Source organism: Mauremys reevesii, linkage group 2 (assembly GCF_016161935.1).
Source record: "Mauremys reevesii isolate NIE-2019 linkage group 2, ASM1616193v1, whole genome shotgun sequence".
Taxonomy (NCBI): domain Eukaryota; kingdom Metazoa; phylum Chordata; order Testudines; family Geoemydidae; genus Mauremys; species Mauremys reevesii.
In genome coordinates, this window is record NC_052624.1 from 220736314 (window position 1) to 220805562 (window position 69249).

Consider the following 69249-nt stretch of genomic DNA (forward strand, 5'->3'; position numbering starts at 1 on the left):
TGGTTCCCCCTTTGGTCCCAAATATTAGAGGTGTGATTCCACAGGCACACTATCACCCAGGTTAAGGGATGGGCAATCATGGACGCTTTTGTCAAAATGATATTTCTGCTTCCACTTCTGATTTTCTTTCATTTTCCATAGTCATGAGATTTCATCAAGTTATCAGTGATGGGTAAATTAGTCCTGATCTTTATTCCCAATAATAGCTGAGCTGGATAAAAACCATTCTCCAGACGTGTACTTCAGTAAACCCATAAAGCTTTATCCAAATCACCCCCACTGTTGAAAGTCTTTTTCATAAGGTTATTTACTATATGTATAGACCTTTCTACAAGTCCATTCAATTGGGAGTAATTTGGACTTGATGTTTTGTGATGAAAATCCCAATCTATGGTAAATTGCCTACAATCTGTGATGGAAAATTGCATCTCATTATCACTAAAAACTTCATCTGGAATTCCATGTCTGGAAAACATCCCCTTCATGCTGGATATCAATGACTTACTACTAATACCATGCCGTGGGCAAATTTCCGGATGCAGAGAATAATAATCCGTGACTATTACATAGTCCTTTGATAGCCAGGTAAATAAATCAGTGCCTAACTTCTCATACGGCCTTTGAGGAGCTGGGTGAGGTCTCAGCAGCTCTGCCTGTTGGCATGACTTGTATTTCAAGCATGAAAAGCAGTTTCCTACCACTTTAGTAATTCTGTTATTGATCCGCAGCCAATACATCACCTCTCGTGCTCATTGCCTGCACTTCTCAATTCCTAAATGACCCTCGTAGATCTTCTGTAGCATTTCTTTCTGAAGGCTCCTTGGTGTTACAATCTGGAGGTCACTGAGGACGAAGACCCGGTGACAAATGTAATTGGAGCTGAGGCTCCAGTGCGGGTGGCCTTGCCATTCATCCGCACTATTCAGAAGAACGCCACTACCATCTGGCAGTCACCGGCGTCCACTCCTCCCACCGCCCGCAGTGTCGAAAGGAAGTACTCTGCCCCCCCCCACGGGGTACGAGTACTTATACACCCATCCTGCACCAGACTCGCTCGTGGTCCAGTCGGTCAACGACAGGGAGAGGCATGGTCAGCCAGCTCCAGCGCCGAAATCCAGGGAAGCGAGGCGCATGGATCTGTTGGGCCGCAAGGTCTATTCGGCAGGGGGTCTCCAGCTCCGGATCGCCAACCAGATTGCCCTCCTCGCCAGATACACCTTTGACATCATGGTGTCCCTGGCGAAATTCGCAGAGCTGATCCCAACAGCCTCGCGCCAAGAGTTCACGGCCCTCCTGGAAGAGGGCAAGAAGTCCTCCAGGTCCTCCATCCAGGCCGCTCTGGACTTCGCGGACTCGGGTGCTAGAACCCTGGCCTCAGGAGTAACCATGAGATGCATCTCCTGGTTGCAGTCCTCCACATTGCCACCGGAGGTGCAGTACACTTTGCAGGACCTACCCTTCGACACTCAGGGTCTGTTTTCTGAAAAGATGGATTCCAGAATTCAGACCCTGAAGGACGGTCGAATAGCCATTCGCACTCTGGGTATGCACACACCGGCTACCCAGCGACGGTCATTCCGGCAGCAACCCTACCGGCCATTTAATCAGCCTAGATCGCGACCCTATAATAGCCGGCGTCCCGACCTGAATCGCCGTAGACCGTCGGGCAACAGGCGCAACCAGAGCCAGGTGCCTTCCAAGGCCCCTCAAGGGCCCAAACAGGCCTTTTGATGGGACGCCCGAGGACGGCCCATCAGTCTCTGTACCGGATCCTTCCCGTTTATTTTGCAACCGCCTTTCCCACTTTCTTCCGGCGTGGTCCCAAATAACATCGGACAACTGGGTGCTCCGTACAATCCAGTCGGGTTACCGCCTTCATTTTGTTTCGCCCCCTCCTTCCCACCCGCCTTCCCTGTCCCTCTTCAGGGACCCCTCTCACGAGCAACTCCTCCTACAAGAGGTCGAGACTCTGTTGAGCTTGGGTGCCATAGAGGAGGTGCCTCACGACATGCGGGGCAGGGGATTCTATTCCCGATATTTTCTCATCCCCAAGGCGAAAGGAGGTCTCCGACCCATATTGGACCTCCGGGAGCTCAACGCGTACGTGCTCAAGCTCAAGTTTCGCATGATCACCCTGGGGACCATCATTCCCTCCCTGGATCCGGGAGACTGGTTTGCCGCCCTCGATATGAAGGACGCGTACTTCCATATCATGATTTACCCTCCCCATCGACGCTACCTGCGCTTCGTGGTCAACGGTGTGCACTACCAGTTTGCGGTGCTACCCTTCGGCCTGTTCACCGCGCTGAGGGTCTTCACCAAATGCATGGCAGTAGTTGCTGCAGCCCTCCGCCATCGTCGCATTCATGTATACCCGTATCTCGACGACTGGCTGGTTCGCGGGACATCCCGACAGCTGGTAAAAGACCAGATGTCAGAGATACTATCCCTGTTTCGGTCCCTCGGCCTTCTCATCAATGCCGAGAAGTCCACTCTAGCTCCATCGCAGCGGGTGGAGTTCATCGGAGCGGTCCTCGACTCCACTTTGGCCAGGGCCTGCCTCCCTCGCTCTTGGCACCAGACGATGGTCTCCATCATCCAGGACCTTCTCACCTTTCCCATGACAACGGTTCGGTCCTGCCTGCGCCTCCTGGGCCACATGGCGTCCTGTACGTTCGTCACGGCGTACGCAAGGCTCCGCCTTCGCCCTTTTCAATCTTGGCTGGCGTCGGTATACCGCCCGCACCGCGACTCGATAGACATGGTAGTCACCGTCACAAAGCCGACACTCGCTTCGCTCAGCTGGTGGCTGAACCCAGAGGTCGTGTGTGCAGGAGTCCTGTTCCGTCCTCCTCGCCCATCTGTCACCCTGACCACGGATGCCTCGGCGTTGGGATGGGGGGCTCACCTGGGCGACCTTCACACCCAGGGTCTCTGGTTACCCCAAGAGCTCACTCTCCACATCAACGTCCGGGAGCTGCGAGCGATCCGCCTAGCGTGTCACACCTTCCGCGCCCTTCTGCAAGGCCGCTGCGTGGCAGTCTTCACAGACAACACAACAGCAATGTTCTACGTGAACAAGCAGGGCGGAGCCCGCTCCTCCCTTCTCTGCACGGAAGCGATGCTCCTGTGGGACTTCTGCGTGACCCACTCCATTCACCTGGAAGCGTCATTTCTTCCAGGAGTGCAGAACACGCTGGCCGACCATCTCAGCAGGTCGTTCCTCTCCCACGAGTGGTCTCTTCGTCCGGATGTGGTGCACACAATTTTCCGGAGGTGGGGGTTTCCCCAGATAGACCTGTTTGCCTCCAAGGAGAACAGGAAGTGCCATCTGTTTTGTTCATACCAGGGTTGCTCCCCAGGCTCCCTGCCGGACGCATTCCTCTGCTCCTGGACGGATCACCTCCTCTACGCCTTCCCTCCGTTCCCGCTCGTACACCGAGTGCTACTGAAGCTTCGGAGGGACAGGGCCCACGTCATACTCATCGCTCCGGCCTGGCCGAGGCAGCACTGGTACACCCTGCTGCTCGAGCTCTCCGTTCGGGATCCCATTCCCCTCCCGTTATGGCCGGACCTCATCACGCAGGACTTTGGCAGACTCCGCCACCCGGACCTACAGTCCCTCCATCTTACAGCTTGGTACCTGCGTGGCTGACCCACGCAGAGAGGGACTGTTCGGCGGCAGTGCAGCAAGTCCTGCTAGAGAGCAGAAAGCCTTCCACTCGCTCCACCTACCTTGCGAAATGGAAGCGTTTCGCGCTCTGGTGTGATCAACGAGGCCTCAATCCATTCATAGTCCCTATCCCTACCATCCTGGACTACCTCTGGTACCTTAAGGAGCAAGGTCTTGCGGTCTCCTCCTTGAAGGTGCACCTGGCAGCAGTGTCCGCCTTTCGTCCACCCATGGCAGGTCGGACCATCTTCGCCAACCAGATGGTTTCCCGCTTCCTTAAAGGCCTGGACCGCTTGTACCCGCCGGTGCGGCGTTCTACCCCGACCTGGGATTTAAATCTCGTGCTGGCCAAGCTTATGGGACCGCCCTTCGAGCCTCTGGCCACGTGCTCTCTGCTCTACCTCTCCTGGAAGACAGCCTTCCTAGTCGCAATTACATCGGCAAGACGGGTGTCTGAGCTCCGTGCCCTCACGGTTGGTCCGCCATATACCTTCCACGCAGACAAGGTGCAGCTTCGACCACACCCGGCCTTCCTCCCTAAGGTGGTGTCGGCCTTCCACCTCAACCAGGAGATCTTCCTCCTGGTCTTCTTCCCGAAGCCGCACGCCTCCCCTCGGGAGCAACAGCTTCATATCCTGGACGTCCGCAGGGCTCTCACTTTTTATATCGAGCGGACGAAGCCCTTCCGGTGTTCGACCCAGCTGTTTGTAGCGGTTGCCGATCGCATGAAAGGCAAACCGGTCTCCTCTCAAAGGATTTCCTCCTGGGTGACGGCATGTATCCGGACATGCTACGAGCTTGCTCGCGTGCCTGCATGCCGCCTCACTGCTCACTCGACGAGAGCGCAGGCCTCGTCTGCCGCCTTCCTGGCCCATGTCCCCATCCAGGACATCTGCAGAGCGGCCACCTGGTCTTCTGTCCACACCTTCGCTTCCCACTACACGTTGGTGCAACAATCTCGAGACAATGCAGCCTTCGGCTCAGCAGTCTTACACTCTGCCATGTCTCACTCCGACCCCACCGCCTAGGTAAGCCTTGGGAATCACCTAACTGGAATGCATAGGAGCAATCACTCGAAGAAGAAAAGACGGTTACTCACCGTAGTAACTGTTGTTCTTCGAGATGTGTTGCTCCTATCCATTCCAGACCCACCCTCCTTCCCCACTGTCGGAGTAGCCGGCAAGAAGGAACTGAGGAGCGGACGGGCCGGCTGGGGTATATATTCGGCGCCATGGCGGCGCCACTCCAGGGGGCGCCCAGCCGGCCCGCCGGAGTTGCTAGGGTAAAAATGTTCCGAAGAGCCGTGCACGCACGGCGCGCACACCTAACTGGAATGGATAGGAGCAACACATCTTGAAGAACAACAGTTACTACGGTGAGTAACCGTCTTTTACATTGACTGCCCGCAGGCACGCCCCCCGCAGCTCCCAGTGGCCGAGATTCGCCGTTCCCAGCCATTGGGAGCTGCGGGAAGTAGCACGGGCCACAGGGACGTACTGGCCACTGTGGGGGGCCGTGCCTGCAGACAGTCAACGTAAACAAAATGTCTCGTGGCCTGCCAGCAGATTACCATGATGGGCCGCGTGCCAAGGGTTGCCGACCCCTGATCCAGATCATTAATGAAGATGTTGAATAAAACCAGCCCCTGGACCAACCCCTGGGGCATTCCGCTTGATACCAGCTGCCAACTAGACATTGAGCCATTGAGCCCATCAATCTAGCCACCTTTCTATCCACTTCATAGTCCATTCATCCAATCCATACTTCTTTAACTTGCTCAAAAGTAGGGCTGTCGATTAATCACAGTTAATTCACGCGGTTAACTCAAAAAAATTAATCGCTATTAAAAAAATTAATCATGATTAATCGCACTGCTAAACAATAGAATACCAGTTGAAATTTATTAAATATTTGGGATGTTTTTCTACATTTTCAAATATATTGATTTCTATTACAACACAGAATACAATGTGTACAATGATCACTTTATATTATTTTTATTACAAATATTTGCACTGTAAAAATGATAAACAAAACAAATAGTATTTTTCAATTCACCTCATACAAGTACTGTAGTGCAATCTCTTTATTGTGAAAGTGTAACTTACAAATGTACTTTTTTTTGGTTACACAACTACACTCAAAAACAAAACAATGTAAAACTTTAGAGCCTACAAATCCACTCAGTCCTAATTCTTGTTCAGCCAACTGCAAAGACAAACAACCTTGTTTACACTTATGGGAGATACTGCTCCCTGCTTCTTTATTTACAATGACACCTGAAAGTGAGAACAGGCATTCAAATGGCAGTTTTGTAGTTGGCATTGCAAGGTATTTACATGCTAGATATGCTAAACATTCATATGCCCCTTCATGCTTTGGCCACCATTCCATGCTAATGATGCTTGTTAAAAAAATAATGCATTAATTAAATTTGTGACTGAACTCCTTGGAATTGTATGTCTCCTGTTCTGTTTTACCTGCATTTCATGTTATAGCAGTCTCGGATGATGACCCAGCACATGTTCTTTTTAAGAACACTTTCACATCAGATTTGATAAAATGCAAAGAAGGTACCAATGTGAGATTTCTAAAAATAGCTATAGCACTCGACCCAGGTTTAAGAATCTGAAAGATCGTCCAAAATCTGAGAGGGACAAGGTGTGGAACATGCTTTCAGAAGTCTTAAAAGAGCAACACTCCAATGTGGAAACTACAGAACCCAAACCACCAAAAAAGAAAATCAACCTTCTGCTGGTGGCATCTAATTCAGATGATGAAAATGAACATGCATCGGTCCACACTGCTTTGGATCATTATCGAGCAGAACCCGTCATCAGCATGTCCTCTGGAATGGTGGTTGAAGCATGAAGGGACATATCAATCTTTAGCACATTTGGCACTTAAATATCTTGCGACACTGGCTACAACAGTGCCATGTGACCACCCGTTCTCACTTTCAGATGACATTGTAAACAAGAAGCAGGCAGCATTATCTTCTGCAAATGTAAACAAACTGGTTGAACAAGAAGTAGCACTGAATGGACTTGTAGGTTCTAAAGTGTTACATTGTTTTATTTTTGAATGCAGTTATTTTTTGTACATAATTCTACATTTTGTAAGTTCAACTTTCATGATAAAGAGCTTGCACTACAGTACTTGTATGAAGTGAATTGAAAAATACTATTTCTTTTGTTTTTTATAGCACAAATATTTGTAATAAAAAATACAAAGTGAGCACTGTACATTTTGTGTTCTGTGTTGTAATTGAAATCAATATGTTGGAAAATATAGAAAACATCCAAAAATATTTAAATAAATGGTATTCTATTATTGTTTAATAGTGCAATTAATTGTGCGCTTAATTTTTTTAGTTGCTTGACAGCCCTACTTCTATCAGATGATCATTTTGATTTTCCTCCTCCTGGTAACAAGATTTTAAAATGTGAGAAAAGGACTTTCTTCAATTTGGCATACCTGATAAAATTAACCAACCATTTTAAAAAGACCATATCAGCAAAAACTACATCTGCCATTGTGAATATTAATAAAGTTAATCAAGACTCTTGTTTTAGAATATGTCAGCTACTGAAAGGGTAAGGACTTGATTTGACTTAACTGCCCACCTCACACCTACAGCATTGCACAATGGTGGGATATATTATGGGACTTCACAACCATGCTCTGGAATATTGATCACCAGACTCAGTGGAGAACCAGTGATCTGATATAAATGTGGCACAACATCTCTATGAATTATGGCTGCATAATATACTGATTCGCCTTACTTACCTTCCACCGATCCTACTATAACCATGGTAATGTTTGCGAATAAGAGTTTACTAACAATGATTTACCCTTCTAACCCCTTTCAAATGCCTATGGAAAACAGGTATCCCCAGACCTGTGGATTAGTTAACATCTCTTGAATAGTCAATGAATGTTTGGCAGTCGCCTATGCTGTTAGAGACATTTTTTCTTCTTCCTGCATATAAAAATACAGGTCTGTCTCATCTTACGCTGGGGTTACGTTCTGCGGTCAGCGCGTAAAGCGAAAACCGCGTATAGTCAAAATTACATTGAGTGTAATGGCGGGTGGAATTGCCCACACTACAGGTACAGTATAAAAATTGTTATTTTTCTCTTTTTTGTTTTGTTTTGTTTTTGCCAACCACGTAAAGCCGAATTCACGCATGTTAAATGTGCGTAAGATGCGACAGACCTGTATTCGTGTGTGTCCATCATTTCTACTTTCTGCCTGAAACAGAATTAATGAGTCAGAAATGGCACTAGTTTTAATATTTTAACCATTTGAATAGCTTTCGTTTAGCTAACATACCGATGCGGTATTCTAGCGGCATAGTTCTGATATTTCCTACTGGACAAGAGAAAGGTCAATGAAGCTTCACAGCTACACCCAAATCCTTGGCAGAACATGAAAAAACAGCTCCCTTACAATATTTACTTTGAAGAGCTCATCTTGTATTCCATAGAAACTAGCTATAGGGAGCAGTAACTTTCTCTGGCATATCCATTACCTCAGTTCAAAACAAGTGCTAACAGTACATTTGAATTTATCAATGTTCATTTATTATTCATATTAAGCAGTGCATAGTAGCTTCACATGTGACCGCGGCCCCAGTGGGCTGGCACTGTCCTAACACACAGCAAGAGATGGTCCCTACCCCAAAGAGCTCACAGTTTAACTAGACAAACCAGACAAATGATGGGAGGGGAAAGAGAGGATCAAGTGACAGAGTAGAAAATAGAATTTGAGTTTCCTGGCATCCAGCCAGGTGCCCTCTGGACAGGATCACACCTGTGTTCATTAAAAGATGTCATTTTTAAAATATGTTTTGGAGCTTTTCAGACTGTGCAAAGTGTTCCAGGAAACAGAATCATCTATAGTAAATGTATCTGTTTCCTAATTCTTCAATAGTGGCTAGAATGGAACTTTACCATTCTAGTTTCTCAGACTAGTTCAGTCTAGATGAATACCCAAGATGCAACATGGATAACAGCATCACTGCCAGTTTCAACACTACAGTAGTGATCTGAACATTCACTTTCCACAAAACTATCTAAAAAGAAAAGCAGAAGCATGTATAAAAGCCAGTGCGGGAATGTGTCTTTGTATGTACTATTTTTAGGAGAAGTAACCTATGCTTAATTATTTAGGGGACGAACATGACACCTTTAGTAACTTTGATTTCCCACTGGTCTGAAAAAAGAGTAGCTATGAAATTCTCCCACTCTTGATGTTTCTAACATCTGAAATGAATGTGGCTGCAGTTTTGCCATGTGTCCTAACTGGGAAGACAAATAAAAATAATTGCCCAGAATTAGAAAATTCTGTCTCTTCCCATTAAGCTCTACGATGGGTCTCTCTTTATAACTTGTGCATTGTAACTTGCAACCATATTATTCTGTAGCTCACCTGGAATAACTATGAGACACCAGCATCCCTCTTTGATCACACACTTGCAGATGAGAGAGGCTCTGCCACTGCGGAATCAGGGGTGCAGGTGGTGTTCTCATGTATTCTCTCTGTTAATGATATGTCTAGGCAGGGATACACACATCCTGGAGATGACTGCATGGTTATGCTGAGGCTGTCTATGGGAGGGCTTTGGCTTCCTTGACTGTGGGATGCTGCTCCAGGAAAGATTGTTAGGAAGGGAAGTGGTCTACCTTATAAATAAGGGGAAGAGCATCTTTGCACACCAATTTGCAAACCTAGGAGGAGGATTTTAAACTAGGTTCAAAGAGGGAAGGTGACAAAAGCCCAAAGCTAGGAATAAAAATCAGCGACCTTAACAAAAGACTAAGTGTTGGGGGGAGAAACAGACTATTACAATAGGATCAAGGCACAACAAGAGGGAGAGGCAGACCAGTTGAAAGTCTGTGGGTGAAGTTAAAAGGGGGAAAATAACAGGGGCAATGTCATGATGGGGCCTATGATAGAACAACAAATCAGGAAGAGAAGGTGGATGAGGCTTTTTCTAGAATAACAGAAATATCCGAAACACAAGGCCTTGTAGTAATGGGGAACTTTAACTACCCAGACATCTTTTGGAAAAGTAATACAGCCAAACACAAAATGCCCAGTAAGTTCCTGGATGTATTGGGCACAACTTGTTGTTTCAGAAGGTGGAGGAAGTGTCCAGGGGACAGCTATTTTAGACTTGATTCTGACTAACAGGAACTGTCTGTGAATCTGAAGGTGGAAGGCAGTTTGGGTGAAAGTGATCATGAAATGATATATTTCATGATTCCAAGGAGAGGAGGGAGTAAGAACAGCAGAATAAGGACAGTGGACTTCAAAATACTACTATGATACTACGGTGTCCCTAGCCTCTGTTTGCCAGAAGCTGGGAATGAGTGACAGGGAATGGATCACTTGATGATTACCTGTTCTGTTCATTCCCTCTGGGGCACCTGGCATTGGCCACTGTTGGAAGACAGGATACTGGGCTAGATGGACCTTTGGTTTGACCCAATAGGGCCATTCTTGTGTTCTTAAAATAGATTTTAATAAACTTAGAGAACTGGTAAGCGAATTTTCTATTTTTGTAGCTTCTCTAATCCCCCTGAGCATTTCACAATCACCATCCTAGTCAGGTGGCTGGAAGTATATTCCTACTGCTATCTTATTATTATTCAAGCGTGGAGTTTCTATTTATGGCAATTCTATGGTACAGTTTGAGTCATTTTAGATTTTCACTATATTTGACTCTATGCTTTCTATCTCATATAGGGCCATCCCCCACCAGCAAACCTACTCTGTCATTCCTATATATTTCATACCCGGGTATTACCATATCCCATTATCATCATTCCACCCAATTTCTGAGATGCCTTTTATCTCAATATCCTCATTTAATGCCAGGCACTCAAGTTCACTCATCTTAGCATTCAGCCATCTAGCATTTGTATACAAACACTTGCAACATGTATCAAAATTTAGTTGTTTGCCTTCATGTAATTGAATGGGACTCTTTAATTTGACAGTTTTCTCTTCAGCTGTTATCTGTAGCTTATCAACTTCTATCCTCTCTTCTAAGAACATAAGAACGGCCATACCGGGTCAGACCAAAGGTCCATCTAGCCCAGTATCTGTCTACCAACAGTGGCCAATGCCAGGTGCCCCAGAGGGAGTGAACCTAACAGGCAATGATCAAGTGATCTCTCTCCTGCCATCCATCTCCATCCTCTGACGAACAGAGGCTAGGGACACCATTCCTTACCCATCCTGGCTAATCGCCATTTATGGACTTAACCACCATGAATTTATCCAGTTCTCTTTTAAACGCTGTTATAGTCCTAGCCTTCACAACCTCCTCAGGTAAGGAGTTCCACAAGTTGACTGTGCGCTGCATGAAGAACTTCCTTTTATTTGTTTTAAACCTGCTGCCTATTAATTTCATTTGGTGACCCCTAGTTCTTGTATTATGGGAATAAGTAAATAACTTTTCCTTATCCACCTTCTCCACATCACTCATGATTTTATATACTTCTATCATATCCCCCCTTAGTCTCCTCTTTTCCAAGCTGAAGAATCCTAGCCTCTTTAATCTTTCCTCATATGGGACCCTCTCAAAACCCCTAATCATTTTAGTTGCTCTTTTCTAGTGCCAGTATATCTTTTTTGAGGTGAGGAGACCACATCTGTACACAGTATTCGAGATTTATATAAGGGCAATAATATAATCTGTCTTATTCTCTATTCCCTTTTTAATGATTCCTAACATTCTGTTTGCTTTTTTGACCGCCTCTGCACACTGCGTGGACATCTTCAGAGAACTGTCCACGATGACTCCAAGATCTTTTTCCTGACTCGTTGTAGCTAAATTAGCCCCCATCATATTATATGTATAGTTGGGGTTATTTTTTCCAATGTGCATTACTTTACATTTATCCACATTAAATTTCATTTGCCATTTTGTTGCCCAATCACTTAGTTTTGTGAAATCTTTTTGAAGTTCTTCACAGTCTGCTTTGGTCTTAACTATCTTGAGCAGTTTAGTATCATCTGCAAACTTTGCCACCTCACTGTTTACCCCTTTCTCCAGATAATTTATGAATATATTGAATAGGATTGGTCCTAGGACTGACCCTAGGGGAACACCACTAGTTACCCCTCTCCATTCTGAGAATTTACCATTAATTCCTACCCTTTGTTCCCTGTCTTTTAACCAGTTCTCAATCCATGAAAGGACCTTCCCTTTTATCCCATGACAGCTTAATTTATGTAACAGCCTTTGGTGAGGGACCTTGTCAAAGGCTTTCTGGAAATCTAAGTATACTATGTCCACTGGATCCCCCTTGTCCCCATGTTTGTTGACCCCTTCAAAGAACTCTAATAGATTAGTAAGACAGGATTTCCCTTTACAGAAACCATGTTGACTATTGCTCAACAGTTTATGTTTTTCTATGAGTCTGACAATTTTATTCTTAACTATTGTTTCGACTAATTTGCCCGGTACTGACGTTAGACTTACCGGTCTGTAATTGCCGGGATCACCTCTAGAGCCCTTTTTAAATATTGGCGTTATATTAGCTAACTTGGCGTTACATTAGCTAAGTCATTGGGTACCGAAGCCGATTTAAAGGACAGGTTACAAATCTCAGATTAGTCAAATTCCTCAGATTTGTCACCTACAAAAGCCAGCTCAGGTTTGGGAATCTCCCTAACATCCTCAGCCGTGAAGACTGAAGCAAAGAGTCCATTTAGTTTCTCCGCAATGACTTTATCATCTTTAAGCGCTCCTTTTGTATCTCAATCATCAAGGGGCCCCACTGGTTGTTTAGCAGGCTTCCTGCTTCTGATGTACTTAAACATTTTGTTATTACCTTTGGAGTTTTTGGCTAGCCTTTCTTCAAACTCCTCTTTGGCTTTTCTTATTATACTCTTGCACTTAGTTTGGCAGTGTTTATGCTCCTTTCTATTTGCCTCACTAGGATTTGACACCCACTTTTTCAAGGAAGTCTTTTTATCTCTCACTGAGAGATGGTTGTTAAGCCATGGTGGCTCTTTTTTAGTTCTTTTACTGTGTTTCTTAATTTGGGGTATACATTTTGAAGTTGGGCCTCTATTATGGTGTCTTTAAAAAGCGCCCATGCAGCTTGCAGGGATTTCACTTTAGTCACTGTACCTTTTAACTTCTGTTTAACTAACCCTCTCATTCTTTACTAGGATATAAAAAATCTTCATTAATAGATGAACTATGTAGAGAAATTCGTGCCTAATCCAGATGCCCAAACCCCCAACATGATAGTTTTATTATGCAAAGATGCATAAGGGACATGAGATGAAAATCTTAATAAAGAGTTTGAGAAACCAAAGGAGTTAATTAAAGAGGCCCATGTCCTGAGGTACTATGACAATAAGCATGAAACAAAGGTTCCATGGACATCTCCAAAGAGGGGATTGGCACAGTCCTCTTACCACATTATGGTCAAAACTGGAGACAAGTGGTTTATGCATCATGTAGCACTTACAAAAACCGAGTATAAGTATACTCAAACAGAGGAGGCTTCTTTGGCCTTAGTCCATGGGTGTTAGCTGAAACTGACCATACGTTACTTATTGCCATTGCTAAAAGACGCCTTGCAGACAGCCTCCCAAGAATATAAAGATTTTTTTTCCTTGTTTTAAATGTACGATTTGCAAATGGAATCCAAATGTGGGAGAGATTTGGTTGTTGCAGACACACACACACTCTTTAGTGCATTTGACAAAAGTACAGTGGAGCAAAATCCAGAGCTAGATTTTGTAGGTTGATTTCATTAAAAAAAAATTGGTTTCAGACAAAATGTGGACCCTGATTGCCAGAACTACTGCACTGGATGAGACCTTGCAGAAAGTGAGTAATTTATTAGCACAGGGTGGGTAGGATAGCAATTTCCCAGCCCCATCATCATTTTAGGGGGTAGCTCTCAGTCCTAGACCCAATTTTGTTTACAGAAACCAGGTGGATCCCTAAGGTGTTCTCGAAAAATATACAAATATGTTTAAAGGATACATGATGATCAATTGGGGATTGAAAAATCTAAGAGAGAGGCCAGAAACATTTTATACTGGCCTCAAATGAACAGCAACATTGAGGAAGCTGTCAAAGTGTGCCACATATGCCAAAATACAGACCAAGTCAAGAAAATAAGAGCCCATGTTGGTGGCACAGGAAAAAAATAGCCTCCCTGGAGCACTGTAGGCATAGATTTGTTTATGTTGACTGGAAAAAACTATGTACTCAGTCTTGCCTGTTATTCTCGCTTTCCTGAGAGAGTTTTTACTAGAAAATACTAGTTAAATAGGTGATTGTGCATGTCAAAACTATTTTTGCTTGACATAGTAATGTCTGAAAATGAGCCACAGTTAAGTGTGTTTAAGCAGTTTGCAGTGAAGTTTGGGTTAGAAATCTAACCACTAGTTCCCATTATCCTCAGTCCAACTTGTTGGTAGGAAAATAGTATTCAGATAATAAAGTACCTGCTGCAAAAGGCTGCCAGATCAGACTTAGCACTGTTAAATTACAGGACAGCAGCAATGAAACATGGTTTGTCCCCTGCAGACATTCTATTTAACAGAAAATAGAACACAATATCGGTAATGGTAAAAGCTGATGTCTGGGTCTTTGCAGAAAAGAGACAGAAAGAGCTAACAAAAAAAATCCATGCGATTTGAGGTCTTCAGAGCAGGCACTTTATGAAATTGATGCAGTGCACCATTTATGATGGAAATCAAGGGGTACAAACAGCCATGGTGTCATATGAGGTTGCTTCACGGCAATGCTTAATTTGTAATGAAGGAGGAGCTGGGACTTAAGCAATTTTATTTTTTACTTTCATAACTGATGTGGCAAGCCCAGAAGTACCGGGGCTATGAACAGCTGAGCCAAGAGGTGCCGGGGCACAAATTAAGCACTGCCTCATGGTCTTAGGAAGTTTTTCATAGATTCATAGATTCCAAGGCCAGATGGCACCACTGATCATCTAGTCAGACATCCTGTATAAACACAGGCATAGAGCTTCCCAAAAATAATTCTGGAAACAGGAAACATTTGATTGGACATACCTGTTTTCATTACTGTAAATAGATCAATCAAATGTTTCCTGTTTCCACTCTACATAGTTTCTGGGAATTAGGCAGGTAGGAAATGAAAAGCATTTGTTTTATTTAGACAGAGGCAATCTTAAATCTTTGTTCTTTAGCAATTCAGGAGACTTGAAGAGTCTATAAGATAATCAGTAGGGCACATACAGAAATTGCTTAAGAAAGCTTATAGTTTAATTTGAATCAATTACACAATATTGTTAATGATAATAAAAATAATTAGTCAGCACAAAAGACATAACTCCAGAGCCTCAAATCTATAATCAGGGTGGATTATTATTACCATGTGTGTGTGGTGGGAGTAGACAAGAAACTGACAGATTGGTTCAGAACAAATGTAGGAGTGAGACTAGGATGCACAGTATCACCAGATTTGTTCAAGTTGGTACTGGAAGCAGTAATGGCTGTAGAATTGAGAGATTGAACAAGAGGACTTACATTATGTGACAGGACACCTTAGATTTGCAGATGATACTGACCTCAAATGCATTGACCAAGAAAGATTTGCAGAGAATAACTAACAAGATATATTGGGAAAGCAGAAAATTCAGACTGCAGATCAGCACAAAGACGACAAAAATTATGGTGATTGGAAGGCAAGAGGTCAAGATCAAACTTGGAGTCAGAGAACGAGAGCAAGTGGAAAAATGTGTGTTTTTTAGAGGACTAATAATGAAGAATGGAAATTCTGAAAATGATATAAAAAGAAGAATCGGCTTAGCTGCTATTATATTTAGAAACCTCTTAAGATCTGGACTGCTACAGACCTTTAGAGACAAATGAAAATCAGCATATATAAGACAATTGTTGTGCTGCTACTGTTGTACCAGTCAGAATGTTGGAGTATGAGGAAAGCCAACAAACAGAAGATATTGACTGCAGAAATGAACTGACTGAGGGGAATACGGACTTTTTTTTGTTTTTGCAGTCTTGAAACTTAAGAAATGAAGTGACAAGAAAACTGCTAGGGCAAGAAACAATGCTGTTACAGAAGATCTAAGAAAGATGACTGAGATGGTTTTGACCTGTGTCAAGAATGGACCCAGAAAGGATACCATGCATGGCGATAAATACCAGATTGCAGGGAACTAGAAACAGAGGAAGACCGATGATGCATTGGATAGACGCACTGAAGCATGACCTAGACCAAAAAGGTTTAAAGATGAACAAAGCCATGAATTTGTTACAAGACAGAGACTTCATTCATTCCTATTCTCGCTGCTAAGCTGACGGACGGGAATCAAAGAAGAAGACTGGTATTGCAGTAGCATCTAAAGGAAGTCCCATTGTGCTAGGTGCTCTACTTCTATTAACGATGCCCACATAGAAGAAAGAACCACATATACAAATTAGTGTATATTTAGTCTTGCAGGCATTAAGTAGGTTGTCTTGGTCCGTCAAGGGAAGTCACCACTCTGCCCTGTTTTCTGGTCCGGTCTTGTGGTTGTCCCAGTGTTGTTTGTAGTGTTCTCTGGGCAGCATAGCAAAATATTCATAAAAATCTAGCAGTACATGCACTAAATTCTCCTTACTCATCTTCCTCTGGATAACAGTGAAAGGAAATTTACTACTTTATGCTCCTATCAAATTGTACTCCCACTAGGTGAACAGATTATTAGAATTTTGCAAGGCTGAGTTAGCATCCCATTGAGGATGAAGTAGCTAGAACAATTGCTGGGAGTTATGGGTACTCAGCCTCTTAATGACAGATGGTTTTAAAGGCTAATGGGATGGATTACTACAACCTAGGACAGTGGTTTTCAAACTTTTTTTCTGGCAACCCAGTTAAAGAAAATTGTTGATGCCTGCGACCCAATGGAGCTGGGGATGAAGGGTTTGGGGTGCAGGAGGGGGCTCTGGGCTGGGGTAGGGGGTTGGGGTGCTGGAGGTGCAGGCTTTGGGGTGGGACCAAGGGTGAGGGGTTTGGGGTGCAGGAAGGAACTCTGGGTTTGGGAGGACTCAGGGCTGAGGCAGGGGATTGGGGCGCAGGGTTGGCTTACCTCAGGCAGCTCCTGGTCAGTGGTGCAGCAGGGGTGCTAAGGGAGGCTTTCTACCTGTCCTGGCACCGCAGTCCGCGCTGTGCCCCGGAAGCAGCCAGCAGCAGGTCTGGGGCTCCCAGGCAGAGGTGCACAAGTGGCTCCGCATGGCTCTTGCCCACAGGCACTGCAACCCTCAGCTCCCATTGGTCGGTTCCTGGCCAATAGGACTGCAGAGCTGGTGCTCGGGGTGGGGGCAGCACATGGAGCCCCGTGGCCTCCGTCTAGGAGCCAGACCTGCTGCTGGCAGCTTCCGGGGCGCAGCACGGTGTCAGAACAGGGAAAAGCCTGTCTTAGCAGGGCAGCACCCCTGATGGGACTTTTAACAGCCTGGTTGGTGGTCCTGACCAGAGCTGTGGCGACCCAGTGCCTTACATTCCACAACCCAGTACTGGGTTGTGACCTGCAGTTTGAAAACCACCAACCTAGGGTGCACGTGCTCCAGCTGCTGACATTTGGCACAAGAGAAGTTGGGGGCCCAATCCTACTGAACACTGTCATTGACAAGAGTGAAGCAACATAAGGTTCCCCAAGATTGCTGAGAAGAAGATATCAGATTCCCACCTCACACTAGCATCCCTTCCCACTGTCCCTATTATTCAGCGGGTTGCTAGCTAGCTTTTCTGCGGTTTCTTTCCCTCTGAAGCAGGATTGGACAGAATCTGTTTATCTAATTGTGGCAGATACTGATTTTTATTTCCAAGTATAATACTTTATTTAATTAATCTTGACTTCTACAATCATTCTGTTTTGAATAAAAGCATCTTAGGTCAAGATTAATGACTTTCACAAATTCAGTCACAGTAGTTGACAATTCTTCATATGTTAATATTTCATTAAGCATCATGGGGTACCAACTTGGCTAAAATCACTCATTTGCTTAGGTGTCAAGCAACAATTTACCAGAATTTAAAAAAAACAAAGCAAAAGAAAAGCCAAAACAAACTTTCCCTCTGTTCATATGAATTAATATTTATGGTAATTGTATGAATCTGCTGGGACATTATCTGATTAAAATATGACCATTTAAATCATAAATCGTTGTTGAACCCACTGTTACATATTTGCAAGAAATCTTGTACAAAGGTTGTCAAGTAAGGTGTCTATGAAAAGGTTATGATTGGCTGATCATGATTATGCTATTTGTATACATGTATCATTTTGTATTTGAAATTATGAGTATCGGCTGTAGACCTGGATTTCAAATGTTTGCTCCTGGGGTAATGCCCACAAGGTAGTTAGCCAGCACATCTTGGAGGAACTATTCAAATTGAGTAGCCCATCAGAAGAACATTTAACTCACAATGGAAGACGCTCACTTATCCTGAAGGGACTTCCCTGTGAACATGCTGTTTGAGGTATAGGTAATGATTTCCTGCTGTGACTAAGCGAAATCATGCATGGACATGTGACTTGTCCATGTGACTCCAAACGCCATCTTCTTACTGTAATTTTCCACAGTAAGAACAATGGGATTATCTCCACACAGCAAAAGCTATAAAAGGCCCTGGAAACACCTCCATTTTGCCTCTTTCCTGCTCCAGCTCTGGACTATGAACTTATACTAATGGAAGCATTCTAACCAATGGACTGAGGACCTTCCACTGATTTGGAAGCAACCAGAGACTTATCAAGCCAGCAGTTTATTCCATCACTGCTACAAGCCTGAACCAAGAACTTTGCATTTATTGTATGTATTTGACTCCTTTATCCACTTTTAACTCTTGCCTTTCTTTTTATAAATAAACCTTTAGATACTAAAGGATTGGCATCAGTGTGATTTTTGGGTAAGATCTGAGCTGTATATTGACCTGCGTGCGTGGCTGGTCCTTGGGGATCAGAAGCATCTTTTATTTGAGTAGAACCACTCCTCTCTAAGTCTAGTGTTTTTGGTGGTGATATAAGGACTGGAATGCCTAAGGAAACTGCTTTTATGACTTCTTGTTAGCCAGTGTGGTGTAACAGAAGTTTACTTTTGTTGCTGCTTTGGTATATTTCATGGGAGAATAATCTCCAACTTCGGGGTGTCCACCCTACTTCTCAGCAATTTGGTATTCTCAGTTGTGTCCCACAAAGGCAGAGTTAATCTGCAAAGCACCTCTCTGATTTTTTGGAATTTACTAGCGGTATCTGCCAAAAACAAATGTGTGCTTATGCAACTACCCAATATAATGCCTTATGACACATAGGAACATAGGGTTATCGCTTGGACAAGACACTACAAGAAATGAATAGCCACTGAGTGTAGAGTACTGGATTGTTCTTGAGAGCTCTGACTGGCAATTTCTTCTTCAGACACTGGCCAAAAGAAGATTACATCCGCACACTCTGGAAACTCTACTAGCCAAACTCAGTGATGAATAGGAAGAAGTGTAACTCAACAACTGCTCTGGTCCTGAAAGATCTGAGTGGTGATTGTGACAGATATGCTTTCTCTTAAGACTATTGTATTTAACATTATGAATATTATCCAAATAACTGAGCCAAAGCATGTAAACTTCAGTGACTATTATACTAAGATGAGCCAGATGACATGAGCCTGTGGAATAATTATAACCCTTTGGATCAATAAATGTTATATGTATTTGTGTGGTCTTGGCTCACTGGTGGGGGATTTCCTGTAGAATCTGGAATGACCAGAGGGGTAATTAATGCAGATACCCAGCCTTTGAAGCCTTACTCCCTTGGGGAAGGGGGCAATGGCTGCCTGTTTTCTGGAGGCTGGGAGACAAAGGCTTTGGGATATAAAGACTGAGCTTAAAAGAGATTCAGGGCCTTCTTTTTGATTCCGCAAACAGACGTGACCTTTTTCCGAGGGAGGACCCAAGTCTGATGAAGGTTTGGAAAGACTGGAACCTGCTACAGTCTCCACAGGACTGACAGGGAGCTACCGGTAAAGCGTTTAGATCCTGGTTTTTGTTCGCTCTGTATGCTTTTATCCTTAAACAAATGTCCTCTTCTGAAAGAGCTGTTTGGGTCACTTGTAACCACTGGCACACCCTGGTCATAGCCCCTTAAGAGAAAGCATAGCGCCTGGGTGGGACATTAGTCAGAACTGTTTGGGGAGAATCACAGTGAGTGCAAGGAGACTGCACCTAAACTCCTGTCTTGAGGGAAAGGGACACGGGTCCCTGTCCAGGGTAAGCTGACTGCTAGAGGCCCAGGACCTGAACAGGCATTTCTTGAGCAGAGAAGAAGGGTTAAAGGTGCAGTTGCCCTGAGATACCCTGCAGTGGTATCTCAGCAGAATCAAGCCCTCCCTCTGTGTGAATGGTATAAAATGAAGCCTCATCTTATCATTAAAGCTGTGGATTAGAGGTCTGTAAATCTGAACTGAATACATAGCTCTGCCATAGGTGTCCCATGTGATCTTGGGCAAGTCACTTAATCTCCCTCAGCTGCATCTGTAAAATCAGACTACTACCTTTCTCTCTCTCTCTCTCTGAGTTGTCTGTTTAGATTGTAAGATTAGCAGGGCAGGGACTGTTTATTATGTTTATGCAGAGCACATAGCTCAGAAAGCCAAAACTAAGATCAGGGCCTCTTTTTCTTGTATATGGGCATTGCAGAACAGATCACTCCTGCACCAGAAAGCATTTCAGAGTATGCATTATAGGTACATCGAGCAGAAGAATCATATTGCTGGGTGGTAGTTGCCAGGTACACACTTCTCCACTGTAATCTTAGGCATTGCCTGTCTGCTCCATGGGGCACTAGATGATTCTGGCTTGACTACTAGTAGGATTCTGGACCTAATTTCTTCTGTGTCTGATGAGATCTTCATGGACTGTTCCAGAAGGTGGAATTTCAGCCTCATATCTCAGGACTTGCATGTCCTCATGGAGAAGGATAAGCATACACAGCATCTGCTTGGAGTGTAAGATTCCCCCAGGCAGAAGAAATACCTACTGTGCCAAAGAGGATTAGTCCATTGCAGGAAGGACTGGGCTTGAAGGCCGCAGGTTTCAAATCGGCCATTTGATAAACCCTGCTTAGGAGGATTCTGTAAAGGGGAGTCTGACCAACAAAATTCGGTCCAGATGATTGCTGATCAATTCATGGCAATCAAAACAGACAGAGATGGGAAGTGGTTTTGAAGATTTGCAGAAGATTTTGACGTTTAGCCTGAGCTAAGAACTAGCATGTTGGACACTCCCCACTTTGTCTCACTCCCATGGGTGCTAAGAGGGAATTGAGAGATGGCCAAATGCCCCTTTATGCTCTTGTGTGACAGCATGAGTTTGCACAGGGTTTATGTGCGGACCCAACAGACCCTGCTAATCAAAAAAATCCAGCCTTGTGTGCATGAGGTGCACGTGCACCTACAGTGGATTCTACACTGACACACACTCAAAAGAACTGTATTTGTTGCAGCTATTGAAAAGAAAATTCCACCCTCTATTTAAGTATGGTTTGTTCTACACCCCTCTACTAGGAGCTATCTGTCCTCACCTACTTCATCACTTGAGAACTTTTCATTTTTCAAGCTAACCACTTACGACAAGTTTATAGAGGTTAGCAATAATCAACTCTGTAACATTTATCATTACAATGGGGAAAAACTCCACTTTAGCCCTTGCAAATCTTTCACAAAGTATAGTGGTATAAATTGCCACCTTGGCACACTGTACAGGAAACCCAACACAAAATCTATTGCATAATTCATTATTTAAACAGGATCTACATTGGTAGCATGATGAACTTCTCTAGCTTCCATCTTCTGTCAAAATATAAATGATTTCAGTTTAGAGATTCAGTATTAAATTACAGTAATCTCGGTGTCACTAAATCCACTATTGGATGAATATTAACTGCCAATAAAAAGCAGCCAAAAAACTGGCCAGTGAAAGGTTTTGGATTTGCAGGGGAAAGTGTGTTAATTCCATTTTAGTGTGATACTAGTACATTTCTAACCTGTCTTTGTTATGGCATCTCAGTTGAAATAAAGAGGCAAAAATTATCTTCTGTTCAGCAGATTATACAATATTTGTCGTTATTAGCCATCCATCTTGAAGGCAACTACAGCATTCTTTTAATAACTTACTCCTAACATACAACACAATAGCTACTTACCACTAATCACCCTTGGTAATACCTACTGCATAGTCCCAGAACAGTTGCCAATGTTTTTCACATCCATTCTTTCAATGTTTTCTTATTCCTTTAACTTAGTAATTATTTTTGGTATTCTATTTCTTTTTTCTCCCCCACAACTGGACACTTTCTACTCTGCTGCTCAGATCCACTGGTAGTTTCAGATGGCCAAGTTACATGTACTCTCACACTTAATCCATACACAGTGAGCATAAAGTAATTTCAGGAGTCTACTCCAATTGTAATTTCAATTTTATTTGTCTGTACGGTATGTTTATACAGTACATATCACAAATAGAGAATTAAATATGAAAAGCCTATACAAACAAAAAGTGTATTTAATATCTAAAAAGTACGGATACTGCATTTGATTTGATACTTAGGTTTCAATACTTCTTAAATTAAAGGGACAAAGTCAGGTGAAATTTGGCCCCATGTGAAGTAAAAGCAAGTTTTTCAAAATCTAAGATCAACATAATAGGTCTCTCTCTCTCTCTCTCTCTCATTTAATTCCCATGAAAAAAGAATTAAGTGTTCCCCTATAATGTGTGCTACTCCAACAGTGCAGCACTGCCCTAGTGCATCCTGAAAGGTATCTACAAATTAGCTAATCTGTTTTCATTGTCCACCTTGAGAAAAATGCAAAAATAAAGTATCTAACTTACACAAAAATAAGTTTTAGTAAAAATTCTCAGTTTTAATGGTCTAATGCATGAAACAGAACAATAAATTAAAGTTATTCTTAGATCATGATAGCATCCCCTTAAGTTTTCAAGTAGATCACAAATCAACAAAGACTGTGGAAAGGGCATTTGTTTTCACAACATGATTTTTTTCAAGCTTAAACATTTTAACTAAACGTTTAAAATCAAACAGAACACTACAGTGTACACAGAGATGAACTGTTTCTGCAGATCTTATAATGTACAGACATTTGTTCCCCCCATACAATGACTCTACACTGAATATAAAACCCTGATCCTGCAAACATATGCACATACATCCCATTTAAATCAATGTGACTAAGTTGTGTGTAAAGTAAGGCATGTCCATATAAGTGTTTGCAGGAATTAACCAAACTGTAACAGTTAAGTGAAAAAGATTCGCTCTTTGTCTCTTTAAAAGTGTTTTGTTTTTAAAAAGGCCTACCAGGAGATGATGGCCTCCTACAATTAAAGAACACTCCCAGACATTAATTTTACATTCACTGACAGTCTGAGTACTTATCTACAGGAAATATTTAAGGTATTTTTGCTATTCAGACAATTCATGCATTAGTCAGTGATTCAGTTAAAATATAAATTCAGTTTATTGTCAATGAACAAAACTAGCCCAAACCTGCAACTCCTTCTTCAGGCAACCCCCCCCCCCACTCACTTCAGTGAGGGTATTATATGAGTGAAGACTGCATAATTGAGGGCAAGTCATATTTTAGTAGTTCTGATGTGTAAAAAAAATTTATATATCTTTTTTACAAAAATAGTGAGGTACATTATAAAGCCGGTTTATACTGCTGAATATGGTGAAACTTTGAAAAAAACATTACACATTGCATTCTATTTTGTAATATAATTAAAAATTCTGACTGTTGCAGTTTTGAATATTACTCATGCCTTCTTTCTGAAACATTAGGCATTCAGTTCACTGTGCCAGAAAATCTGGTTCTCTCTTCGCAGATTTATGGGGCTACTGTCTTTAGTCAGGGACAAAAAAAAAAAAACCATGTGGTTTTACCCTGAAAAATGACTTCATCAAAATAGCATTATGGGATTCCATATGTATTGTGTCTTACTGGTTTCTGTAAGAAGTTTGCTCAGTTTCTTGGGGGGAGGAAGGAGGGTGTTTTTTTTTTTTTCTTCTAATAAAGCTCCAGCCCTACAAACTCTTTCTGGGCTCCAACAATAAAGCTGGATACCTTCCAGCTGAAGCATTACCACCAGGACTACAGGTTCCGCATGTAAAGCTAGGTGACTAGTTACACCAGACTATGCCAACACCTTTGAATGTAAAGAAAATAGGTTTTCACAGGTGTAGTTCAGGGCTTTATTTAGTTGGAAGAACCTCTATTACTGGTTAGATCAATCAGGGAGGATGAGGCCCTGTTCTAGCAGTTGAGGTGTGAAAACCAAGGGAGGAGAAACTGGCGCAGTTGGTTTAGATAGAAAGAATCTGGCTTGTATGTCAGAATCTGCCATGAGTTTGCAGGCTTGGCAGTTAGACAAAACTTTTTTTTTTAACCTGCAAATTTGAGATGGAAATTATCAAAAGACCATGAATATGGAAGCCTCAAATGTCATTTTCACCTGAGTAAAACTGCAAGTTTGGGCTCAAGTTTGATAGTGGTCACTGAAGGGGGGGGGGGGGGGGGAATCATTGCTCACAGCTCTTGTTAAACTATACAGAAAACATCTGCATTAAAAAAGAAATATCATTAAGACAATGCATGTAATAATCAATTTTGAGGATAATATAAGTTACAAACAGTTTTGAAAATATTACAAGTAAATGTGTAGTTTGTTATGCACCAAAAACTAGTCTTCTTTCTGTGTCGTCTCAAATCGTTCCATTAAAGCCCTAAATACATTTCCTGGTATTTTCTGATGTCTGTCTATTAAAGACTGGATTGCAGCCTTTGCCTGTTAAGAGAAAAAGAAATTGCAAGAAAATTAACTAACTGTTCTTTTATATTACACTAGTGGAAATACAGCAATTCATAGAGTAGATTTTCATCCTACTAAAGATTCCAGAATCCAGGTCACAATACCTACTTTTAAATTAAAACCAGGGGAAATGTGCATAGGATCTTTTTCAAAGAAACCACTTACAATTTATTCCTTTACAGATGCCAATGATGCCTGATGTATCTACCTTTGATAAGTATAAATGGCAAAGCACCAGTAAAAAGTACATTCTCACTCCACCTAAGTGTCTAAACATGTAAAGTTTCCATAAAAATATAAAGAAATTAAGCTAATGATGTCTCAAAGCTATCATGATGGGAAAATACACCTATAGAACATTGCCTATCTGAAGCTTTCAGGAGATATCCGAACACTTTCGATTAATTGTTCCAGTTGTCATGGGAGATAGTCCAACAGGTTTTGAAGTCTGCGTTTAGGATTGGAGGAAATGCAGCCACTAAGTAAAAAGATTTCAAAGCCTGATATACAACTCCCTTAAATGATAAATCGAAAGCCTCCTTTTCCAAATCCCCCTAGCTTTGCAGCTCTACAGGACTAGTGCTTTAGGCAAACCATGGGGGGAGAAATATCTGAGCTTTAGTTAAATGGGGTTTAAGTAGTACAGTCAAACATTTATCAGCTATGTCATCTTTCAATAAATATGTTCAAAGAGAGCAAACCAGCTAATGAGACCAACCAATTTGATACTGACACAGTCAAAACTTTCATGAGATAGTGAAGGATCTCCTTTCAGAATGCTTATTTTATAAGTACATATTTAAAGAACTTCTGATTATTGACCTAAAATCGCCACTGCCTGCACCATTCATACCTACCAGTCCACCAAAGATCTGCGGGCCTCCTGTACTCTGCACTCACAAAGGCTAGTCATAATTATATGAACATAAAACAGTAGATGACCATAAAATAGAAATGATGACTGAACTAGTCATCTATGAACATACTAAATTTGAAAAGCTTGTGCATGTTGTGTGGGTGTAGGTCAGACACTTAAGACGACGAAGAACTAGAATGTGTAGCTGAGAGGTGGAGAGATCATTTTGCTTTAATGTGATTTTACTTCCTGTTAACATCCATTATTCTCAATAGCAGATCTGGTGGGTTTAACATTTCTTAGTAGTTTTCTTTTACATAAGCCAAGAAACAGAAGGACCTCCTTTGGGACAAATGTAAATGACTTTCATGAACAGGTAAGTACAGCTATTTTCATCGGGATAGAGTTCACACTAGAATTTAAGATTATTTGGGTCAGAATGACAGCTTAACACCATGCACTGTTTCAAGGGCCCAAGAACCTATTTCTGTGCCAGAACTTCCTTACTCCATTTCATATATTATAGCTATCAGCATAGGACAGAAGAGGGTTACAAGAATCAAACAATGAAGAAATCTATCATGAATTCTGACAACATAAGACAGGGATGTAACAACTATAGATGTGTTTTAGAGGGCCACATTGCGCTATGTAACACTTAACTCTAAGATAAAAATCACTAACTTGAAAACAAATACTTCCAGTATCTATATACAGTAAAAGCTGTTTTATCCAGCACTTCACCAACCAGAAAGCTCTATAAACCAGAATTTCTGACCTTCATTGAAAGTCCAGTTTATACCCCAGTTGGCACGTGGCCAGCAGTGTGTTGGGGGCATGTGAGGGGATGTGGAGCACAGGCTCTGGGAGGGAGTTTGAGTGTGAAGCACAGGAGGAGGCTCAGGGTGCCGGATTCGGGGGGTGCTCACCTCAGGCGGCTCCCCACAAGGGGCAACCTATCCCGGCTACTCCTAGGCGGAGGCGCAGCAGGTGGCTCTGTGCGCTGGCTCCGCAGCTCCCATTGGCCGGAAACTGCAGCGGTGGCACCTGTGGGTGGAGGCAGCACACAGCGCCGCCTGCCAAGACTCCACCTAGGAGCAGCCGGGACAGGTTGCCGCATGCGGGGAGCCGCCCGAATTGAGCGCCCCCAGGGTCCGGCACCCCCCACTCCCTCCCCTGCCCTAAGACCCCTCCCACACCCAAATTCTCTCCCAGAGCCCATGCTCCGCACCCCCTCCCTCGCCCCAACCCTCCACCCAAACTCCCTCCCTCTTAGTTAACCCACATTTTTCATTTACTGGCATCCTCCATTCCTCCAACATGCTGGATAAAACAGCTTTTACTGTAATAAGCTTCCAGGATTGTCAATCTCTCCTTATGTCACTCTGAAGCCTAGAGTTTCTGCTGAGTCAGTGTGAAGGGACAGAAACAGCTACAAGCATGGTAGATAGATCTCTTTGTTTAGAATATCACCAGTTTCAATCGTCACAGGGATTTTTAAATTCTTAGCCATTTTGACTTTATGAATTACACCCATGCCAAGAATCCTAGGCCACTAATATATCACCACCCTTACTCTGCAGGTAATCTGCATAGGCTGTATGAGGGAGACTGCATAAATAGTGGATCTCTTGGCCCAACAACCACAGTTCACTAGGTTCAATCATCACTGGGATTCACTATCTTTTACTTTCCAATTTGTGGAATTCTCATCTATCTATCTATCTATTTATTTAAACACTCATGGCTTCACGACAGCAGGGACTTTCAGCTACTAGTATTTTAAACACTTTCAGTATTGCAAGTAGGGAAAAAAAACCCAAACCTTACCTTTCCAGACAGTTCTGCAGCATTTATATTTGGATCATATGGAATAGGATCTCCAATGTATGTACGAAATTTGACTGGAAACTCTCCGTATATAGGAACGAGTGGTAATCGAAGACGTTCATAGATCAACCTAAATAATCCTGTTTTTCAGTTTAAAAAATATTAATTTGCATTTTGGGAGGCAGTAGATAAATTAACTTGTAAAGTAACCCAGGCCTCTGATCTCAGGTTCCCAAATGAACAACAGTATCTTTGAAGTGCTATTCCACCCTTCATCTTCACTTTGTAAAAATGGAAGAGTCACAGCCAAAACAAGAGTAACCTCAACCCTCTCCTATGATGCCTGGAAGGGAGCTTTTTAGAGTTCTCTTCTGCCAACAGCAGAAGGTAATCCAGTGACTGCCAGTGAAATGGCAAGGAGAGCTACTTGAGATAGATGGGAGTTAAGATTAGTAGATAGCCTCCTCAAAATCCTGTGGAGAGGGGTATGACTGGAGGGAAGAAAGGGTGCACACAGGACAGCAAACCCTCCCCTATCTAACAGGAGAAAAGGAAACAGGCACCCCTAGGAGACCCTCCTCAACTGATTCCTGTCAGGGAGGGATGTCAAATATCTATTTTTTAAAATCTCCAAAACAACCCCCTACCAAACTAAAATGCACATACACCTATCTCTTCCCCTTGGCCCCCAAAATATGAGAAGGAGAGAATGAACCACACATGATAGATGTAAATCACATTGCTTAACACGCTACTGAAAGATGCTCAGATACTAGCGTAATAAGGGCAATATAAGAACCTATAGAAGACTAGAATTTAGAATAGAACTAGCTACCTGAATTTCAGGGATTTGGGGTCTGGAGGGAAGGGAAAGGAATCCTTCAATCGGAAGAGGCCTGGGTGAGAAAGGAGAGTTGCACACACAAAAAACCTACTGCTCTGGTCCCCACCATGTTGTTGCCAGCACAGTGGAAGATCAAAGAGCCATCCTGCACCATAGAGTGTATATGGCATATTATGTATTGATTTTTAGGAGACAAAATCAGAGGCATCAGTCAGCATTAAGTGGCCTCCATCATATGCTTATTTATTTTACTATTTTTTTTTAAAGCACTTATCTCAAGGTCACCAGAGTGGAGTCATCTCAAAGCTGTGACAGTACTAAACCTATGACCTTAGACTAGAACTTAGTTTAACAGAGTGTAAAGAGATAAGAAAATCATCAGTTACTGGGTTATTAAGTTTTGTGTACAGAGCATATAAGACCTAAGAAAGTCCAAATGTAATGAAAGCAATGACTGGTAGATCTAAAAGGACAAAATACACCAATAATAAGTTAACTAAATTTCTCTAAGATATCTACTAATCCTACTGCAAATAGCAGGAAAGATATTAGATCGAAACAACCCCAATTCTTCCTAGAATAGAAACAAACTCCCAAGGCACTAGAGATTGTAGCACTTCTAGGGATGGAGCTTTTTGCAAAAGCCAAGTTTGGTCTTGTACCTTTAGAATTACAGAGGGTGGCACCACGGCTTAGCTAGCGCCTTTCTAGTGAAAAGGAGCTCCTGGGTTTCATTCCCAGTGATGCCTTCCTTAGCTAGCCTGTCTCCTATGCTGGTAGCTTAGCTACATGGTCTAAGGAACTGGATGGAGGCTCCGGTCTCTTTAGGGGTGTGGGTTTGAATCCCACCTCTACAACATGCCACTTTTACAGGAGGTCAGAATAGATGACTATAATGGTCCCTTCTGGCCTATGAATCTTGAATACTGCATCAATTAATGGTTGTATGTCTATTTTGTAGTGCATGGAGAACATGTGGCTACCTTGCACTTCTCCGTTTGTTGCCCGAGCTCTCTCTGTCCAGAATTCTGTCCCTGATCATGACTGGAAGCAATGTCAGGAGGAAAGATTGCTTTTTGCCTGTAGTACTGTGAAACAGGAGAAGGAGCGGCTGTGGTTGAGACAGAAGGTGCTACACAGACAGATGTGGCTACTGTAGTAATCCTCTGACCCATATGCAGGAGCCTAGAGGAGAGGTATGTCTAATGCAACCTACACTAGTGGCTCAGCAGAGACCCTGTCATCTAGCTGTCCTAGGAGCAAACTGTTTAGACTTCATGTGTGTGTTTTGGAACAACTGAAGGGGGAGGGGTAAGTGGAAAGAGAGAGGTGGGACACGTATTTATTTTCACACGTTTTCTGCCTGATTAGCAAACTAGATATGGATTAAAATTAAGTTGAACTGTTTAGATTTTTTTCCCACCTTTAAATAAATGTAGGCAGCATTAATTAGAGCTGGTCTACCTCCCAAACTCACAGTAGGCATAGCAGACATGTTAATGTAGGAGAAATGTATTATTCTAAAAACTTGTTCTTCTACATGCAAATTCAGCAGCAGGTTCCTTTATCAAGACCTTTCACTAAGCACACAATAATGTAGGCCATCATCTGATCCATGCTAGTGCCAATATTAAGATCTGACAATACAATTCCACCTTAGTTTATACCACTAAAGCATAGTGACTTCTCTTCCCCCCCCCTCCCCTCTGAGAAATGAGACCGTATGACAAATCTAAACACAGATTTTAAAGAGAGTATTTCTACTGAGGTAAGGAGATTGAACATATACAGAAAATTAAAAATAGAAAAATAGATATTTTATATCTTACTTATTCCTCCTAATGTCCTAATTCCTTCCCGAACATTTTGTGTGAACATAGGAATGATGGGCTATGAGAAAAAAGAAAGACAAGAATTTAATGCAAATATGTGGAAGACTGTTTTACATAGTGTTTATTTGAAAACAAATGTGTAACGTATTTGATAAATACATTTCGCAGACAGCTGATTTTTCAGTGAACAACACAATGTTCTACAAGCTATTTTACCATAGTACTGAAAGGTCCAAATTGGAAGATACCACCTACTAATGTAGAGTTGGTACAGTTAGTATATTTCAGTCGGTCAATCTTCTTAAAGTCACGTATAGCTTTAGAGCCCCCGCAGCACTTAGAACAGGATTCTGCAAGCATTTGCACATGTGTGACTTTACTCATTTGAGTAGCCTTCTGGACTTAAATAAGCAATTACATATGTGCAAGATTTGCAGGACTGGGACCATAGGGTGCTTGATTAATATACGTGTAGGCAATGTTACTGTCTCAGACCTAAATTAAATTGGGCAGAGCATCATGGCTAGGGATATAAGGAATCATTTGCTGGGGCAAACTATGGGGAGTTATGTTAACATTAACATATTCTGCTATCCATACATTGTTAATGATGCTGTAGAAATTGACATAAGGCTGTCAAATTTACAAAAGCTTTTGGAGGCCCTTATTGTTAAAGGTTATTTAATCTCAGATTGGTCTGTCATACATTCACATCATAAATACACATACGCACACCATTAGCTAGCATTTGTAGCCACATATGACTACTATACCACTTATCATTACACCAGCATTTAGTTACATGAGCATATTTCTCACGGAAGACAAAATATTTTATCTCACATTTCCTAAGAATTTGAACAAACATCTGTAACATCTTGTAGTACAGTTTAGTACTGTATGGAAGATGGAACTCATGGAAGTCATTTAGCTAAGTCACACTAATAATTTTGAGCCACAGAAGCACTCAGATTTTGGTTACTGGACTCTGACACTTAGAGATTAAACAAATGCTAGGATAATATATCACCAATAGGTTTTTTTTTTTAGCATTTTAAGAAAAGATACTCCAATACTACATACACTACTGTACTATTAAAAGTTTGTGACATGAGCTTGTGCAAAATGAAAGTTAGCTGAATTTCAATATCAGACAAAAAAGAAATTAAAAAATAATACAACTAAGCATACCTATCTCATAGAACTGGAAGGGACCCCAAAAGGTCATTGAGTCCCCTGCCTTCACTAGCAGGACCAAGTACTGATTTTTGCCCCAGATCCCTACATGGTCCCCTTAAGGACTGATCTCACAACCCTGGGTTTAGCAGGCCAATGCTCAAACCAGTGAGCTATTCCTCCCCATGCATTAAGAAACAGGAGAGGAGATAGAATGATATAATTTAGTTACAAACGTTAGGAAGAGACTATTTATGATACATCTATAACAAATATTTGCTTTACTGTGCTGATAAAAATAGCATTAGTCCCAGAGAAAGACCTAAAAATCTAACCTTCTTTGCTTCTGTTCTGTGATCCTCCACACACACTCACCACTTTTGCATCAATGGCCACCTGAGCAAAGCCCGTACGATTACCCCATACAAGAACATAGGTTTCATCACTAAAGAGTGCTTCTCTAACTCCACCTGGCGAGATAGCCACCAAGTGGCCATTCTTCAGAGCTTTAACACATTCTTCCTTTGGTCCATGCATAACACCAAACACATCAAGTAAAAGTTTAAAACCTGCAAGATGTAAAAAATAAGTTATCAACACAGAACATTTAAGATGTGTTACATAGCTATTGATTTCACACATTCTCAAAACAAAATATATTGGTCAAGATTTTCAAAACAGTAGTGATTTGGGGTACCCAATCTGAGATACTTCTAAAAGGGTCTGGTTTTCAGAAGATATAGAGCACCCATTTTCTGAAAGTCAGCCACTTTAGAAGCATTCCAAATGGGGCACCCCCAAAAAAATCACTATGAGGTTTTGAAAATCCTGGCCAATAAAATCTAAACTTTAAAGCAGGCCTGCACAACTCGTAAAGCGGCCAGGGCCATATTATTCCAAAGAAAACAGCTGAGGGCCAAACCCCCCAGCCCTGCCGAACCACCATCCCCCAGCACCGCCTGCCCCCTGGAAACAAACCCTCCTTCCCCAGCGCTGCCCCACCGAACGGCGGTATTGAACCTTGGTAATATGTTATAGCGGGCCCCTAAGGTAGCAAAATTAAGGTAAAAGAAAAATGTCTTTTTGCTAGAAGTAGAATAAGATCTTCCCCCAACGATGTAATCAATTGCCCTGTTGAATGAATGAGGTGTGAATGAGGAAGGCCTGGAAGGCAGGCACCTCCAGACAGCTGAAACCCTTGGAGAGGGGATGGGAGCCAGACCAGATCAGTAGAACGGGTCAGCCATTGACTCCTCACTCACCTCCTCAGCCCCCCACCTCCCCGACTCGCCTACTGACCCCCCACCATTGCCCGCCTGGTCGCCTCCTCAGTCTCCCACCCCCCCAGCTCGCCTCCTAACCCCCCACCACTGCCCGCCCGCCTCTTCAGCCCCCCTCCCTCACCCACCACTTCCCTACTCACCCCCCGCGGGCCGCACAGTGAGCCCACATGGGCCGCATGTGGCCCCCGGGCTGCATGTTGTGCAGGCCTGCTTTAAAGGATTGTTTTTAATGGCTCTGTACATCACACCTAATCAAATTAGGTGCTACCTCATAATCAGTAGTAACAACTTCAATCATAACAAAAAAAATCAAACCAACAAAAACACACAGTGATGCCTTTGGCCAGGTTAATCAACTAGGCAGGAGGAGTAGGCGCAGTCGACAGGGGCACCGCGGCAGTTGACTCGCCACCGTGAGGATGGCCAGGTAAGTCGAACTAAGATACTTCGACTTCAGCTACGCAAATAGCGTAGCTGAAGTTGCGTATCTTAGTTCGAACTCCCCCCTAGTGTAGACCAGCCCTTAGTTAACCTCCTGACTGAGATGAATGAGGCACCTCTCAGAGCTATTATTCCAGCCTCTTTGCAGATTTACATACCTCTCTCTTCACTGATTACACTCAATTCATATTTTTGAGGGTTTCCCCTACCCAACCATAACAACTAGCAACTTACTGTTTTTTTAAAAGAAAGCTGAGACCAGTCCACATAAGAAGTGTTTACTGGTATGGGAATGCCAGTATACTATACTGACAGCGCTCCTGTGGGCACAGCTATACTAGCAAAGCTGTGATTTATACTTGTACAGTAATTTCACAGAATAGGGGAGGGGCAGTACAGGGTGGTTTAAGGTACAGTGATAAGAATGCAGCTTATTCTTCTTAACTGACATAGCAAGATACTCCTAGTGCAGACCTGACCTAAGCAAACTGAGTTATGAGTATAAGAAAAACACTATTTTTAGGCCATCTGATTTTATTTTTTAAATTCATTTCTTAAAAGACTAAAACAAAGGAACAACAAGAGGAGGGCAGGGATTAAGAATTTTATTTTAAATTTACGTTCTTCTCCAAAACTTTGAAGTTAATGATATCTTCTACAAGCTAAAAAATAGAACATATTTTTAACTGATATGATTTAACATGCACAATTTTCTGCTTTTTCAGAGCACATTTTGCAAAGCTGCTGTAATTAGGGTTGAGGTTAGCCAGAGCAATATCATGGCTGGCGATATGGAATATTTGTCTAATTTTTTTTTTTTTTTTAAGAAGAAATTTTTCCTTCGGCCCCAGGCTTATCCTAATTTTGAAGTTAAAACTTGGGCAATAGATTTTCCTGGGTTAGATGGAAAAAAAAATAAGACTAATTCTCTCCCCCTTCCCATGTAATAATATCAAGCACAGTCTAACTTTCAAAGTTCAAACGTTTTACATAGATAGCCTTTGCTAAGGAGCACTGTGTTCTGAGTTCATAAAAAGGACTCTTTCAAAATGTAGTTTGAAGCAGTGAAAAAATAATGTAACTCCACAAACGTGAACTCATACAGAAAGATTCTCAGCAGGAATTCAATAAGACTATGCCAATTTCTACTAGATGAGGATCTGGCCCATAATATATGTATACGTGCAGCACACACATGAACACCAAATTGTCCACTTTCCTACAACTGTTAAGAGGCACACATCAACCAAGATGGACTCCACTCAGTTGCCTAAGACTTTAAAAACAAACAAACAAAAAAAACCCAATTGCAAGTCTTAAAATTACGTGAAAAAAGCTATGTTTATGAAAAATTAATGTACAAGTAAAATGAGAGGAAATGGAAGAGGCGAGGTTCCTACAGTACCATGAACTCAGCTATACTGCACATGTTGTTTCCATTTATTTTTATAAAATGTGTAGTTTAATGTATTTGTTAAATCTAATCCATTCAATATACTGGATGGGCAGGATGGCTGACTTAAGGTTCTTTTATGTTAACTGAACAATTCTAAGGTCTGGTCTACACGGGGGCGGGAATCAATCTAAGTTACGCAACTTCAGCTACGTGAATGACATAGCTGAAGTTGACATACTTAGATCTACTCACCGCAAGGTCTTCACTGCAGTGAGTCAACTGCTGATGCTCCCCCATCGACTCCACCTGCGCCTCTCGCCCCGGTGGAGTACCGGAGTCGATGGGAGAGCGCTCGGCCGCCCATTTATTGCGTCTAGACTAGACGTGATAAATTGACCCCCGCTGGATCGATCGCTGCCCGTCATGGGTACAAGCCCTAACACTGCATGGCAGTTCTTTCCATTTAATAACCAAAAATCTAAGTTCTTCAGAAGAGAACACACTCTCATCCATTTAAATAATATGCACAAATATTCTGAAATCTATGCACCTTAAACTATACTGAACTTTTTATTCAAACATTTATTCAATAGGACATCTCTGAACGAAAAGTTGGGAGGAAGGAAGAAGGGACATCTTATAGAAAATTCCACCATTTCCTCAAGGACAAGACAAAAGATGGCATCTGGGGGAATTTGTTCCTCATCAGCATTTAGGTAAATTTTAGGTTACTTTAATATAAAAAGTTAGTTTAATGAATTATCACAGGCTTCCATATTTACCCTCTTTAACTTTCTCTATACTAGTGCTCAGGAGGACCTTAACGTTTAGAGTTCATATACATTTATTTAAACCAATGTATCCCTACCTCAACCACCTCTAAGTCCCTCTGCCAAAGAGGCTCGATCCTACTTGTAGTTGTATTCTTGAGCTGAAGCCCAGTTACATTATGCATTCTTTTCAGGGAGAGGATATTAAAGACATTTTATTGCCTCTGGCAACTTGAGGGGCATCCCCCCAGCTACTGAATGTCACTTCATACCCTTCCGCCCCAGTCAGTCACCCAAATCACTGACTGCATTACTAAATGGGAGGAGGCATGGAAACTGGTGCTGTTGGTTAATCAAAATGGCTGCTTAGTGCTGTGATCTACTTTGCTTTCAGACTCAATGGGACAGATGAGGTAGCAATGGTCACCAAACAATCCTATCCAATCCATACAATGGTATTTATAAACTGGGACAATGCTGGCCTTGGGCTACTACAGACCAAAGGAAGTCTTGTCCAACATAGACTGCTGACAGATACGGTCTGACTACTTGTGCTAATTACTGTGTGTCAGTAATATTATGGTATTATATATATCCCTAAAAAAAGGGTGTCTACAATTAAATGTTCCAAGCTCACTATATGCAATGAAAGACCCTTACCTGGTAATTTAAAGACAAAGTGATCAGCTACCGTATAGCACATTCTGTTCTTCAGTATAAGGAGTTTAGCCAAGAAGTAGAAATAGTCTATAGGAGTTGCGCCATGGTAAAAAACAACAAGCCCAGGTCCTTCTGGTAGTTTTTCCAGACCATGAACCTCATAACCTGTTAGAAGTATAAGGTACAAATGGTGTCGATGTTTTATACCACTCATACTCCAATATAACAACATCTTTGAGAAAAGTTAACACATTATAGAGCACAATGAACACAAGAGCTGCTGCATGGCAGTTCAATACTTGGTGACTTCGAAGACGACAAAAGCTGATTTCACAGCAATTAACTATTTTCTCTGAAAGAAGAATTTCACTAAACACAAAGTTTACAATAATACAAAAGCTACCTTACTATCTTGAACTACTGTATCATTTTAACGTATGTTTTCCCCCAAGACATCTACAGTATTGCTGAAGTATTAATAATTAAGACTTAATTAATAATTAATTAAGAACTTAATAATTCATATCACTTATGTAACTGTGATTATTTAAAAATAATTAAAACAAGGAACAGATGAGGGGAAGGATTGGTAGGTAAACCACAGTTTGAAACAGTGACAAATCAGTGATTGAGAACAACTATTTTATGTAAATGGGGACAGGAAAAAGTTTTGACTAGACAATGTGCCCTTCAGTTTTTTTCATTTGCAGGCACTTTGTATAAAAAACACAAACAAAATCTCTTCTTAGGAAAAAATGTATCGGCAGAACTAATGTGATAGTGGTGGCAGAGGAAAGTACTAAAAGCAATTTTGGGACTTGTGCAGAGGTTTGAAACATTTATTTAAATGTTTTCTTGAAATGTGTCACACACACACACACACACACACACACACTATTTTGCCTTTCTTTTATTGGGTAGCCATTTCTAATGGTATTTTTCTGCCCAGTCATGTTAAATGTGTAAAATGTTCAGCTGTAGTTTAGTTACATGCTCTCCTTTTATTTTTCTTGCTGCTTTTTTTGCTTTTCCATGCCTCCCACTCTCTTTGATTGTATCTATACTCTTGCCTCATCTCTTGATTAGCTTTTCCTTTCAAAATTTGAGGAGCTGTAACACCACAGTAAAGAAATGATGATCTGGTTTCCTGGCACGCTGATCTTGTCTATTTGATGAAACGCTCTCAAAGCTAGAAAGAGGAAATGAGGTCACTTATCAAAGACTATACTCGTCTAACTCCTTTATTCTACATACAAGTTTTAACTGTAAAAAGAGAAATCCTGTCTGCTGCCAGTCCCAATCCTAAAACTCATACAAATGCTAAGACAATAATGTTAGCAGTATTAGGCTAATGTCATATACAAATAACTATTACTTTCATGGTATTAGACGACTTCTCAGATGAACAGAGAAACAGTAGTTGTGCATCTTACTTAAATGGAAAGAAAATTCTTTGTACAGTTGCATTTTGAAATAACTAAAGGTGTGCATAGGGGAGAGAGATGTCAGAAAGGCCAGAGAGGATGAGTTTACTTCAGACAGTAGATGAGGGCCTGGAGAGAGTTTTAGCTGCGCAGACAGAATTGTGAAACCTTAGATATGGTATGAGGAAGAAACAGCAAGTGTCTCGCAGAATGATAATTTTCTTTACAAAAAAAGCAATTAAATATATATGCACATCCTTTTTCTGCTCTTTGATATAGCTGATGGTTTTGGTCCAATATGCTTTAATGGATTTAAAGTTGCATTTTTGGCTCTGTAATGCCTTAGAAACTCACTTTCCTTTGACTGAATGGCAGAGAACAAGTGCAGATGATTTTCAGGAAGGACTTTGTTCTTAATGTAAATTGCTCTTCAAACATCCTTTTTTTGCTTTGGCTGGATCTAGACAAGGTGGTTATGAAAAAGGCTCAGAAATAGGTGATTTTCTTATGTATAAAGAGCAGATCATTTCTTAGAATTTCTTTATATTTATAGTAGGAGTAGTAAAGGGGCCATGGATTGAGACCATAGTTTTGACATTCTCCTAGCAGAATTGATAGATGTCAAAAATACTTCGTTAATGGAAAAAACCAGGTGACGTATGACTTCTGAATGGTTAGGGCTCCAAGGTCAAGTTAAGGTAATGGGTGGGAAAAGTGAATTAGACTGAAGTTAAGTGCTGATTTTGAGAATCTCTTGACATGAGGCTTAGAAGAGACATGACATGTTCTGTCTAAATAAATTGTACTAACAAATGCTGAGTTGTTAACTTTCAGGGCAATGGCAGTTAGCCTCAATGATAATACAAAGAGAAGGAATTGTAAGCAGCATTTAATTTTGATCCAATATGCTTATTTGATCATCAGTGCTGGGATTTTATACATCATGTACTCCTGAGGACATTCTGCACCAAAATATTAAAAATTCTGCGCACAACATTTTAAAATTCTGCAAGTTTTATTTGTCAATAAATAAATGCAGAGGCTCCAGCATGGCATTGGGGTGCTCAGGCCACTGGCTGCACAAAGATGGGAGATCCTGCAGCCCCCGCAACCCTCCACCCCTGGGACACAAACTCAGCGATGAGACTGCCCCTGACCCTGACACAGCACAAGGCCTGAGCCAGAAACACCCTGACATGCCAAACCTGCGGGAAAAAACGCAGAAATTGGGTTTGTTTTTGGCTTAATTGGCTTGTGAGTTGTTTGTTGGCTAATTTTTGGCTTGTAGCTTGTTTTTTTTTAAAATGGCTCCAGCAAGCAGGGGGAAGGGTGGGGGTGCACAATGGGCCCCCCACAGTCCCAGACTGTACGATGGGGGGGGGAATCTAGTCACATAGGGTGTTGGGGTTCTTAGGAATTGGCTTGTTTTGGCCCTGTACCGCTCACTAGGCAGGCACCAGGCTCACCAGCAGCTGTCCCTGGTCACGCTTGTGTGTTCAAGTGGTACACACGGCCCTGGACAGGAGACACACACTGCTGCATGGAAACGCTCGGTACCATGGCTCTCCTTGTCTCCAGCAGTGCTGTTTTAGAAGAGGTGGTCTGGTCACTACTGCAGCTCATCACACAGTACTGACACTCTGAGCCTGTGCCCCTCAGGTCTTTAGGCGCAGTGCCAGTACCTGCAGAACCAAATGCCTCATGGGTACTGCACCGCAGCTCCGCTGGTACCAAAGTGGCTGACTTTGCGGGGGATCTCTTTTTCCCAGTCAACTGTTTGGTCTGGGGACTTGTAGTCCTCTTTTTTGTGCTTTTGTGAGAGGAATCTGTAGATTTCCTCTTTGGTGCTACCAGAGTTTGATGTCCCATGGATGTTGATGGGATTGTTGCTCTGGGGGAGTCCCAGGACCAGGAGTCGGAGGCTGGTCTCAGAGAGCTCTCTATCATCAGAAGTCCGAGTGTTAATTCACAGCTCTTTCTGGTACCTTCTGTCAAAAATTGAAGTCGAGGACATTTCTGATACATGGGATTCTCCTAAGTCGCGAATGGCATCGCTGACCAGAATCGCCTCTCTGTAGGCGAGACAGCGTTTAAACCTGGGAGAGCCAGGAATGCCCCTTCTTGGGTTCTTTCCCCACAAGGGGAGAAGATAAAAATCAAAAAGTACAGAGAGATAACTGTTTTTGAAGCCGGAACAAACAAAAACAAAAGTTTGTTTTTTTAGTATATATTTTAAAAGGAGAAGGGAGCAGTAAACATCTAAACAACAAAAACTCTAGGAGCTACTCTATAAACTAAAACAAGGTTGAGAACCAATCATCTAACAGACTCTGCTCATACTTCATCTCAGGCCAAGGGTGGCTGAGAAGGAACTGAGGGTGGTTCACCCACGCAGCGCTAGATAGCCTCAAGGTCAGGCATGAGACAGAGAAAGCACATGTGTAGGCCAAATGGACACTGCTACCTAAAATCTCCGATATGAGGCGCATGGACATGGATGCACCTAGAGTGGAGCACCCACCGGGACGCTACTCAAAGAACTAATCATTGCAAAAAACAAGGAAAAAACCCCCACCCTCAGTTACAGGTTTGAGCATCTGCATCCTGAGCTAGGCATAGCGTGACCAGACAGCAAGTGTGAAAAATCAGGACGGGGGTGGGGGGGGGGGTAATAGGAGCCTATATAAGAAAAAGACCCAAAAATCGGGACTGTCCCTATAAAATCAGGACATCTGGTCAGAGGCGGCTCTAGGCATTTTGCCGCCCCAAGCACGGCAGGCAGGCTGCCTTCGGCGGCTTGCCTACGGGAGGTCCCCGGTCCCACGAATTCGGCGGCAGCCTGCGGGAGGTCCGCCAAAGCCGCGGGACCAGCGGACCCTCCGCAGGCATGCCGCCGAAGGCAGCCTGCCTGCCACCCTCACGGCGACCGGCAGAGCGCCCCCCGTGGCTTGCCACCCCAAGCACGCGCTTGGCGTGCTGGTGCCTGGAGCCGCCCCTGCATCTGGTCACCCTAGTTAGGCACCACCTGGGCCAAGAGCTATTATTCAAATTCAGAGAGTGCCTGTTTATTACATACAATATTAGAGACACTTACTAGTCTGATGTCCGTTTTAGATTTAATAGGGCAGGGGAGGGAATGATATCTCCATTGGCACAAATGCTTTCTGTTTTCTCAAAGACAAATACAGCTGTTTAAACTGCTGCAGGTTGGTATGGGTCAGTTACAGCAAAGGCTGTCTGAGGCTGCAGAAAGATTATCTGTAGTGATTGAAGTAACAGTTTTCTTTTGTTTGAGTGCTCACTGAAGTTTTTAGTTCCCCTCCTCACCTGGAAGGAAATCACTAATCCATTTTCACATTCTCTATAGAATATAAGGCCTGTCTGTCAGCAGGGACCTCATCTAACATAAGCTGTAAGGAAAGCTGAGCATGGCAGAAAGGGAAGAACGGTAGAGAAGCTGCTAGGCTCTTTGCTGAAATAGCAATCTTAACTGAAGAGGACACAGAGGACAGCAAACTGAAGAGGACACAGAGTTACACCCAAATATGGATGGAAAACTGTCTGGCCTAATCAATGCAACCAGGGTATGGTACTGCCTTGCAGCAGGGTGGGGGCGAGGCAGGAGTCAATCCCTCCTCCAAACATGGTTTAAGGGTGGGGGAGTTGGAGACAGTCAAGCAGAGCAAACTGAGGTGCTGCTTAGGCTCTTAATTTTATCCTCTGTCTTGTCAATCATTAGAGACACAAGGTGGCCCGAAGAAGAGCTCTGTGTAAGCTCAAAAGCTTGTCACTCTCACCAACAGAAGTTGGTCCAATAAAAGATATTACCTCACCCACCTTCCGTCTCTAATATCCTCGGACCGACATGGCTACAACACAGCACATTGTCAATCATGAGCACACGTTTATTTTCTGAGCAAATAAGAGTTACATGAAATTTTCAAACAAATACGAAAAAGAAGGCTGATAGGCCTAAGTCATTAAACTACAGTGACAATAATTTCAGCACTTACAAAACAATCAGATCTTGCTTACCGTGCCATATTCTTGCATGTCCATCCCATAAAGTTGCCACCATTTGCCTTGCACCATCCCAGATATCATTGGAATAAGCCTCTTTTAGTTCATTCTTCCTCTTATAAACATAAAGAAAAATAATGGAAATGTAGAGGAGGAGGAGGATAAGTCCAGGAAGTATAAAAACTATTATGAGTGGAGTAAACACCCATAAAAGGTAGGCCACATAATTCAGATAGTCCTCAAGGTACTCCACACCAGTCCATTCTTCCAATATGTAAATCAGGCAGCATAAGTAGCTCATAGGTACCTGCCCTGAAGTACAGGATTCATTTCTATGTATCATCTCCTATTTAAAAGAGAACAAAACAAGTCAAACTGTCTCCAGGTCATGGAAGCTTCTTAATCTAGGGCAGGAATAAAAAGTGTTATCTTATCAGACAAAATAAAAACTTGTACAAATTTCATTTAAATGATATTCATAATATCCTCCAATTGTCCTCATGGAAAGCAGAATGGCTATATTATTAGGATGATGGCCATGTACAATTTCATGTAACACAGCACAAAAGAATTAATAAAACAAATGAAAGCTAAGCATTGAAATTTGCTGGCATAACATTGCACACAGTGTGGACAGAGGTTGTAACAAAACTGACACAGTGGCAAGAATTTAAGAAGGGACACTCATTTTCAGTTATTTAAAATAGATTTTTTTTAAAAAAAATCCACAATTTATGTAGTATGTTAATTTTGTTTTAATTCCTTTTTTTGAAGAGAAGTTTATTTCCCTGTTAACGTTTGTAAAGGGTCTTTTCAACAAGAAAACTAAACTATTTGACTATTCAGCAGAAACAATTAAACTGACTGTACACAAAGTGCAGTAAAATGAAAAAAAAAAGAAATGTCTTAATTTCTTTCAAACTACCCAAATGCTTACACTGAAGCTCACAAGTAACCCACTAACCACAGTTGCAGCAGTATGCCACAGGACTGAAAAGTGTCTCTCAAATAGGTAGGTGCCAAGTCATTTAGGAATCACTAAGTCCACCTGGAAACCTACAGATAGCCAATACCAAGTCACAAAGAAGAGTGTGCGAGAAACTTCACCCAACAACTGAGCTCTGCTTTTTGTACTAACTTCAGACTCCCAGTTGATTTATGGCATAGCCCCATGTAGAATGCACTGCACACTATAACCCTGATGTTACAAAAGCAGGAATAATGGTAACACTGTGCATGCATCAGAAAGAACTGGTTGCAACCTCATAGCCAAATACAGATGGAAATTAAAAGCCATCCTTGTCAGAGCATCTATAGTTACACAGAACTGGAGATCCAACAGTAACCCCAGTCTGCCAAGTTGAGTAACAAATGGCAGATACACATCCTAAATTAAAAGGGGAAATATTTTAATATCTTTCAGTTGCTTCACTCATCCTACACCATTGCTTTAATGTTAACTGGACAGAGACTCAGCTGGCAATCCATCATCTATTCTACACCACATGAAAGGTTTCAAAAATCGGTTAAAGACAAGCAAGGTCATATGAAACTGAGGCAGAGAGGATGAGACAATATTGTTAGCATACTTAAGACACTGCAACTCATGTCTGCATACAAATCTTCCTACCAGCCCCATATAAACTATAAACGAAATGGGGGGGCCATGATGGAACCCTGTGGAAACACAGGAGAATCCTGGGGCAGAAGAGCATTTGCCCAAAACTAGCCACTGGGATCTCTCCAAGAAATAGGAACAAATGCCTGGACCTACAAAGATACTTTGCTGTTGCAACACTCAGCATTGTAAAACCTAACTTTTTGCTCCTAGAAAACAAAAAAGTCACGGAAACAGCGAGATCCACAAAACCTCAGTTAAGTGCCTTTGCTCCCTATACAATGAATGGGGAAAGATAGGCACCTTAGAATGCAATATACAAAACCCAGCATGCTAGGCAGGGAGCTGCCTAAGGTAGCCATTGGGAAATGCCAGTGAGTGCAGTGTGTCCTAAGCCGCCGCCCCTCTCACAGAGATATGCACCTATATCTGATCTACAGGGAGGTGCCTATCTGTTTGTGATCCATGAACTGGAGGAAGATAGACCAGGCCCAGTGCACCTAATAGATGTGCTCAGAGACTGCCTAACTCCACAAAAACCCCCCACCTAGGGAGATGTGGAACCACCTCAATTAAAGCAGCAAAGAATCCTGTGGCATCTTATAGACTAACATACGTTTTGCAGCATGAGCTTTCGTGGGTGAACACCCACTTCACTCATGGTATTGCATCCGACGAAGTGGGTATTCACCCACGAAAGCTCATGCTGCAAAACGTCTGTTAGTCTATAAGGTGCCACAGGATTCTTTGCTGCTTTTACAGAACCAGACTAACACGGCTACCCCTCTGATACTTGACACCTCAATTAAATCTTTTAGCCCAGTGATTAGGGTACTCACCTGGGATGTAAGAGCCACTGGTTCAATTCTTGCCTCCCAACCCGAGGAGAAGGGATTTGACAAGGGATCTGATACGTTTCAGGTGAGAGCTCTACCTGCTGAGCTCTAGAATGATTCTCATTCTCTCTGGCCTAATATTGAATTAAAGAGTGCAACTTCAATAGGAGAGATTGAGGGAGACACACATCAGAATATCCCACAGTCCAGTGTTTAGAGCACTCATCTGACAGGCGGCAGCTCTCTCAAATCCCCTCTCAATAGGCAGAAGAGGGGAATTGAACAGGTAGTCTCCCACATCCCAGGTGTGTACCCTAAACACTAGGCTAGAGATTGTAAGGGAGGTCCTCCGCCTCTCCAATCGTCCCGCTGATGTGTGTGGAGTCAGGTGACCTCTGAGCATGCCTACTGGATCAGACCCAGCACATGAGTTAGGTACAGGAACATCTATCTTCCCCGGGCTCATGGACTACTTGGGGGAATAGGCAAGAGACAAGTGCCTACGCACCTACCATGAGATCGCAGTGGACATGTTCAGAGGCAAGGAACTTTTATCACGAAAACTTCAGCAATGAGTGAGTTTACAGCACTACCTGGGGACTTTTCAGAGAGCGTAAACAAGAGTTTAATTCACTTTGCATTCACAACATTGGTTCTCTCACTACTAAGTGTGGCAAGGCACCTTCCCGGTCTCACCAGCCTCAGCTGCTTTTAGCCTTGGCAAGACAGGTTTGGGTAAAATAGTCCCTCTTGGTGGCACAGGGAAAGTTCATTCCTTCTCTCCACCAGTCGTCTTAGCTTGTTTTTCTCCCTTATAGGAGGGAATGCAGCCTCCCCTCCTGGTGAGGCTCTCTGTTTTGCTGTTCCTAACCTACTGGCAGCAGGACTCCTTCTCTGTCTCCTTCCTCCCTTCTCCCAACAGAGGGTTTAAAAAGGTCTCAGGCAGCCCTTAGGTGGATCCTAATTGACCACAGGTAACTCCCTCTCAGCTGATCCTAACTGATTATCTGGTAACCCCTTCTCAGCTGAACCTGATTGACCTGTAGTTACCCCTCCTCAGTTGATAGGGAGGAGGGCCTTTTAACCCTCTGAGGCCTTGGCTACACTTGCAAATTTGCAGCGCTGCAGCAGGGTGTGAAAACACACCCTCTCCAGCGCTGCAAATTGCGGCGCTGCAAAGCGCCAGTGTGGTCAAAGCCCCAGCGCTGGGAGCGTGGCTCCCAGGGCTGTACGTTATTCCCCACAGGGAGGTGGAGTACGGACGGCGCTTTGACTACACTTAGCGCTTCAAACCGCTGCCGTAGCCAAAGCCTGAGATTGTTTTCTACCTCCCTCCCCACCACACCCTCCACCTTGCAGCTGTCTGTCCTGAGTTTATCACATAAGCAATTGTCATTCTCTTGCTACTGAGCAGGACCAAGACTCCATTCATACTCTTCAGTGCATCTGCTTCAAAATAATATAGTGAGTATTAGCAGGACACTACCAGGTACTGCAAATTCTAATTTAGGCTAAATACTTTCTGAGCCTGGAGTTAGATATTATAACATCATCAACTACTTATGAAGAAATCTCATTAAGAACCGTTTTTAAGTGTATTCTTACTGCTTAGAAAATTTAAAGTTAAGAGCAATTCTTCTGGGCACGTCTCTCTCACACACACGCACCTGATTTTCCTCAATCTTTCCAAAAAAATCCTATCATAGTAGAGACATGACAACTTTCAGGCAGATTGATTAAGTTAACAGGGTTTCAGGGGTGGAGTAGTAACAACAACAAAAAAGGAGCCACCATGAAAAAAAAAAAAAAAAAGATTTCATCTTTAGCTATGATATTGCTACCATGTCTCCACCAAAGAGACTTAAAAAAAAGAAAATACAACAAACTTCATGTTACCATATCTTCTCCATTCCCTCCTTCCATGGTATATCTGCCTCTCTCTGAAACTAACATTTTCCCCCTAGATCAGTGGTCACCAACCAGCACCAACCAAGCTAAAGTTAGGCAAAAAATAAAGCAGCATGCATGATTGCATCAGACCAGACCCTTTTAAACTAATCATGTTGTTAGCTAGGCATGATGAGTTGACCCCCTCAACGTGACAGGTTATAAATTTGAAACAGCTTCGTAAATACATTTAAAACAGCACTTATTATTGGTTGCAAGTGCAGAATTGAAAGAAAAAAAAAAGCTCACCGTGCATGGGGCACATGTCTACTGCTCAGAAGTGTTTCCTATAGATTACAGTCGTCACTAGTGCTCTCCTTTTCCCCTTTTTATAATAAAAAATACATAATTAGCTTGCTAGCATTAACGAGTGATGAACCCAGGCCATCGAAAAAGAAACCGAAAACCTGTAACTTCCATTCGGAATGGGAAAGTGAATTTCTGTTCGCAACAGTGAAAGATAAGTGTGCATGTCTTCTATGCCACAAAAGTACATCAATAAGTAAAAAGGGGAATTTAGAAAGACACCACAAAACAATGCATAGCAAATTCAAGGACAGTGTCCCCTTGAATAGCACACTCCATACAAAGAAAGTTAATGAATTCAAGGCTGTTTTGAAAGCTCTACAGTCATTTTTTAACTAAATCAGCAGCAAAAGGGAAGGCCTCTACTGAAGTATCCTTCGTGTTTGTCATCTGGTGACAAAACACAAGAAATTGTTTACAGATGGAGAAGTATTTAAAGAGGCAACGGCTGTGCCAGCAGACTCCTTATTTAAAGACTTTAAAAACAAAGAGGAAATAATGATGGCAATTCACAGCATAACACTTGGTGCTTCCACAATAGCAAGACGGGTGGAATCATTGTCCAAAGACATCTTTCAGCAAGGACAGCAGGATTTGAATGACTGCAATTGCTATCCACTGCAGTTTGATGAATCACTCGACATCAGCCCAGATAATTGTTTTTGTTTGAATGGTTTTTAAGGACATGACAACTAGAGGACCTTCTGACTGCTTTGCCCCTTAAAGAGAGAACAAGAGGCAAAGATATCTTCAACGAATTTAAAAAGTACATGCTTGAGAAAATCATTCCAGTCAAGAAACTTGTTTTGATCACAACGGATGATGCATCCGCCATGCTTGGTGAAAATGCAAGCTTTGTTGCATTTTGCAAAAGTGATCCACATTTTCTTTCATTTGTAAATTACCACTGTATAATCCATCTGCAAGCATTAGCGAGTAAAGTTATGGACTTCCCACATGTAATGAAAATCGCTGTCAGAATTGTAAACTCGAGTCAAGCAAGAGCTGACCAAATTAGCAGAGGAATTCAACAGGCAATTTCAAGAATTAGACATGATGGAGCCAATCATCATGTGTATCTCAAATCCGTTCCTTCCAGAAGACATTGGTGGGTTGGCTGCAATATTCCATCAGCTGTTTGATTTACAAAGTAGTGGAATTGATATGGAGATAGTTACCATGACAGCCAGATCTAGGGACAACGATTTTGAGGGATTCATAAACCGAAAAAAGTAGCCCTGTGACATTATTGACATGAACTGTGACCATATAGATCATGGTGCAACCAAGGTCCTATACTTGCACCAAATTTTGTACAAAGGAGGTCAAGTAAGGTGTCTATGGAACGGTTGTAATTTGCTGGTTATGATTATGCTGTCTGTACGTGTGTATCATTTTTGTATTTGAAGTTATGAATATTGGCTACGTATTTGTATGTCAGTGTGTTTGATTCTAAGTAGCATCAGTGAAGCAGTTGATCAGCTTCTTGAGAAAGCACAGTAACTATGAGGGGTGACCCAGGCCATAAACTACAACGTTGGTCTGAAAAGGATTGGGCCCAGAATAGGAAGGAGTCTAGTCTGTGAAAGCAGCTTACTGGAACATCTTTGAGGGTGAGATTTCATCTGTAATCAGTTTCTTAATGTATTAGGCTTAGACTTGCGTGTTTTGTTTTATTTTGCTTGGTAACTTACTTTGTTCTGTCTGTTATTAATTGAAACCACTTAAATCCTACCTTTTATACTTAATAAAATCACTTCTGTTTATTAATTAACCCAGAGTAGTGATTAATACCTGGGGGAGCAAACAGCTGTGCATATCTCTCTATCAGTGTTATAGAGGGTGGACAATTTATGAGTTTACCATGTATAAGCTTTATACAGAGTAAAATGGATTTATTCAGGGTTTAGGCTCCCAGAAAGACTGAGGGCTTGGCTACACTTTGGCTACAAGCGAAGCAGGCAGTGCTGCAACAGCAACCACGCAGCGCAGCTGCCTGCGCGCGCGCAAGCCAGCGCCAGCCCCAGCAAGCCCCAGCGCTGAGCCCCAGCCGCGTCCGCTATTCCCCCCAGGAGGGGGGGAAGTGGGGCGCGGACAGCGCGCCGCTTTCTTTGGTGTTGCTTTTGTACCTTTGCGCCTGCAGCGCTGCCGCGGCAGCGCTTTGAAATGCAAGTGTAGCCAAAGCCTGAATACTGGGTGCTGGGAAAATCCCTGTTAACTGAGAAGCCCCTGGGCTAAGTGAATCTTAATTTCTGTGAACTGCAGGGGGGGCATGGCACAACTCCTAGGTCTGTGCTGAAGCCGACTGGTGTGACTGGCTCAGCAAGACAGAGTGGAGGGAAGCCTTTTCTGGCAGGGGGAGTTGTTCTCAGTGGCATCCCTGCACATCTAGTGACAGCCTTGAGGGAGTTTCTGTGACCCAACCCATCACAACCCCCTTCTATTGTCCTGTGCTTTAAAAGTGAAAGCTTATTTTGGTTCCACCTATCTGTGTGAGACAGCATTCTCACAAATGAAGATGATCAAGTCCAAGTATTGCACCTGCCTCAGATGCTCCTCTGCAGGACTGCATCCAACAAGCTATTTCAAATTACAACCCAAATTTCAAGACACTAGAAGATAATGTGCATCACAAGTGTCACACAGACTCGGTAAGTAGGAAAAATGTATAATTATACATATTAATCACTTGATCTCAGCTTTATATAACAAATTTACTTCTACATTTTCTTTGAGGTACATCTTGGGTTACACTTAAATTCAAAATGTGATCTTGTGCTTAAAAAGGTTGGAGACCACAGCCCTAAATTTTTAGTATATAAGGGGAAGACTAGGGTTCACCTCATTCAGCCAGCACATGCTAAAATACCACTTGCCTCATCTCCACAAGTGTTTTAAAAGATGTTAGCTAGCATCTTTATAATACACCTTTTATCCTAGTCTAGACAAACCTTAAGTGACAACAGTTTGGAAAATAAAGCAAATCTACCTGTCAATGGCAAGTACGAAAATGTTTCCGTCATGTAAAATGTAGAGACAGTGGAGGAGAGATTGTTCCTGATTCACCAGTGCTGAAAGAATGTATGCTTTAACAAAGTAGTTTACAGCACATACAGTTACAACGTACGTTAATTAGTAAGCTTGAAGAGACATCATTCCATCATATCTCGGCTGCTACTCATACTTTTCCCAAGGGACAGACTGAAATTATAACATGCTAACTAGTTTCACTGTTGCTATTCAGAATCCTAAGGGCCGAAAAAAACATGTCACTTTCATTCAGCTTTTGCTTGGCGCAGCTGTGAGCATCTGAGGCAGGTACTGGAACTATTTTCTACAGAAGACCATTTTTTAAAACAAATTAAAGAGAGACTGGAGAATAAGTGAAGTAGCAGAAACTCCCCATTTCTGTAGCTAGAAGCTAGAGGAGAGGTTTCAAACCATGGGGCACGCCATCCTGGGGGCATGGAGGAACATTCAGAAGGCGGGGAGTGGTGACACCAGGCGGCTCATGCCAGTGCTGCGGAACATAGGCCAGCCCCCACGGGGAGCGGGGAGGAAGCACCACCTTCACCCCCAACTCATTTCAGCAGGCCACCCAGCCTGAGAGTCAGTGTCAACACCCACTGCAGCCACATCAATTTCCACTTCCGGCAGCCTCCACACCCAGAAACCATTGCACATGCCTTCCCGCACCCTGAAAACCTGAAGGGGAAGGTACTGGCCCTGCCCTAACAGTGCAGCTTGGCTGCAAGGCAGAAGCAGGAAACCTGGGATGTGCCATTAAATATCCGTGTATTTGAAACTTACTTACAGTTGTAGTAATTTAATTAAAAGTTATGTTAAGGTCTCCGTTAGGTTTATGAGTAGGCTGTCAAGCATACTTTTGCATGTGTCTATTTTTGTCAGGACTGGGGGGCACAACCAAAAATTGTAACTCAAAGCGGGGGGGGGGTCTCAGCTCAAAAAGTATGAAAACTGCTGAACTAGAGGGAAGAGGTAGAATAACAGTGGCAAAGGACAGCTTTCTACCACATGTAAATGACCAGTAAACTGTGTTGTTTCTTCTGCAAAGGACCTTGCACTGTGATCCAGGCCTGTCACCTTGAAGTGAGGCTACTGCAACCCACTCTTCATGGAGGTCCTGAGTACATGAACAATAGATGGCCTCTTACGCAACACACTGTGAGCACATCACTCCAGTGGTCCGCATACTACATTAACTCCACGTTTGCTTTTAGATTGAATTCAAAATTGTAATCCTAATTTAGCAAGGCCCCAAACAGGTAAAATCATGGTTATTTCAGAGAACATGTCACCATCTACAACCCACTAAGAAAGCTGCATTCTACAGAGATGGTGCAGCTAGACAAGCTGAGGTTTAGGCTCTCAAGCACCGAAGGCATGGTGGAATTTTGCTTGTAGCCGTAGATCTCCATACTGAATGGATCAGAGGCCCTGCTAGAGGAGGAGAGGAGAGGAGAGAGCTCCTTTTCCTGTCCAACAGCAAAAACAGGGTTTCAGTATGCACCACATATCTGTCAGCCTGCACCTAGTTTAAGAGATTAAGTTTATGAGCCCCAGCAGTGTCCACAGACAGTTCCCTACCACAAGATGATCAAGCTGCACACCAGATTTTTACCCCTGGACTTCACTGACGCTCCCTCCCCAACTCATCTTTCATATCCATCTCTGTCTTGTAGTGCTCTGGAAGTCATTTCAAAGTGTATATGTGGCTACATCCATTCAAAGTCTATTTAAGAGTTGAGGTCTAACTGCCACTACAACACCTCTCTTTCAGTTGCTCATAACTTTTTCAAACCCAATTCCTTATGGGTTGAGCTGAAAGACTTGTCTGCGTGTGTAACCCTTGCAGAATTTGGCTACCCCCATCACACATAATTATATGTAATATTTCTACTGCAACCACCAGTTTCCTAGGTGCTACTTACAAAACTATGGATTACTGCAAATTCTGTTCAGTGACCCAAATGCCTCACTGTTAGGCACCAGAAGGGAAGGGAAGCTCCAGTCCCTTCATCACCAGTACATGGGGCTACTGGGTCTCTGGCATTTACTTCGCCCTGCAGAAACCCAATTGCAAACCCAGCAGGTTGTTTTCTGTTATCCTGGAGAATATTCTCAGGCCCTTCTGCAACTTCATTTTTGTGAGAAAGCCTGATTAAAGGAAGTCTTGTTTTTCACTCTAACAAGGTCTAGGATCTGTCTTGACCATGAGTGTCAGAGTTCCAAAGCCCAGCGCATTCCACTGAGAATGCTCTACATTCCATCCTAAAAACCATCATCCTGTGGTCGCCAGGCATAGCAAACTCAAAGGTTGCAGAGTGCCAGCTACCTCTGACCAGGTTGCAACAATGAGTCCAAACTGACTTTGAGATGATACACCTTCATTATTTGTGGGCAAGTTTCGACAGAGCTATTATGTCCTTGAAGTGCTTTCCACTTTTAACTAGCATCATCTGCATATTTCCCACATTTAACCTCAGACAGATGTTTTTCATTCAGATTCCAATTTCCTTCATATAGTGGAATAGTTTGAAGAGCTCATTGTCTGCATTGGATGAGAAAGATACACATAGCTGTGTCTGATTGGCACAATAATGGTGTCGCACGTTGTCTTCTTACAATCTTACTAAATTACTTTAATTGATGTTGAATAAGACTGGTGACAAGATTAAAGCTAGGATTAAGATTTCCTCTTTGGAGAGGAGAAACAGCAGATGCTCCTCACAAATCTCCAGAATCGGTCTAAGAGAAGTTAGCTAAAACAGCTTAACGTGTTCACAGCAACACCTGCAAAGAGCAGCATTTTGCTGTCTATGATGTCAGCTGCATCTGTTATTTCAAGCAAAATTAGCATGGCCATGGGAAAAACCCATCAGTGCAACTAGTGCCATCCCAGCACAAGGAAAAATCTATAGCCACCAGAGTTAAGGACAAAAAGAAGGAGTTTTTTAAATATATTAGGAACAGAAAGAATCCTGACAATGGTATTGGTCCATTACTAGAAGGAAATGGTAGAATTAGCAATAATAATGTAGAAAAGACAGAAGTGTTTAATAAATATTTTGATTCTGTATATGGAGAAAAAACAGTAAATACAGTCTCATCATATGCAGATGATAACACTCTTTCCCTGCACTAGTATTTCTGGAAGATGTTCAACAGAAGCTACCAAAGTTACACATTTTTAAATTGGGCGGTCCAGATAACTTGCATCCAGGAGTTTTACAAGGTTTTCAATAATCCTTGGAGCACTGGGGAAGTTCCAGAAGACTGGAAGAAAGCTAATTTTGTGCCAATTTTTAAAAAGGGTAAACAGGATGACCTGGTTAATATTAGGCCTATCAGCCTGACATCTATCCCAGGCAAGATAATAGAGTGGCTGATATGAGACCCAATTAAAGAATTAAAGGAAGGCGATGTAATAATGCAAATCAACATGGGTTTATGGAACCCATGTTAAACTAATTTTATATCTTTTTTTTGGTGAGATTACAAATTTTGGTTGATTAGACGTAATAGTGTTGACATAATATATTTAAACTTCTGTACAGCATTTGACTTGATACTGCACAACATTTTGATTGATACACTAGAATGATATAAAACATGGCACATATTAAATGGATTAAAAACTGGCTAACTGATCGGTCTCAAAATGCAACCGTAAATGTGGAATCAACATCAAGCAAGTATGTTTCCAGTGGCATCCTGCAGGGATCTGTTCTCGGTCCTATGCTATTTTTTACATTTTTATCAATGACATGGAAGAAAACATTAAATCATCATTGACACTGATAAAGTTTGCAGGTGACACAAAACTGGGGGAATGGTAAATAATGAAGAGGATCAGTCATTGATTCAGAGCAATCCAGATTGCCTGTTAAACTTGGTGCAAGCAAACAATGTGCATTTTAATATGACTATATGTTAATGTAAACATCCAAGAACAAGGAGTGCAAGCCATACTTACAGTTTGGGGGACTCCATACTGGGAAGCTATGATTGAAAAAGATTTGGGAGTCATGGTGGATAATTAGTTGAACATGAGCTCCCAGTGTGACACTGTGGCCAAAAAGTGGGATCCATAAACAGGAGAATCTCAAGTAGGAGTAAAGAGGTTATTTTACCTCTGTATTTGACACTAATGTCTGGAATACTCAGTCCTGTTCTGGTGCCAAGAAGGATGTTGATAATTGGAGAAGATTCAGAGAAGAGCCGCAAGAATGATTAGAGTATAAGAAAACATGCCTTATAGCGACAGACTCAAAAAGTTCAATCTATTTATCTTAACAAAGAAAAGGTTAAAGGGTGACTTGACTACAGTCTATATATAATCACATAGAGAATATTTAATAATGCACTCATCAATCTAGCAGAGAAAGGTCCACAGTTGGATGTTGAAGCTAGCAAATTCAGAAAGTAAATAAGGTGTACATTTTTAGCAGTGAGGGTAATTAACCATTGGATTCTCCATCACTGACAATTTTTTAAATCAAGATTAGATGTTTTTATGAGAAATATATTCTAGGAGAATTTTGAGGAAGTTCTACGGCCTGTGTTATACAAGATGTCAGATTAGATGTTCAATGAATGCATATTTTAAAAGCATTCTTTTCCCTTTACATTCTGATAAAAAAATTTGTGTACACAACAGCAAAAAACACCCCAAATAAATACATTAAAAAATTGCTAAAACAATTTTGTTCAAACTTGGTTGTTTTGTAAGATTTAAGGAGCTATAAGGAATAAGACGGGTTTGAAGAAAATTGTTTCAGTGGCGCTAGAGCCATACTATTTAAAGTGAGAAATTCTTATATGCAGCCAAATGCAACATAGGGGTCCCCAGAGAAATGACTTTAAGATCTGTAGAATTTAAGGCAATGACATTTTAAATAATTTGACTCAATAAAAATATTCTACCAAGTGTCTTGTGCAGTTCTCTGAGCAAACACCTCTATGTATAGGACGCCTTATCTGGCTTTCCTGTAATGTTTAATGATCTGTTGTGTTTGTGAACAGAAGTATTTTTGCAACAAAGGGCTTGGCTACACTTGCAAGTTGCAGCACTGGTAGAGGCTTTCCAGCGCTGCAATTACACCCTGTCCACACTTGCAGGGCACAACCAGCGCTGCAACTCCCTGGCTGCAGCGCTGGCCATACACCCAGGTCTGCTTGGGGTATAAGGGTTGCAGCGCTGGTTTTGCAGCGCTGGTCATCAAGTGTGGACACTCACCAGCGCTGTTATTGGCCTCCAGGGTATAAGGAGGATCCCAGAATGCTTTAAACTAAATTATTCCCTTTGTTTTGTTATGCAGCCTCTCTTTGTTTTGTTGTCAATTCGGAGCTCTGGGCTCCCTGGAGCTGCTTCAAACATAGCTCCTGTTTGCTGTCATTAATCTGTAACTACTGTCAACAATGAAATGAGATAACCCCTGCAGGGGTTGAGTGTTTGCTTTGCTTGAGAGAAACGGGGGGAGGGGGCAGAGGGGGGAAGACAGTATGTTGGATGCAGGTTGTTTGCAGTTAACAGTAAGGGGGTGGGAAAATTTTCTGATTTTGCACAGTGTCGGTTCCAAAAATCCACTCTCTCTCTCTCCCCCCCGGTCCCTGTCACACTGCCCCATACCCCCCTCTTTTGAAAAGCACGTTGCTGCCACTTGAATGCTGGGATAGCTACCCATAATTCATCACTCCCAACAGCGCTGCAAATGCTACAAATGTGGCCACACTGCAGCGCTGGAAGCTGTGAGTGTGGCCACACACCAGCGCTGGCCCTGCACAGCTGGACGACCAGCGCTGCAACTACCAGCGCTGCAGATTTGTAAGTGTAGCCATACCCAAAGAGTCCTGTGGCACCTTAAAGACTAACAGATGTATTGGCAAAAAGAACAGGAGTACTTGTGGCACCTTAGAGACTAACAAATTTATTTCAGCATAAGCTTTCGTGGGCTACAGCTCATTTCTTCAGATACATAGAGTGGAACACACAGACAGAAGATATTTATACATACAGAGAACATGAAAAGGTGAAAGTACCCATACCAATGGTAAGAGTCCAATCAACTGAGATGAGCTATAATCAGTAGGAGAAAAAAAACCTTTGAAGTGATAATCGAGATGACCCATAAAAGGAGTGAGGAGAACTTAACATGGGGAAATAGATTCAATTAGTGTAATGACGCAACCATTCACAGTCTCTGTTTAAACCTAAGTTAATTGTATCTAATTTGCATATTAATTCGAGTTCAGCAGTCTCTCTTTGGAATCCCTTTTTGAAGTTTTTTTGTTGCAAAATTACCACCTTCAACCTCGCTAACCACTCAGTGACAGACTTGAAGTGTTCTCCCACTGGTTGTATTGGAGCATAAGCTTTTGTGGGTGAATACCCACTTTGTCAGAAGTATTTTTGATTACTCAGAGTTGTGTTTCAAGATTGAATGATGTCCACATGAAGTCTAAATTGGTTGTGCTGGGGTCATTTAATTGGTTAGTGGGTTTGCTTAAAGTAATGTAATATATATGGAGATATACCCATCTCACAGAACTAGAAGAGACCCTGAAAGGTCATCCAGTCCAGCCCCTGCTTTCACTAGCAGGACCAAGTACTGATTTTTGCCCCAGATCCCTAAGTGGCCCCCTCAAGGATTGAACTCACAACCCTGGATTTAGCAGACCAACGCTCAAACCACTGAGCTATCCCCCCTAGTGTCAAGGTAATTGACATTGATAATTTCCTGAATATACAGTGCTTTTATTTTTCCTACTGTAGTTGTATTTGTTCGCATATTTTTTATGATCAAGTCATTTTTTCTTTTAAAAATCAAAAGCACGTTTTTCATGAGAGCACGATCCAAGCCTGTTGCTGGGTGCATCACACCCGTTGATTTCGGTACGGGTCACAGGCCAAGCCCCGCAGCACCAGGGAACATCACACATTTAGGGCTTCTTTACACATACAAAGAAGTAAGGGGGGGGGAGGATCCCACCTCACCGCTCCCTCGTGTGCAGAGGAGGAGGGTCGAGGTCAATAGTGCCTCAGTGGGGGGCAGCCGGTGATGACCCTACACACGTCTCTCTCCCCTCAACCCGGAGGGAAGACGTGCCCCGGGCACTGCCATGGGCAGGGCCGGCTCCAGACCCCAGCGCGCCAAGCGCACGCCTGCGCCAGGTCCACCGGCCCCGGGACCGGCGACGGGCAGAGCGCCCCCCGCGGCGCGCCGCCCTGGCCAAGAGGGGGATGAGCCCCCACATCGCGCTGCGGCAGCGGCTCCCCGTGGAGCGACCCAACGGCGGCCCCGCGGGCGCCTCCCTCCTCACCTCGCTCCGGCAGCGGCTCCGACTCTAGTCCTGCGTCGGGTTTTCTCCTCCACCTGCCGCCCCCGCGGAGTCCGGGTCCCGCCAGGGCGGCTCCCCTCCCCTCCCCTTCCCTCCGGGGCCAAGTCAGGGAGCCGGGGAGTATCGGCGCCACCTCGTCTCTAATGAGGCAAAATCCTCCGGACTCCATTGGGTGCGACACGCGCCGCGCGCCGCTTCCGGCGGAAGGAATCCGGCGGTGCGCACGCGCTGGCCGGTGCAGGGCGGAGCCGATCGCGGGAGTTCCGGGGCGCTCCAGAGTGACGCGCGCGCCGGGCCGGGCCGGGCCGGGCCGCTGTGTTCCCTGCCGCGCGGCCCGTCTGCAGGGGCCGGGAGCGCTGCAGCCGGCGGGGCGCAGAGCCCCGGCGCGGGGCGTTGTCAGCGCGAGAGCCTGGCACCGGCAGCCTCCGTGCCCAGCTCCGCTCCGGAGACCCCGACCAGCGTCAGCGCTGCCCTCCCGCAGCACCCGGGTGCCTCCTGCCCAGGTTTCCCGTGGTGGCCCCGTGTTTCAGGCCGCTGTCCTGAGAAATCTGTCAGCGAGCTCTACGCGCTGCCAGCTTCTCCAGGCTTATGGAAGAAATCACAGAATCTCGCCTAAAAGAACGAGGAGCATAAGGGCATTTCGTTTTCATAGGTAAAAGGGAAAGAGCTCATGCATGCTCCGCTCTTTGTAGACAGACGTGGCTTGCTTCAGCACCTTATGTCTAGGAAGGCGGAAGACTTTTAATTTAGGTCCCAGTCGTGCAAACACTGGAACACATGCATGATTTGACACACCCAGTGGGATTCTGCATAGGTGTGGTGTAGAATCGGGGCCTTATTGCAGGGCCGCCCAGAGGGGGGGGGGCAAGAGGGGCAATTTGCCCCAGGCCCCGAGCCCCACAGGGGCCCCCACCAGAGTTTTTCGGGGCCCCCGGAGCGGGGTCCTTCACTCGCTCCGGGGGGCCCAGAAAACTCTTGCGGGGCCAGGCGCAGGAGCTTCTTTTGCTCCCGGTCTTCGCCGGCGACGGGTCCTTCCGCCCCGGAGCGGAAGGACCCCCGCCCCGGCGAATTACCGCCGAAGACTGAGTGGGACCCGCCGCCGAAGTTCAGCTCGGTATTCGGCGGTAATTCGGCGGCAGGGGGCCCTTCCCATTCCGGGACCCGCCGCCGAAGTGCCCTGAAGACCCGCGGCGGGGGGCCCCCTCCGCCGAATTACTGCCGAAGACCGGGCTGCACTTCGGTGGCGGGTCCGGCTAAGGCGGTAATTCGGCGGCGGGGGGGGGGGGTCCACCGCGGGTCTTCGGGGCACTTCGGTGGCGGGTCCCAGAACAGAAGGGCCCCCCGCCGCCGAAGACCCCGGGCCCCCAGAATCCTCTGGGTGGCCCTGCCTTATTGTTCCATTGTTAATCTTTATAAGAGAGGGAAAAGGGCTTAGCTACACTTGCAAGTTAGAGCCCATTAAAGCAGCCCCAGGCACCCTAACTCACTACCCATCCACACTTGCAAGGCACTAAGAGCGCCTGGACTCTGCAGCTGGAGCGCGCCTGGTAATCCACCGCCACAATAAGCATGATGCTTGCTGCACCTCAGCTGAAAAACCCCAGCATCAGTGTTGCCTTACTGCACCGCAGTTGGCCTCTGGAAACGTCCCATAATCCCTTTAAGTCAAGTGGCCACTCTTGTCATTGTTTTGGAATCGGGTGTAGGAATAGGGCATTCAGAGCTCTGTTTCTGACAGTGGACTGCTTATCTGCCCCTGGACAAAGCAACCATTAGTGTGGAATGTTGCAGCTGTGAGTGTGTGAGAGAGAGAGAGGCGGGGGAGGGGGGTCTGCTGCTCTCTGAACTTACAAGACAGCATGCTGACATGCTCTCAGCCCCCCCCCCCCATCCTCTCTTTCTCCCTACACGTACACAACACACTCTCTGTCACACTCCACCCCCCCACCCCCCATTTGAAAAGCACATTGCAGCCACTTGCAGGCTGGGATAGCTACCACAATGCACTGCTCTCTGTGGCGTTGCAAGAGCTGCTTGAATCTGACACTGCAGCGCTTTTCCTACTGCGGTCTCCGAGGGATGGTTTAACTCACAGTGCTCTACATCTGCAAGTGTAGACATGCCCAAAGAAATCTAAAACAAGTGTGAGGCAATGCAAACTGCTTGTATTGTTTTGTTCAGGCAAATAGAACACAGTCATAAATATGTAAATTTATGATGTTGTACTAATTATCACACCAGGGTGGAGAAGCAAAACCAGGTTTATTTAAGCCCAAATAGGTGCCAGGGAGAAAAGCATTCTCAAATCCTGCCCCCGATACAAGCAGTTTTTTTTTTTTATACAGAACTTTAGCTACGCATTTCCATTACCCCCACACTTTTTTTTTTCCCCCACCTTTTATTTCCATGCAGCAAATACACTTTGCAATAGCAATCACATGAAGCAGTTAAGTCATACTTGGCAAAAAACCACCTTAGCTTGTTAGCAACTTTTTGTGATCAGTTATTTGTACTTTCATGCATATAACTTTAATTACAGCACCTGCTTTCCGCCTATCTTATTTAATATTGGCTACATCTAGTATCAAGCAACCTTACCACTGCAGTAATTAGCACATAACACAAAAGGTTACAAAAGTTTAGTAAGGCTAACAAAAGCACTTTACATAAAGGTACTTTGGGTCACATAGGCCCAAAGTCACTTTGAGAATACTCAACAAACTTTAGTTTTCTCAAACTTTAAAAACAAAAAACAATGAAGCTTTACAGATATATGTACAACTGCTCTTTTGAGCTTAGTTACCCCCAACCCAGGAATGAATGCATGGACAAAAGAGTGGAATGTTCATTTAACAACTAAGGGATTGGGGCACTGACTATAAATCAGGTAGGTATACCAAGTGGTTTAATTTCTCAGATGTCTCGGTGAATAATTCAGTCCCATATGCATCCTCCCCATGGATCCAGCAGGATTCCATATGCTTGGAAGGAGCACTGTGAATGTCCACACTTCCATTTAGAAAGTGTCCAAGTATGTCTCCATGACCACAGATCAGATGGTACTCCTGATGTGTCTGTAAGGGCAGTGGGTCAAATCTGGTGCTCAAGATCACTCTGAATGGCCATCAGCTGGTCATTCAGGAAATCCTGAATTTCTAAACATACTAGATCCCACTGCAATACCTTCCCAGCCTCAGTGATATTCAATACCATCTTTGTCAGTAACTTCTGGGTTATAGAACTAAGGGTGGAAATGACATGTAACTCACCAACTCCAGCCTGTACTTGGGTTAGCTGAACTTCAGAAATAAGGCTAGTGGCCCTTTCTGGTCGGCCCAATTTCTTATTATGTTTTTGGCCTTTAAGAATATTCCAAATGGCTGTTACACTGTTAGCCCCAGCCCACAGGGATCTGCCCAATTTCCTCTTTTTCCAGAGGAAATAACCCAGGCTCTTTGTTGTGCTAATTTAATGGCAGCCCCTTGTGAGCAATCTGGGTATGTAAAAGTGATCTGAAAACTGAATAAAGGCAATGTCATTTAAAATCCAATTAGGGAGGGCAATACATACTGAAGGATTTATCCAAAACACAGGGCGCAGCCTGTAGAATAAACCCCAAAATCCAATTAATACCACAGTCCCAAACATGGGTTCCACAAGTTTCTTCCTGCCAGTGTGTAATTCTTTGTTTCTTTACCAGGGTCAGTTCTCAATGTCCTTTCTGATCAGGAATTCCTGGACTTTGGCAATGTCAGTGGAGTGAGTGTTTCTTTTTCTTTCCCAAAACAATTGTGGTTTAGCATCCTACAGGGGAGAGGTTTCCAGCACATATCACCCTGTAATAGCTGTGCTTTTTCTAGAAAAGTCTAAAGGCACAGTTGGTCTGTCAGTGGACAAGGGAGCTTTTTCCCTGCTGTCCAGAAGCACAGTAGAACTAGAAGAAAGAATAGGCTAATCATCAATAGGAAAATTCTTCTGATGTGGAGGGGTGGAGGGGTTTTTTTGCAGTGAGAATCCTGGGTCCAAGCAGTCAGTCTTTGGCACTTCACAGCAGTGTTGGTAGACAGCAGGACTTGGAAAGGGCCTTTCCAGCGTGGAGCCAAGGCAGTCTTTTGTTGATGGATCTTTATGTAGACCCAGTCTTCTGGTTCCTAGGAGTGGTAGGGCTGCTAGGATCTTTGGGTTGTTTCTTCTTTACCTGTGAGAAAAAAACCTAACACATTGCATTAGTGTCTTTGCAGATTTTACATCTGCTTGGGTATATTCAAGCCCCCCCTTTTCTTGGTTGTTTGCTCACAGCTAAAACTTGGCTGTGTCCTTGAACGGAGTCAGTGTCTTATTTTGAAACTGAGTATGTTAACTATTTACTTTTTTAGTTAACTCATTTTTTTTTTCCTTTTTGGCTTCTTTTTTTTAACCTACAAAGGAAACTTTTACTTATACACCTTTTGTTAACAATAAACACATACACAGTACATTAGTTTTATTTAATGTATGCCACATATACCCTTTTACTAAAATAACCTTATTACAGAGCTTTAGAACAACAGGCCAGGACAAGCACACCCACTTTGATGAGTTTACTCAATACAACCTTTAGTCCAATAGCTTTCCACCATCCCCAGCCCTCTGGCTAGAAGTCTGAGGTAGCCAGAAGGATCCCATGTACAATATGGGGAGTGGGTTAACTTTCCATGTTCTTGCTTTCAAAGACTGTTAGTATGCAAATTTTAATAACCACTTTAAATTAAAAGATTTGGCTAATAAAGTTTCTTTCTTTTACTTAAGAAAATGTATTAGACTTTAGTATATCACATTTTTTTGATATATTTAAACACTTTGTATTTTAAATAAAACAAAACAAGTATCTGCATTTTAATTTAACACTGCCACTTGATTTTAAATTAGACCATCCCATAAAAAATATTAAACACAACATAGACAGAACATAGAACACAAAACATAATTGTTACTTTGTCAGTAAATGCATGATATGTTGAATGCTGTTCAGCTGGCATTAGTTTTCTCTTTGATTATCTGAAAGACAGAAACAAAAGTCTACCCCTTCTGGGCAGTCAATCATTACTTAAAATATACAAATACTCTTGTTAATTTAGGAGAATTACCCCATATTGTCTTGTATGTGTTTTATAGGCAGCCCCTGTTTTAGTGGCTCCTATTTTATTAGTTAGATAATTTGCATTAATACAGATGCTTGCTGGCTCACTTTTTACTTGTAACTCCTGCTTGTAAACACTGAAAGAAAACATTATTACTCACAGTGCTCTTAGAGCCTAATACAATTTTAATTACATAGCAGTGGATACATTTTTCAGCTAATTTAACAAAATTGTTTATAGCCAAATGATTGCAATTTAATAATTTCTTTGCCTGAATTTATTTACAAACATTTCAAAGACACCAAGAACTTTTTACTTTAGTACATTTACAAAATTCAACTGCTGTTCCCTCCAGCAACTATAGAGTTAACTTTTCACTGTGCCTTAAATCACTTGCTTGTCCTTTTAACAACCACTTACCAACTCGGATCACCATTCCAAATATTCTTCTGAGTATTTGAACCCACATGCGTATACTTACTTACTCTGTTTTTGTTTTTGTTTTTTTCACTACACCCTAAAAGTTTCCAACCTGTTCTCCAAGCTTTCTGTTGATCCTTTTTTTTTTTCTGTACTTAACATAGTCTGTACTGATTTTTGACCTTGTACACAGAGCAGCTTTCTCCTTATCTCTGGGGTTAGCCGAGTTTCAAATTAACCCGTTCCTAGACAAATTGCTTACACTGTGTCAGAGGCTTTTCTTTGTGATTAAAAGCTCCTCTGAGATATATGATCTTATTTAGATTGAAGATACCTTCTAATGGGCATTGTTTAGATAGATTTTCACGCGTGTAAAGATTCCAATTCTCTAAATACCTGCAGGTTTCAGGACCATAATGTGAGGTAAAAATGTTTAGACTGTCCCTCCCCATTTTCCACTTACACACACACAGAGGGTGCCCTGTCCATAAACTATGGATCTTTCCCTACAGGGCACTTACACAGGAGAGACACTCACACTGGTATACACACACACACACACACATACACCAAGACCATTATTTCCTATTACCACGATGCATTTTATTTTGCTGCACAGTCAATAAATTCAAATGGCATGAGCCCAGCAGAGACAGACATTCTCACGGACAGTTTTCCTCCCAGTGCAGCTCTGGGGCATATGATGAGGGATTTTTTACAAGAGCTCTACTTACAAACAGCTTCAGAAGCTACCTGTTCGCTGACAAAACAGGAGTAATTGAAGGATCATGTTGTAATTAAGTGATCCTTCCGGTGGCCACCTTTCCTGGCTCTCTAGCTGATACTGAGGCCAGTCTACTGTACAGAACCTTTTCAGTTTACTCTTAGCCAATGGATCTGATTCAAACACTCTCCAATTCATCAGAATGCATTCTAAGGGTGTACACCATACCCTGCCTGTACTCTGTTCCTGCCCCATACCTATGGGAAGACAAGGTCTTAACAGGCAAACAAAGGTTAACAGCACTGGACTGTTCCTACCTTATTCAAGCTGCTTCTCCACTATCTGAGCGCGTGTCCTCCAAGGTCAGCCTGCTCTGACCATCGCCCACCGCCATTGACTAATTATCACACCAGGGTGGAGAAGCAAAACCAGGTTTATTTAAGCCCAAATAGGTGCCAGGGAGAAAAGCATTCTCAAATCCTGCCCCCGATACAAGCAGTTTTTTTTTTTTATACAGAACTTTAGCTACGCATTTCCATTACCCCCACACTTTTTTTTTCCCCCCACCTTTTATTTCCATGCAGCAAATACACTTTGCAATAGCAATCACATGAAGCAGTTAAGTCATACTTGGCAAAAAACCACCTTAGCTTGTTAGCAACTTTTTTGTGATCAGTTATTTGTACTTTCCATGCATATAACTTTAATTACAGCACCTGCTTTCCGCCTATCTTATTTAATATTGGCTACATCTAGTATCAAGCAACCTTACCACTGCAGTAATTAGCACATAACACAAAAGGTTACAAAAGTTTAGTAAGGCTAACAAAAGCACTTTACATAAAGGTACTTTGGGTCACATAGGCCCAAAGTCACAACTTTGGTTTACTCAGGCCTAGTGGCACCAACAATGTGGCAACATTAAGATGCATATAATTTTTAAGAACATGTCCATAATTTTTAAGAACATCAGGAGCAAAAAGCCTGCTAAACAACCAGTGGGGCAACTGGACAATCAAGATGCTAACAGAGTACTCAAGGGAGATAAGACCATTGCAGAGAAACTAAATAAATTCTTCCCATCAGTCTTCACAGCTGAGGATGTGAGGGAGATTCCCAAAGTTGAGCCATTCTTTTTAAGTGACAAATCTGAGGAACTGTCCAAGATTGAGGTGTCATTAGAGGAGGTTTTTGAACAAACTGATAACATTAAACAGTAATAAGTTACCAGGACCAGATGGTATTCACCCAAGAGTTCTGAAGGAACTCAAATGTAAAATTGCAGAACAACTAACTTATCATTGAAATCAGTGTCTGTACCAGATGACTGGAGGTTAGCTAATGTGACGCCAATTTTTAAAAAGGGCTCCAGAGGTGATCCCGGCAATTACAGGCCACTAAACCTGACTTCAGTACTGGGCAAACTGGTTGAAACTATAGTAAAGAATGGAATTGTCAGACACATAGATAAACAATCTTGGGAAGTATCTACATAGTTTTTGTAAAAGGAAATAATTCCTCACAAATCTACTAGAATTCTTTGCGGGGGTCAATAAGCATGTGGACAAGGGTGAGCCAGTAGATATAGTGTGCATAGGTGCAAATGAAAAAAGGCAGTGATGGCCAAGAGCTTCTTTCTATTTTCCTCAGTAGGACTTAACTTCCACTTTTTAAAGGATGCCTTTTTGCCTCTCACTGCTTCTTTCGCTTTGTTATTTAACCATGGGGTGGTACTTTTTTGGTTTTCTTACTATGTTTTTTAATTTGGGGTATACATTTAAGTGGAGCCTCTACTATGATGTCTTTTTAAAGTTTCCATGAAGCTTGCAGAGATTTCACTTTTGGCACTGTATCTTTTAATTTCTGTTTAACTAAATTCCTCATTTGTGTGTGTAGTGCCTCTTTCTGAAATTAAATGCTACCATGGTGGGCTGCTGTGGTGTTTTCCCCGCCACAGGGCTGTTAAATTTAATTATATTACGGTCAATATTACCAAGCAGTTCAGCTGTATTTACCTCTTGGACCAGATCCTGTGCTCCACATAGGACTAAATCAAGAATTGTGTTTCCTCTTGTGGGTTCCAGGACTAACTGCTCCAAGAAGCAGTCATTTAAGGTGTCAAGAAACTTTATCTCTGCATCCTGTCCTGAAGTGACCTGTACCAGTCAATATGGGGATAATTGAAATCCCCACTATTGAGTTTTTTATTTTTATAGCCTCTGTAACAGGGCCGGCTTTAGGCCTATTCCACCATTTCCCCCGAATCGGGCCCCGCGCCTAAGAGGGCCCAGGGCCCAGTGAGAATCCCTTCCATGGCTAGAGGCGCCTTTTTAATTTTTACTCACCCGGTGGTGCTCTGGGTCTTCGGTGGCACTTCGGTGGTGGGTTCTTCACTTGCTCTGGGTCTTCGACGGCAGTTCCGCGGTGGGTCCTTCGCTTGCTCTGGGTCTTCAGCGGCAGGTCCTTCAGTGCCACCGAGGACCTGGAGCGAGTGAAGGACCCGTTGCCGAAGTGCCGCCGAAGACTCGGAGCAGTCCAGTGAGTACAAGCCCCACATATTTTTTTACATGTGTTTTTTTTTTTTTTTTTTTTTCAAAAAAAGTGTTTGAATTGGGCCCCGCACTTCCTAAAGCTGGGCCTGGCTGTAGGGAATACATCCCATCTCTCTATGTGAGACAGATGCATGTATATCTATCATTCTCTATGGTGATAGAAAGAGAGTCATGTACCTTTATTTGCTATTTTTCTCACTGTCTCTGATACTATGGGATAGTATTAACATGGAAAAAAGTCAATGATGGTTATGAAGGAGATTAGAGAGATACAATGTCAGATAGTAAACAGTATGAAAGTTTTAGAGTTCACTTAAATAGCTGAAAGCTAAGAAATAAAAATGATGACACAAGATGACAAAGCGCCAGGTTTAATTTTTAAAGCAAATTTTACTTAACATTTTCTACTGATGCCCAGGCAAATTTCCGTCTATGCAGAGCCCTTCCCTTCTATGGTGACAATGAATACACCGTGTCAAGTAACACACAGACTGAAACAATGTTAATGTCAGCTTTTGCTTTTTGGCCCCGCTCCCCCGGCCGGAGCCCGGCAAGTCCCGCAGCCCCGCTCCCCCGGCCGGAGCCCGGCAAGTCCCGCGGCCCCGCTCCCCCAGCCGCAGCCCCGCAACCCCGCAGTCTCGCTCCCCCGGCCAGAGCCCTGTAATCACGCAGCCCTGCTCTCCCAGCCGGAGCCACACAACCCCGTGGTCCCACTCCCCCAGCCGCAGCATGGCAAGTCCCGCAGCCCCGCTCCCCTGGCCGGAGCCCTGCATCCCCGCTCCTTCGGCTGGACCCCGGTCCCCTGGCCCGAGAGTGGCAAGTGCGGCTGCCCCGCTCCCACGACCGGAGCCCCGCAACCCCACGGCCCCGCTAACACCGCCAGAGGGAGGAAATCCGAAGTGCCGCCCGGAGAGTACATGCCTCACAAATCGGGCCCCACACTGGCTAAAGCTGGCCCTGCTCTCTAATCTCCTTGAGCATTTCATAGTCACTATCACCGTCCTGGTCACGTGGTCGGTAGTACTTTATATCCCTACTGATATTTTCTTATTATTCAAGCATGGAATTACTATCCGTAGAAATTCTATGGTATGGTTTGGTTCATTTAAGATTTTTACTTCATTTGATTCCACACTTTCTTTCACATATAGTGCCACTCCCTCACCAGCCTGACCTGTACTGTCCTTCTGATATATTTTGTGCCCTGGTATTACTGTGTCCCACTGATTGTCCTCATTCCATCAATATCCTCATTTAATGCAAGGCACTCTAGTTCACCCATTTTGTTATTTATATATAAACACTTTAAAATTGACACCTTTTAGCTATCTGCCATTAAGTGATGTAATTAAATGGAACTCCTTTTCATTTGACTGTCTCTCATCAGATCCTACCTGTATTTTATTTTCCATCCTTTCCTCCTTACTAGGACATAGAGAATTGTTACCTCAGTTTCCCTAGAAACCAACCCAGGGTTACACATATTGGTTTTATTAAATGCCGCTATTGGATCAAACAGAAAAGGGATGGAGCTTATTCATGCACTCCTACATTCATTGCATTCATACCCTAATGCACCCACAAAGTCACACAGGCGGAGAGTTACCAGAGACAGCAGAGAAGCCGAGACATAGTAGATCCGGTGTGTCCACCTGCGGTCATGGGTCCAGGCCGGCGAGCAGGTCAAAAACCCCAGCCGGCTTGTGTGCATGCCTTCTTCCTTTTATTGGAACTGGGCAGCTCCTGTTACTGAGTTTCCCTTCTGTGTCCATCACCAAGAAGCATTTCCAAGCCTCGTTCCTTTCATGCATACCAGGTTCTTCTTTTCTTTACAGCCCAGGGCAGATTGCCTTCCCAGGGCAGATTACATCAGACACACCTGGCTCCTGGCTCTTTTCTCCTTGTAGTTCCTCTCTACCCAGTCCCATATACACTCCCTTGTTCACACTCCCTTGTTCACACTCCTTTATCTCCCACACACACTGATTGCGTGATGGAATATTAAAAAGCTTGGAGGTTTATACAAGTGGTAACTGAAAAGGTTACAAAGCTTGCAAAAGTTACAAAACTTAAAAGGTTATGCTAACAATAACTAAAGTTGCAAAGTTTGCAAAAGGTTACAGAACTTAATGATCATACTTAGCAATGACTGAAAAGTTACGAATCTTACAATCGCATTCCAAGAGATTGAGCGGAGGCTTTACATAACAAGAATCTCCATTAATAGATCCTCCCCTCAGGGATGTCTCTGTCCAAACCACGTGCTCCTCCGCACCTGTCGGCTTTCCCCCAGCTCTTAGTTTAAAAACTACTCTATGACCTTTTTAATTTTACATACCAGCAATCTGGTTCCATTTTGGCTTAGGTGAAGCCCATCCTTCCTGTATAGGCTCCCCCTTTCCCAAAAGGTTCCCCAGTTCCTAATAAATCTAAACCCCTCCTCCCTACACTATCGTTTCATCCATGCATTGAGACCCTACAGTTCTGCGTATCTAGCTGGCCCTGTATGTGGAACTGGAAGCATTTCAGAGAATACTACCATGGAGGTTCTGGACTTCAATCTCTTACCTGCCAACCTAAATTTGACCTCCAGAACCTCTTTTCTATCCTTTCCTATGTCATTGGTATCTATATGTACCACAATCACCAGCACCTTCCCAGCACTTCACATAAGTCTATCTGTATATCTCGAGAGATCCAATGGTTTCAGCGCCAAAATGGTCAAAGCGGATGACGCTGTTGCAGTTACAGGCATTGGTGCTGACATCTGAGTGCTCTTTGCTATTGGAGCAGGTGGTGGCACCATAGCCTGTGGAGAGCACCTTGGTGCTGTGTCTTTGGGCGGTTTCCTTGATGTCATAGCAAAGGAGGTGGGCGTCTGTTTGCCTCTTGACTCCAAGCCTGCCCGCTTGTGGTCACTGGCTTTCACGATACGCGTGGTACCGGAGGATCCTGATGCCTCATATGTACTCAGCTGTGGTACAGTCAGTACTGAGGATACAGAATGAGCCTTTTCGGTGGCTTTTTCAGGAGGGAAGTTGATGCTTTTCTCATGGCTACCTTTTTGGCAAAGTGAGCTTTCCTCTGTGAAGAGGGTTAAAGTCTCTGGAGATCGTTGTCCAGAGGGGGGTCTGTCATAGAGACTTCTCCATAAGTATAAGTTTGAGATGCAAGTTTCTGTCCTTTCTGGCACAAGCCTTTAAATCAACTTGCTGCAGTGAGAGCACTTTTGTGGGATATGTGTCTCACCTAAGCACCAGATATATTGAGAGTGTCCATCCAATACTGGGATGACCTCCTAGCAGGAATGGCAGCACTTGAATCCCAGTGAACTGGGCATGGATCGAATGATGGCAGTTCAGCACTAAGGGTGAACACGAACTATTCTAAAGGGTAGGAAAATATATGTATTAATTTTTTTTCAATGAAAAAAATAAACAGGGAAAGAAAAGTGTAAGTAAATCTAACTACTGTACTAAAACCACTCAAAAAAACTATTCTAAGCACTGAGGAAAGCTATTTATTTTTCACACTGCTGGGAGCACCAACTCAGGGCGAGGACAGTTGAGAAGGAACTGAGGGGAGTCTGGTCATGCATGGTAGATAGGCGTTGACAATGATGTGTGATGGGGACAGTGCATGCGTGACCCAGACGAGCACTACTGCTGAAATTCTCTGATCAAAGGCACAGGGACATACATTCACCAGAAGTGGAGCACCCACAGGGACACTCTTTGTAGAAGTCTTCATTCTGCAGTTCCGTATTGTGCTAAATTTTCACTCTACCCTGGCATTTTTGTGGTCTGAGCTAGTGTGTTCCTTTGCTTTCTCACCCCATCTGTAATGTTTCCTGTGAGTGGGTGATCCATTAGTGATTGATCAAACTAGACAATTACCTTCCTTGGTACTCTGTTTAATGAGTTACAATTCCAGGTTGCTTTTAATGACCTATTAGAGAGGTTATTACAGCCTAGGATTCTCCCACTCAGCCAGCATTCATGTTACTTGTACAATTGGTTTTCTGGTTAAGGCCCAGAAGTGCTGCTATCAGGATAATAGAGTCCCACCTGATAAAAACATCTTGTCCACTGCCAGGCCTGACTTACCCAACATACTGCTACTTAACTTTCCATTACCTTTATTCACTTCTCCCATTAACTATATCCCCAGTACCTCTCTGTATCAGCAGTCTATTGCAAATGGATGCAACTGCAGGTTCCACAGGCCTCCAAACCAATGGGGTCTGGGCAGAA

General features: G+C 43.2%; 1 protein-coding gene across 10 annotated transcripts; it reads right to left on the reverse strand.

Annotated features, from left to right (window-relative positions):
* Positions 1 to 22153: 22153 nt before the first annotated feature.
* On the reverse strand, positions 22154 to 56369 carry LOC120398774 (transmembrane protein 68-like). 10 transcript variants are annotated; one of them, XM_039526390.1, is made up of 8 exons: positions 56163 to 56369; positions 41419 to 41457; positions 41127 to 41226; positions 35668 to 35832; positions 31493 to 31686; positions 29939 to 29999; positions 27266 to 27405; positions 22154 to 24555 (listed from the first exon to the last, which is right to left on the reverse strand). In XM_039526390.1, the coding sequence occupies exons 2-8, from the start codon at positions 41452 to 41454 to the stop codon at positions 24451 to 24453; spliced, it is 801 nt and encodes a 266-aa protein (XP_039382324.1). In that variant the 5' UTR covers positions 41455 to 41457; positions 56163 to 56369; the 3' UTR covers positions 22154 to 24450. The 10 variants fall into 10 exon arrangements, 8 of the variants coding, with proteins under 8 accessions (XP_039382324.1, XP_039382328.1, XP_039382320.1 ...); XR_005594696.1 differs by lacking the exon at positions 22154 to 24555 and adding exons at positions 28101 to 28161; positions 29093 to 29197 and having other exon boundaries at positions 27378 to 27405; positions 41127 to 41457; XM_039526394.1 differs by lacking the exon at positions 41419 to 41457.
* Between the last annotated feature and the right edge of the window lie 12880 nt (positions 56370 to 69249).

Coding starts and splice junctions, on each gene's coding strand:
- LOC120398774 (XM_039526386.1), bottom strand. CDS start 41,454: ATGATACATAGAAATGAATCCTGTACTTCAGGGCAGGTACCTATGAGC. Junction 30,000..31,492: donor TGGCCATTGATGCAAAAGTG/GTGAGTGTGTGT, acceptor TTTTTCTCATAG/CCCATCATTCCTATGTTCAC. Junction 24,556..27,265: donor CTGCAGAACTGTCTGGAAAG/GTAAGGTTTGGG, acceptor TTCTCTTAACAG/GCAAAGGCTGCAATCCAGTC.